The sequence below is a fragment of the Saimiri boliviensis genome, chromosome 3, assembly GCF_048565385.1.
Source record: "Saimiri boliviensis isolate mSaiBol1 chromosome 3, mSaiBol1.pri, whole genome shotgun sequence".
In the NCBI taxonomy this organism is placed as follows: Eukaryota; Metazoa; Chordata; class Mammalia; order Primates; family Cebidae; genus Saimiri; species Saimiri boliviensis.
Genome location: NC_133451.1, coordinates 49,901,818 through 49,973,906, shown reverse-complemented (window position 1 = coordinate 49,973,906; position 72,089 = coordinate 49,901,818). Strand labels below are relative to the sequence as shown.

The window sequence follows — 72,089 nt, the reverse complement described above, 5'->3', positions numbered from 1 at the left end:
GATGCTTCAAGATTAACTTTCTCAGGTGACACAGCTACAAAATATTCCAAGTCCCTTGCTCTCTGCACAAGGCCGGACTCCCTGCCACCCACTACTTTGTACACATTAGACTCTCACTTAATTCTAATTAAATTATTTAATTTTGTTATATCTGCATCTTTTGTTGGAAGCTGCTAATGAACATCTTAAGAAGTAGATACATAAATAAAGAAATTCCAATCAAGATAGGTTTCATAACTAGGGATGTCTTAGTACTCTGTCTTCAGATCCCAGAACGACAGCTCTTTTAAGGCAGATGCAGTTTTTTTCTTTACGTTTCTCCTTTCCTTATTTCTCTTGTTCTCTTAACTTCAGAGCTTGCTTGCGGCGGTAGTGACGGTCAGAAGCCAGAGACGATGGAGATAGAGAATGCAGAGGACACCCCAGAGACAGAAGAGGAGGAAGGCTCCATCCTACGCCCCAGGAACGATAAACTCCTGTCTCGTGGCCTACACTAATTTTCTCTCTTTGTCTTGACTACTGTCTCCTCAGTCCAATCTGTCTGGGTGGCAATAACTCTGGGCAGAAATGGCGAGGACAAACTATGAGTTTCTCCCCACCCAGTTTGAGAAGCCCAGGTCCCACTGATGACACCCAGAAGGACCCTCTGGGAATGTAGTCAGAAAAGATCCAGCAGCTCCAGATCGTAGAGTTTCTGTAGTAACATCAAATCCCGGTATTTCGTTCTCTTTTCACTCGCTCTAACACAAACATGATGGAGTCGCTTATGGCCCTGTAAGCAAGTCAGGAGGCAGAAACTGACTGTCTGTCGTTTTCCCAACAGAGAGTGGGTGGCAGCACTTGGCGGACGTCCTGGAGGATGAAGACTATTTGGGGAATTCAAAAATAATAAAATTAAAGATCAAAAAAAGACACACTTGGAGGAGAGTGTCTCCCAGGGCATGGCCACGAGAATACGGCCTGAGACAGCTAGGGCAGGGGGGAGGCATGCCCGGGCAGTGTCAGGCACCGTGGGTAGGGGTTTCCATGCCAAGGTAAGGATAGGGATGAAGGGACCGATCCGTTTCTCCCTCTTGATCTGAGTAATTGCCACAAACTAAGATGGAGCTGAAGAGAGGGGTCTCCCGCCTTGTCCACCTTGTCCCCTGGGACTTAGGCTATGTGTAGATGTCTCATTACTCAAAGACCCCCCTGCTCTTGCAGGCTGGAGATGAGGCTGTAGCCAGTGTGGAGGCAGCAGCCCTCGGGGAGTGTCCCTGCTGCTTGTCAGGAAGGAGGAGGAGGCACGTACACTCAACCCCCCCGGTCTGACAAACCAGAGGGCAAGGGTCAGCCAAGAGGTGGTGGCAATGGTGTGAGCTTTATTCTGTGGCACACATGAGCCACTCCAGAAACCCCACACAGGCACCAAAGTCTCTATAGGTGACCTTACCCATGGCTCTGAGGCACAGGCCTCCTCTTCTTAGGAGTCAGCCCCCAACACTGAAGGAATGAAACTCTCATCCTCCCTCCTGTGCTCTCAGCCTCCCCTGGCATAGAACCTCATTCCTACCTTTGCCAGCCCACTTTCCCTGCTTCAGGAAGAAAGACAGGGGGTTTCTGGCTTTAAGGGAGCGTGTACAACAAAGATGGGTAGTGGACAGGGCGACACTGAGGAGGCCTAAGCCTTCTCCAGGTGAGCCCTGAGAGGGTGTCCTGGCGTGGCCACGCCTCCTTCCTCTGCTACATGCCATCCTTTCTGAGCAGGTGGCCCAGTGCTCCTGTGATTACAGAGAGGCCCTAGCAGGGGCCAGGGGGTTGAGTCTAGTTTCATCGGCCCCCAGAACAGTGGGTCTCAACCCAGACTCTGCCACATAGACACCTTCCTCATTGCAGCTTCTTGGAGAAGCGAGAGAAGGTGCAGGAGAGGTGGTGAGCAGCACTGAAGGACCCAGGAGAGGAGGGGATGGGACTGGGACAAGAACTTCACCGCCGCCCAGACAGGCAGGCAAGGCCAAGCAACGGTTGAACATGAAACATCTATAGCGTTCCGGGCCATCTCATTTCATCCTTATTTTGTTGCTCCCCTTTTACAGCTTGGGGAATGAAGACTTTAAGAAGCTGAGCTTTCATATCTGACGGATCATCGCAGGTCTTGAGAACCCAGTGTCTTCACCTGCCGTGAAATAGCACATTCTGACTCACGTGCCACAAGGAATGTTCCATAAGGTTGAGGCTTTTGCCTAGGCCCCATGGTGTCATCATGTCCACCATGCTTGTTTGCATGACCCTGGAAAACACATTCCATGAGGCCATGCCCCGTCCCCCTGCCAGGGACAGAAGGGCCCCATCGCAGCTTTCACAAAGCTCTTCTTAAGGTAGGCGTGTTGAGGCCAAGAAGCTAGTTTCTGTCTTTCATGTTCAGTGTCAATTTTCCAGTGTACATGACCTCTCTGCGGTCTGGGGAAAGGAATTCAGACTCTTCAGCTTTAAGGAAGGGAACATAAAGAGAAAGCAAGAGGGAAAAGCAGGTGATTGTGGCAACAAGAAACATCCAAGACAACTAACGTCTTATTTTGAAAAATTAATTCAAGCATGGTGTAAGGGTTATTGCCGAGTTTAAAATGAGGAAACTTAGGCCAGTATAAGAAAATGAAAATCCAGTTTATTCTGCTCCCAGGTGAGGTGCCATGGTCCCGGGGAGAGGGGCCAGGGAAGTCGCACACGGCTTCCCGAGGCATGGGGTTTTATAGGTAGGAGGAACGAGCAACAGATTGACTCCAAGGGAGCGGGATTGAGATGGGGTGGGTTTTCCGGTGGGAGAACCGGCCAGGAGCCTTGCATCAGCTGGAGCCTTCCAGGGGAGCCATGCGGCAAAGCTAGGTGCCAAGTGCAGAACCTGGTGCTGGATGCAGAGATGGGTGTGTCCAACCTCCCGACGAAGCAACCGGCCTTACACATGGGTGAATAAAATAAATATTTAGGCTGGTAATCCTTTAATCCTATCAGACCTGTTTGAGATTGGGGTGGGCCAAAATTAAGACAGTATTAACAGAATAGTAAAACTTTCACTTATGTTTTCTGATCATTCTTCAGCTTCCAAAGAGTTAAACATATATACAAGTATATGGTTTCAGCTACTCCTTGGCTTTATTAAATAACCAATTGATGGAGACCTTTACTTATGCTGACATTCATGGTAGCTGTGCTTTGAACACAGGGTTGCCTTGGGCCCTGGGAGAATCAACATTACATTATTATTTTTTTTTGCTTCAATCTTTTATGGATATCATCATGCTGATTTTTAATATAGATCTTTTTATGATGAGTTTGAGGATAGCAGAATGACTTTTATGAGGACAAACCTGGTTACTCTGTATGTAATTCATCGGGGCTGTTAAGATGTAGAAATTTGATTGCCTGCCTAGTGTGGGGGCTTCTTTTTATTGCCCATTCAAGTTTGTTTATGAATTTCTCTGGCATCAGATAATATCGCTGTATGATAAGAACAGGGAGTGTTTGTTTGACCTTGGGATGATGGTGGTGGTTGTGATCTGAGGGTCTCTTCTCTCAAATTCTCACTTTGCATAGAACATTCAGTCACTCCCTGTGAAGATTATATAATTTGATTGTGGTTTAACAGATCCATAATCACAGTGGACTGAAATGGAGGGTGCTGGTGTCTTCCTCTTTCTGGAAGCCTGGAAATCCCATGCCCACCACACCATGAGGCAGACCAGACTCCTACCCCCATCATGGAGGTGCAGGTGCCAAAAGTCAAGTGAAACGTTCAAACGGGCAAGCCCAAGATCAGTCGGACAATTGTATGATGGAAGCTGTAGGCAGCATTTCCTTGGCTCACCAGGCAACATCTGCAGGGCCAAGGATGGTAACTCCGGAAAAGGCGCATTTCTGGGCTCTGCCCTCTCTCTCCGATAAAACGTCCACTATCACTAATGGGGCACTTTTCCTGTTTCTCAAGCTCTATGTTCAATACTGTGCACGCCTTACCTCATTTAATCCTTACACAGATCCCTACAGAAGGGGACACTGAAGTTTATGGAAGTTAAGTAGCTTGCCTAAGGTTGCAGAGTGCCTGTGCTTCCAAAAATTAACACTTCACTAATTTGGTTTCCTGCTGTCAAATAGCAACCTGGTTATCTATCTTCTTCAAACTAACTATGTGTACAATCAAAGGCACCATCTTTCCTGCCAATCTGGCAATTTCTTATGACTTCCCTATCGTTCAGGGTCATACTCATTTCCTGCATCATCACCGCAGTTCGAGCCCTTACCAAAACCTGGACTTTTACAGTCACTGCCTTCTCAGACTCCCCGTCAGCACTCTCTCTTCTCTATGCCAACGTTTCCTTGATCTTCTTCATGTGTTGTATAACTACGTCATGTTCCAACCCACAGTCTTCACAGTCAGTGTGGTGTGACAGAAGAGGCACAGCTTTAACACCAGATAGTCCTGGATCTGAATTTCAGCTCTATCCCTTATTACCAGATGACCTGTGAGCCTCCATTTCCTCTTCTATAAGTAGGGTTATTCCTGCTAACCTCTGAGAGTTGGGATGAAGATAAAATATGTTAATATGTGCAATGTGTCCAACTTTGGCCCTTAAATGGTTAGTGCTTCATAAATGTTAATTTGCATCCTTTCAAAGGCTCTCATTGCCCCTTGGATAAAGTCTGCACTGGGAGTCACATTTTTCTTCAATGTGTTTCCCACCAACCTTCCGTTCTAACTACCACTCACCTATACAAAGTCCCTGTTCTAGTTAAACTCTACTTGGGCCTTTCATTTTCCTTTCTAAACACCTTTGTATGTGTCATTTCCCATGCTGTCCTTTACCTCCACCAACCAAAAAGGTAGCCATCTTTCAGGACTAAAGAGAGTTTACCTCTTCTGTTTTCACTCCTGGACTTATTTTACCAGGGGAGCTTGCTTTTCCTCTGCAGCTGCTGCAGGATGTGCCTGAATCACTCACATAGGCACTCATTATTATTAGGTTTTGATGGTGATATTTTCCCTGCATCTCCCTTAATTCCTTATAAGCACCTTGAGGGCAGGGCTCAGCCCTTTGTTTTGCTGTATTTCCCATGCTGACATCCCTGTTTTGTTGTACTGGGTGAGCACCCAATAAGCATCTGTGGTTGAAAGGCTGGATCATGCTGGAAACGAATCTTATCAAGTGTGAGTGTAGCCCAGGCCTGTCTCCTCCCCACTCCCCTCCACCCGACTGTGCGTGTGCCTCCCTGGTTCCCAGGCTCCCTGTGCGGCAGGATTTCATCTGCTGCTCACTGGGCCCCTCACACAGACAGATAGATATTTAAATAAATGATGGGGCCGGAGATGACAGCCTTCACTGGAACTTTAAAAATGATGAGCTATTACTACTCTGGTTCTCGTCTCCCAAATAACATCTTGACAGTCCCTGCCAGGCCCCTGGTAATGAATTTCTTCAGTGTTCACAGCAGTGCCATGGGAATGAATCACTCTGTTCATCCTCTAGGCTCAATGCAATGCTGCTGGAAGCCCAGAAATGTTATCTGCTGTGTTCTACCATCTGCTGTCCTTATCCCTCCTGCCAGATAGTAAGTAACCTGAGGACCAAGGTGAAAGGGTATGTATCATCCTGTCTTCTACTGTGCCTTGCACAGAGCTTTGCATTGTGGTTGCCGTGGTAGTCAAATATGGCCAGTTGTTCCCCTTCTGGGATTTGCACTGCCATATTCCTTGGGCCTCGGTGGGGCAGGTGACAAGGGTGGTCAGTAAGTAGTGGGTAGAGTGATGAATGCCCTCCCCAGGCCGAAGTGCTTACCTCGTTGCTGGATTGAAACCATTCACAGCTCTTTTCCCTCTGGCCATGGGGAACAACAACATTTCAGGTGATGGCCGCCCCGTTCCCTAGGGCCACTGAGGGACTTCAATGGGCAGAGTCCCCTTTCTAACCCCAGGCACATATCATGAACAAGAAATAAACCTTTGATGTCTTAAGCTGCTGAGATTTACAGAGTGTTTGTTTTTGCAGAATTACCTGGATCATATCTCCACTCTCCTTGAAAGTGTTTATTGAAGGAAGGAAGGAAGGAATTTGGGTTAGGATGCAGTGGATTTGTTTGTTTTAAAGTCTTTTAGAAGAGTTAAGGGGGCAATTCACATCAAGGAGGTTATTTGTTGCAATGCTTCCTCCTGCTCAAGTTACCATTAAAATATCATCCTCGGGAGTCAAGCAATTAGACAAGGTGACAACTGGACTCAGTAAATAATAAAAGTTAAATTATAATAATTGTCATCATTTACAGAATGTTTATTATCTTCCAGGTGCTATACTAAATGCTTTGCATAACTCTGTCATTGAATTCTCACTATGACTTAATGAGGCAGTTCCGTGTGCAACTAATTCCCATTCCGCAGATGATAAAACGAAGAGATGGAGAAACTAACTAACTTGCTCAAGGAGAAACAAGTAGTAAGTGACAAGACCCTGTGTTGAGTTGTCAAGAGAGAGGATTTCCCTTCGGATTAAAACTACTCAGAACTTCCCTCTGGCTAGATCTAGAGAACATGAAGTTGAGCAATAAGGTTGATGCAAGGTGAAGAACTCACCTGAATAAGTCAGCTCTAAATAGGGTGTCAGTTTAACTAGATGGGCAATCTGCAGTAAACTCTACCTTTAAGTAGTTCCAATTTCTATATCCTTGGGTTTCCCAGACAGAATGATTCTAGTCTGAGATGTTAAGGACAAGTAAGTGTCGGTCAAGGAAAGAGTGAGACAGATGGGGAACAGCAGGAGCGAATGGAGGTGGAATTCTGGGTGGAAGACACGCACAAGAAGAGAGGCGCCTGCAGACAGGAGTTTATGAGCCCATTGCTTCTGGAGGCAACCTGAGTGAGAGATTAGAACAAGAGCCAAATGTGGAGTCTGTACCTCTGTTTTCTCAGCTGTGAAATCAACTATTAGATAGTAATAGCCAAGATTTGTTGAGTGTATGCTATGTGCCAGCCGTTATTCTAAGTGTTTCACATGGATTAATTTATTTATCGTTCTAACAGCCTGATGAAGTAGGCACTATTTTAAACCTTCATTTTACAAATGAAGAAACCAAAGCACAGGAAATGTGCTTGGGAAAATAACTTTCCCAAGGTCTTAGAGTTAGTAAGTGATGAAACTAGGAATTGAACTCAGAGCCCACTGTAACCACTACACTCTGCCTTCTAAAATATAAGTTCCATGACAGTAGGAATTCTTATCTGTTCAGTTTGCTGCTGAATCCCTGGTGTCTAGAGCAATGTCTAGCACATATTACGCCTTAAATAAGCAATTGTTAAATTAATAACACAAGTAAATCATCAAGTAAAATAGTGCAGGTTTTATACACCAAGAATTCTACAGTTTCTTCCTCAGAGTTTCTTATAACTATATTATATGGTTTAAGTCTGTGTCCCACACAAATCTCACCTTGAATTGTAATAATCCCCATGTTGCGGGAGGGACCTAGTGGGAGGTAATTGAATCATGGAGGTTAATTTTTCTTGTGCTGTTCTCATGATAGTGAATAACTCTCACAAGATCTGATGGTTTCATGAAGGGGAATTCCCCTGCAAATGCTCTTTTGCTGGCACCATGTAAGACGTGACTTTGCTCCTCATTCACCTTCTGCCATGATTGTGAGGCCTCCCCAACTATGTGGAACTGTGAGTCAATTAAACCTATTTCTTTTATAAACTATCCAGTATCACTAAGCAAAAAGAACAGATCTGGAGGCATCACACTATCTGATTTCAAACTATACTATAAGGCCATAGTCACCAAAACAGCATGGTACTGGTATAAAATTAGGTACATAGAGCAATGGAGAATCTAAAAATAAACCCAAATACTTCACGAACTGATCTCCGACAAAGCAAACAAAGACATAAAGAGGGGAAAGGACACTCTTTTCAACAAATGGTTCTGGGATAATTGGCTAGCCACATGTAGGAGAATGAAGCTGAATCCTCATCTCTCACCTTATACAAAAATCAATTCAAGTTGGATTAAGGACTTAAATCTAAGACCTGAAACTAAAAATTCTAGAATGAAACACTGGAAAACCCCTTCTAGACATTGTCTTAGGCAAGAAATTCATGACCAAGAACCCAAAAGCAAATACAATGAAAACAAAGATAAATAACTGGGACTTAATTAAACTAAAGAGCTTTTGCACAGCAAAAGGAACAGTCAGCAGAATAAACAGACAGCCCTCAGACTGAGAGAAAATCTTCACAATCCATACATCTGGCAAAGAACTAATATCCAGAATCTACAATGAACTCAAACAAATCAGCAAGATAAAAGCAAACAATGGAATCAAAAAGTGGGCTCAGGACATGAATAGACCATTCTCAAAAGAAGATAGATGAATGCCAACAAACATGAAGAAATGCTCAACATCAGTAATGATCAGGGAAATGCAAATGAAAATCACTATGCAATACCATCTTACTCCTGCAAGAATGGCCATAATCAAAAAATGAAAAAATAGTAGAGGTTGACGTGAATGCGGTAAACAGGGAACACTTCAGCAATGCTCATGGGAATGTAAACTAGTACAATCACTATGGAAAACGGTGTGGAGATTCCTTAAAGAACTAAAAGAAGAACTACCATTTGATCTAGCAATCCCACTACCGGGTATCTACCCAGAGGAAAAGAAATCATTTTACAAAAAAGATACTTGCACACACATTTATAGCAGCACAATTTGCAATTGCAAAAACATGGAGCCAAAACAAATGCCCATCAATCAATGAATGGATAAGGAAACTGTGATATATATATATGTAATGGAATACTACTCAGCCATAAAAAGGAATGGATTAATGGCATTTGCAGTGGCCTGGATAAGACTGGAGATTACTATCCTAAGTGAAGTAACTCAGGAACGGAAAACCAAACATCATATGTTCTCATTCATAGGTGGGAACTAAGCTGTGAGGATGCAGACATAAGTATGACACAATGGACTTTGAGGATTTTTGGAAAGGGTGGGAAGGGTGTGAGGGATAAAACAGTATAAATAGGGTACAGTGTATACTGCTTGGGTGATGGGTGTACCAGAATCTCACAAATCACCGCTAAAGAACTTATTCATGTAACCAAACACCACCTGTTCCCCAATAACCTATGGAATTTAAAAAATTAAATAAGTAAATAAATAATCCAGTCTCAGTTATGTCTTTATTAGCAACATGAGAATAGACTAATGCACTATATATTCCTATTCTAAGTCTCATCAGAAAATACCAATGGGCCTTATCAATAGTTCATGGATTTGATATTACATCTTTTCTTTAACATATAATTCCATTCTATTCAGTCCAGCAAATGCTTATTGAGCCCCTGCTATGTGCCAGGGTTTCTATGAATATGGTCGTATATCAAGACCAGAACTCAGAGTCCAGCAAAGGAGAGAAGTGTGGGTAAATAGTAACAATACCATCTAACAATGTTATAATATAGGAATTGATGAAGACTTTTGTAATACACATAGGCAAGCATGAGTTCTCCTGCAGTGGTTTCTCTTAGAGGGGGCTGGATGTGAAGAATGAGTCGGAGGAGGCCAGGTACAGAATGCATGGAACAGCATTCCAGCAGAGGAACAGCATAAGCAAAGACATGTGGTATTAAAATACATGAGAGTCCCAAGTGGTCAAATGTAATTCACACAGGCCAGCAGCTGACAAGGATTCTGGGCAAGTGTGATGAGATGTTAGGTAAAGGGCATGCTAAGGAAGCTTTTTTCCAGTGAACACTGAGAACCATCAGAAGTTTTTAAGCATTGAGGTGACAGAATGAGATCTGACATGTTCAGAGGAGATATATTTGGAAATAAAGATATTAGCAATGACTCTTTCTGTTCAACTTCTTTTTTAAAACATCTCCTTGGGAGACCAGAAGGCACTGATAAGCACTGTCAGCAGATCTTCATGGGGTAGGCCCAGGCAGATTACAGGACTTCTGGCCATTTCTGATAGTTTCTTAATCTTACAGAGAATCAAAACAGTCTTTGTCTTCGTCATTCACCGTATTTTCAATTCCCTGCTTTGGTGCCTGATTCTGTGCCTCCCTTTAATCTTTTGAAAGATTTATGGCACCAGCCTTTTGCATGTGATGTGCTCATCTGATGTCAGTTACGGTAGATGAAGGTTGGCAGAGAGATAGTCAGTTACAGTTGAGGACGTGTGACACTATGTGAGGGAAACATTTCTCTGGGGAAATAACTTGGCATTTCAGCTTCATACGAGGGCCCGTTGGGGAGAAGAGAGGATGAGATGCCAATTTGCTAATGGGAATCTACAACCTTGAGCCCCCCTCTCCACAGAGAGCTCAAACGCGCGTTGGTGGGGATTGTTTGCATTTACTTATATCTCAGAGGCTCTGGTGGAAATACAATCTCTAAATATTGAAGGCAGAGCTGGAGACACAAAAATCGCTTTGCTTTTATTTGCCCCAAACCACATACACTCAAACAGATGAAATATGTATGAACTGAGAACCATCTGTGGCACGTAGAGAGTGCGTCCCACGGAAGCATCCGGCGGCCTCGTTCTGAGGCTTGGATACCTGTCTGACAGAGCCAGAGCCAGTGGCAGCTGCATCTTTGATTTGGGCTTTTTCTGTCTTTCACGCAGTTTCTCCCATGCAGTCTTGACAATGCCCTTTAAAAATGTGTTTTCATCTTGGATCTGGCTGTCCACAGCATGCTCCTTTGAGAGAGTCTCTTTTGGACAGAGGACTTGCAAAGTAAGACTGGCACAGTTGGGGAGCACTGGTGACAGGCAAATGTGGCCATGCAGGTTGTTGGCAGCAGGTGGCTACCGAGTGGCTCAAGGCACGGGTGTCTACCTGCTTTGCACAGGCACCCAGTAGCCCAGCAGTGGGGCTGGGGTTTTTCACACCACATGGGGTCCTTATGGTGGGGAGCCTCCTATTACTGTTTCTGCCAGTCTGGCATCAGAAGGTAAAAGGGAGAGCTGGCTATGGAATCATGGCCGGTGTATTGAAGGGTTGAGGGTGTGTATGGCACAGGGACAGGGAGGTAAGATTTTTTACACATCCAATGTACGCAATGGGTCTGAGGGCACTGCCATCCTCCAGAACAGACTCCTGGCCTCCCACCGTCCTCATGGCTCAACTCACAAAATCCCATCTTCTGTGTTGGTCTTTGCTGGAGGTGCGTGGAGCTCATAAATCTCTCATGTCCCCCAGCCACTCTCAGGGCAGCTTCAGATGCTGTTCTTCAGCATCCTCCACTGGCTCGAGGGAGACGGGGATCCCAGCACCTCCTCCAGGCTATGCTCTACACAGCCTCCCTTCACCTTGCCTCAGGCCCACCTGAGAGTTTGTACAGTCTCCTACCCCGCAAACCCCACATTGGTGCGTGCCACTCAGAGAGGAGCTGAGTAGTTTCAGAAAGTGAGCAGCAAGGACTCTGGGTGTGTGGGAGAATGACAGAGTTAAAAAGGAAAGAGAAGACAGCCTGTCCCTCTACAGCTCTGCCTGAGGACAGGGTAGTTAGTGGTGTTGGCGGAGGCGCGGGTTGAAAAACTCACGTCTGCGGTGACCCCAGGCATCTGAGACCAGACACTTCCCTGCAAAGTCACATGACAGATAAAGAGAACTACGTTGGATGCAAATGGAGGAAACACAGGCTAAGATCTGAAGACCCGCTTACCACTCTGATTCTGCCACCTGCCGGCAACTCTACGATGCCATTGCCCACAGAGCCAAGTGCACCATACAGGGCTCGCATGATCCCACCGCGGTTTATCTCTCCAAACTCACCTCCTTTGTGCACGACTTCCTTCTACTCCAGCCAGCTTCTTGACCCTCCTCACTACCCCACCCCGCTCCCTCACCCCACACAGACCCCAACAATATCAGACCATTTAGAATCTTTCAAACATCTCACACAGCTTCTGGCCCTAGGACCTTTGTACATGCTGTTTCTTTTGACCCCTGTGCTCCTCTATGCATACACTCCATAAAGCACCAGGGAGGTGCCAGGCACAAAGAAAAAGAAGACCTGGTTCCTGCTCTCATAAACTCACAGGAGAACTTTCTCTCTCCTCACCCACTCAGTGGACTCCTATTCATCCCTCAGAACCCAGCTTTAACACTCCTTCCTCTGAGACTCTTTGCTTCTGCCTGAGAAAGAGCCTCCTCCCATCTCTGAAGCCCCTGTAATGTTGCCCTTCTCATAGAACCAAGAAATTCTCTGACTCCCAGAATTCTATAGACCCTTCAGTTTCAGTCTCCGTGAATAAAACTTGGCTCAAATTTGATTTGAGGCCAGTGTTTATGTTTCCTCAACCATTACATGCACATAGATTTACATTTGGACATGCTCCCGTACTTCAAATCCTTCTTATGAGGATCTGTTGATTTTTTGGGTTGGCATTAGATGGTAGCCTTTTTTTTTTTTAATCACAAAAGGAACTTGAAATGTAATAAAATTGAACGAGGCACAGCATACAATTCTCCTTCTCTTTGACGTCTTTTCAGAAACACTGTGGCCATGGAGTTCAACCATCCATCTTAATCTGTTGGGCTGCTTTTAAAAAATGCCTTAGACTGTGTAGCTTAAACAACGAACTTTTATTTCTCACAATTCTGGAGGCTGGAAAGTTCAAGACCAAGGTGCTTGCTAATTGGGTTTCTACTGAGAGTCTGCTTCTGGGTTCACGATGGTGCCTCCTCAGCATCCTCACACGCTGGAAAGAAAGAGAAAGAGCTCTCTGGTGTCTCTTATAAGGACACTAGCCTTATCACATCACAGCTCCACCTTTATGACTTCGTTTATCTTTAATTACTTCCTTACTCCAAATATAGCCACACTGGGGGTTAGGGCATCAACACATGAATCTGGGGAAGACATCATTCAGTCTACAGCACACCTGTGTTTTTTATTCTTTTGAAGCCCTTGCCTCACAGAACCTGATCCCATACTATTCAGTTTTCAAATAGAAGGACATGCATACCTAGTGACTTGAATGTGATTCTATACTAAGTTATTTTTTAAGGGAGTTCTTAAAAAAAATTACTTCTGGAAAACTTGAAAAATACAAAATGTACCAAAAGAGAAAATCAAAAGTCACCAAAAAATCCCTTAACCAGGAGGCAACATTTTGATATGCATCCTTCCAGCTAATCTACATAACTATCTAGTTGTCTATCCATATTTTTAATAAATATTGTATCATCCTTTACAATCTTGCGGCTACAGATGGCCTATATACTAATTACAGTTCAGTTTCGGTCCTCTGTGGATGGATTGTGAATCAAATAACATAACCAAGGTTCTGATAAATTAAAAACTGTCTTTATCATTAGACTCTTAAACAACTATACAGACTCACTTACTTTCTTCCTTCCTTCCTTCCTCTCTCTCTCTCCCTTTCTTTCTCTCCTTCCTTCCTTCCCTTCCTTCCTTCCTTCCCTTTCTTCCTTCCCTCCCTCCCTCCCTCCCTCCCTCCTTTCTTTTCTTTTCTTTCTTTCTTTCTTTCTTTCTTTCTTTCTTTCTTTCTTTCTTTCTCTTTCTTTCTTTCTTTCTTTCTTTCTTTCTTTCTTTCTTTCTTTCTTTCTTTCTTTCTTTCTTTTTCTTTCTTTCTTTCTTTCTTTCTTTCCAGGGTCTCACCCTATTGTCCAAGCTAAAATGCAGTGGAATTTACTGCTCTGCTCACTGCAGCCTCAGCATCCTGGGCTCAAGCAGTCCTCCCATCTCAGCCTCCTGAGTACCTGAAACAACAGGTACATGCCAGCATTCCCAGCTATTTGTTGGATTATTTGCAGAGACGGGATTTCATCACGTTGCTCAAGCTGGTCTAAAACTCCTGGGCTCAAGAGATCTACTTGTCTCAGCCTCCCAACATGTTGGGATTATAGGCATGAGCCACAATGCCTGGCCAAGACTCACTTTTTTCTCATGACTTCTGTCACCAGGGACTCGATGTGGATAAACAATCATACCCCTGTCCTCCCCCCAACACACTTAAAACATGGCTCCCAGTCACTGCTTTGGATTAAAGCATTTAAAAGACCAAGTATTTACCATGCTCTGGAAAGCTCTGCGTGGGCACGAGCTGGCCCCGTCTACCTTCGAGCTCCATCACACACCACTCTGCACCCATCTTTCAGTCTTTCAGCTGACAGCATGAAGGGCCCTACCCTAGAGAAGTCCACCCTGAATCCCTAACTAGCTCAAATTCCCTTTGTATGTACTCCTAACCTCCCTTTCTTAGCATTTATCTAGGTTGTGATTTCACATTTTTGCTTGTCTTCCCAGCTGAGCTATAAAGTCAAATATAATAGGCACTCAAGATGTGATAAAGGAACAACTGAAGAAAATAATGCATACTTGATTTTTTAAATTAGTGTTTTCTGATGAGATAAAGCAAAACTGAAGCCCTTTGTTTATTTCCTCTCTGAGATCACACAGCCAATTAGACACGGGAAGCTTTTGAGACCGGGGCCGGGGGCATCTCCAGCTGTTTATCTGTTGCAGAATGAAGCTTCCTCTCGTAAACCAATGACTGGGGACTGGACTCGGGAGCTGGTTTCCCAAACTGAACTTTTTAAGCAAGGTCAGGAAACTGGGGCTTATTTTCTCAGGGAAATGTGGAAACTGCAAAATTATCGTGAACGGGATAAAAAATTATGGCTTATGTTGGAAGGAAATTGCTTTTCACTATAGAAATTTACTGCATGTTCTCTGTCTCTGAACACAATTCTTTCTATGATTACAAAATCATCTTCTTCTCTATGTATTTTTTCCCTTTGCTTCTGTCTGAGGTATACATCAAATAAAAGATTAAAAAAAAAAAAAAGGGAAAGAAGGAGAGAGATAAAAAGAAGATACAATGACCAAGCAAGTTATTTATGAGGGTTCACCATCTGTTTCTTTCACAAATGCAATCGGCTTCTTTAATATAACATTTATTAATATTGATACTGGTCACACTGAACAAAAAGAACTCAAGGGGAGAGAAAAATCAAGCAGCCAGTGATAAGCATATGCTAGAAAACAACTTCTGGCGTGATCAGGATTTGGCTTGTTGAGAGGGGGAGCAAAAAGAGAGGTACAGACACTGATGAGAGGTCTAGTGGCAGGGACCCTGGTCAGAGGTGCAGCAGCAGAAATCTTGCTGCATGTGCTCAAGTGTACAAGAAACATACCTTCCAAATCATCTCTCATAACTTTCAACAGTAAACCTCACTTCTTTGTGAGGTAAGTGTCCCCTCTGTGCCATGTTTGTCCCACAGTTCTAAGTCTCCAGGGTGTCAGGGTATCTGGGGGTTGGAGTCACGGTGCACAGAGAAAGCACTGCAATCCACACAGGTTGGCCCTCAGTGACCTGTTGACATGACCACTCAGGTCCTGCACAGCCTGTGGTCTTTCAAACTGGATGCCACATCGTTGAGGCCCTTCTTTCTTGGGTCTCACAGCCATCTTTCCAAATACCGGGAAGCCCGTAAGTCCAGGAAAGAGGAGCTCACTGTTATGAGTTGATTTGTGATCTCCAAAAGAGATATGTGGAAGTCCTAACCCCCAGTACCACAGAATGTGACCTTAACTAAAAACAGGGGGACTGGTAGAGTGGCTAACACCTGTGATCCCAGTACTTTGAGAGAGGTGGAAGGATAGCTTGAGGCCAAGAGTTCAAGACAAGCCTGGTCAACAGAGCCAGATCTCATCTCTATAAAAAAAAAAAAAAAAAAAAAAAAAAAAAAAAAAAAAAAAAAAAAGTGGCTTAAAAAAAATAACAATAATAACCAGATGCAGTAGTGTGTGCCTGTAGTCCCAGCTACCCAAGAGGCTAAGGCGGGAGGATCACTTGAGCCCAGCCAGTAGTTTGTTACCAGCCTGGGCAATATGAGATCCTATCATGCATATACACGATGCTTATGCACGAGAGAGACAGAGAGAGACAGAGAGAGAGAGAGAGAGAGAGAAAGAGAGAGAGAGAGAGAGAGAGGAAAAGTAACAAGTAGAAGGAGGGGAAAAGGAAGGAAAGAAGAGAGGGGAGGAAAGAGAAGAAAGGAAGAGCCAGGGTTGGGCACAGTGGCATATACCTGTAATCCCAGCACTTTGGTAGGCCGAGGAGGGTGGATGGCCTGAGCTCAGGAGTTGGAGACCACCCTGGGCAACATGGTGAAACACCATCTCTATTAAAATACAAAAACTGGCCAGGCCTGGTGGCTCACACCTGTAATCCAAGCACTTTGGAGACCAAAGCGGGCAAATCACCTGAGGTCGGGAGTTCAAGACCAGCCTGACCAACATGGTGAAATCCCGTCTTTAAAAAATAATGATAAATAAATAAAATAATAACTAAAATACAAAAACTTAGCTGGACGTGGTGGCGCACACCTGTAGTCCCAGCTACTGGGGAGGCTGAGGCACAAGAATCACTTGAGCCCCAGAGGCAGAGATTGCATTGAGCAGAGATTATGCCACTGCACTCCAGCTTGGGCTACAGAATGAGACTGTCGCAAAAAGCAAAAAAAAAAAAAAAAGAAAAAAAAAAGAAAAAAGAAAGGAAGTCTTTACGAAGGTTATCAAGTAAAAATTAAGTCATTAGGGTAGGCCTTTATGCAATATGATGGGTGTCCTTATGAAAATAGGAAACCGAACACAGAGATACATGTAAAAAGGAATAAGATATGAAGATACATGGAAAGAAGACAGTCGTGTAATTGAAGTGATGCATCATCAGATCTCTTGGAGAAAACAGGAATTGATCATTGGAATAATGAGTTGTCTCATGGACTCTAAGAACAGGAATGTGCTTTGGTTTCAGGAGTACTTAGATCAGGGGTCATATTAGTCTGCTAGGGCTGCTGTAGCAAAATACCATAGACTAGGTGACTTAAACAACACACGCTTATTTTCTCACAGTTCTGGAGGCGAGGCTCAAAGTCCAAGACCAACGTGTTGGTAGCGCTGGCTTCTTCTGAGGCTTCTCTCCCTGGTTCCCAAATGGCCGTCTTCTATATGTCTTCACATGGCCCTAATCTCTGCGTCCTATAGGACACCAGTCAAGTTGGATTGGATCCATCCTGATGATCTCATTTAACTTTGATTAACCCTTTGGAGACCCTATCTCCAAATATAGTCACATTCTGAAGTCCTGGGCATTAGGGGGTAAACACATAAGTGTTTTAGGTGGGGTGGGAGGCAGAGGCGAGGCATAGTTCAGGCCATTCTGACCCTCCATCTCTAGCCCCTTCTTCTCCATTCAATCCTTCTGTCTGAAGACTTGCAGACATGGCAGCCAACAGCCCAGACATTTTCATCACAAGGCTTCAGTCACTAGAAAGACTCTCCCAGCTTTCTCATCCCAAACCCAGAAAGTCCTGGGAAAGATACCCACTGGCCCAGTTGAGATCAGAGCTGTAGGGTGCTATTTCCAAACTCTGAGTTTCTAGGGAAATATGATGGAAGGGATCCCCTGGCCAACCCCAGTTTTGTGCAACATACATGTAGAAAAACTTCAATTCCTCTTTTTCTAATTGTCTCGCCAAATCCAGCTTTTATTTTTGGCTAATCTCAATTCTTCCTTTCAGCAAAATTGATTAAGAAAACATTCATGCTGGGCGCAGTGGCTCAAGCCTGTAATCCCAGCACTTTGGGAGGCTGAGGCGGGTGGATCACGAGGTCAAGAGATCGAGACCATCCTGGTCAACATGGTGAAACCCCGTCTCTACTAAAAATACGAAAAATTAGCTGGGCATGGTGGCGCGCGCCTGTAATCCCAGCTACTCAGGAGGCTGAGGCAGGAGAATTGCCTGAACCCAGGAGGCGGAGGTAGCGGTGAGCTGAGATCGCGCCATTGCACTCCAGCCTGGGTAAGAAGAGCGAAACTCCGTCTCAAAAAAAAAAAAAAAAAAAAGAAAGAAAGAAAGAAAACATTCATTTCTTGTGTGGGCTGTCTTGTACAATGTTTGTTCCCTGAGGCTAGGTTATTTTAATTTTGACTAAGCTGAGAAGATGGAATCTGGGAGGGAGGAAGATATGCCTCCAGGTGCTCACTCCAGATAAATGTTCTCCACTTGTAAAACTAGTAGAAAAGATTCTCTCTCCTACCACAGAGACCTGCTGCCCACCCCCAGCTCATAGTCTTAGAGCCCGTGGGACTTCCCAGTCAGGTTCTGTGAGTCGTTCCTTGTCACCTGTGCCACTCCCCACACTGTTTCTGTCCTGCTCTGAGGCAGAGTGACTGCTCTGAAGAAGATAAGCTTTTCTGGACCCAGAACAGACAGAGAACTGGCCATCCCTGAGTTGTTTTTATGGACTAAATCTTGTCTCTTTAAAATTGAATCCCTCCCAAGGCAATGATATTTGGCAATGAGGACTTTGAGAGACAACTAGGTTTAAATAAGTCATGAGGGTGGGGTCCTCATAGTGGGATTAGTGCCCTTAGGAGGAGAGATATCAGAGCTTTCTCTCTCGCGCTCTTTCTCTCTGCCATATGAGGACACAGAGAAGTCAGCCATCTACAAGCCAAAAAGTGAGCCCTCATCAGAAACCAGCCATGCCAGCACTCGGATGTCAGATTTCAGCCTTCAGAACAGTGAGGAGTACATTTCTATTGTCTGATCCGCTCAGTGTGCGGTATTTCATTATGGCAGCCAGGGCAGGCTAATACAGTTACTTTTTTTCTCTTCCTTCTTTTTACTTTGAAGGATTAAAGAGTTCTTTGGGGATAAAGGAAAATAAATGTAATATTGAATTGATTTCAAGTTTGTGTGTGAGAATTTTTTGTTTTAACTCGTTTAATTCTAGATTGTAAAAAAAGAAGAAAGGAAAAAGAACTCAGGTCTCAGCGGAAAGACAACACTCTTCCCACAGGGCTCAATGTAACTTTTTTGTTTTCTTGGATTATTTTTTGTTTGTTGTTCGTTTGTTTGTTTGAGATAGAGTCTCACTTTGTCAGCCAGGCTGGAGTGCAGTAGTGCAATCTTGGCTCACTACAACCTCCGCCACTTCCCCCACCCTCCCCCCACCCCCCGCCAGTTCACATGATTCTTCTGCCTCAGCCTCCTAAGTAGCTGGGATTACAGGTGCATACCACCACATCAGCTAATTTTTAAAAAATTTTTAGTAGAGAGAGGGTTTCACCATGTTGGCCAGACTGGTCCAGATTCCTGACCTTGTGATCCACTCACCTTGGCCTCCCAAAGTACTGAGATTACAGGCATGAGCCACCATGCCCAGCCTTTTTGTTTTCTTTAAAGCAGAGGTCAACCATTGGATGAGTCATCAGCGGTCAGATCATTACCGTTAAAAGGCAGAAAAGCACAGTGTTGGGCTCTGGATCTGGACTAGTTGGGTTCAAATCCTAGCCTGGTGAGCAACTCTCACTCTGTGACTGTTTCCTCATCCGTAGAAGAGATAGCATTAGTAGTATTTTAGAACATGGCAGCTCCTGTAGGCACCTCATGAATGACACAGGGAACATGGTGAGTCTTGGGAGAAGAAAGGGGTGTTTGATTGGCTGTCCTTGATCATTCCCTATAAAGGCTGAGAGTACCTAAAACCTACTTCAGGAAGCCTTCCGGCATTCAGAAAGGAGTCCTGATGACCAGACCATAAAGCCCCACAGGGCAGTTATCCAAAGACACAGGAAAATTGTATATATGCATCCTATTAGTTTACACAGGTTTCAATTATTGCAACCCAAAGTGTGGTCTAAGGACCAGCATCATCAGTATCTCTTGAAAGCTTGTTAGAAATGCAGAACCTCAGACTTACTGAAATCAGAATCTGCCTTTGACAAATCCCCGTCATTCATTTGCATGTTAAAGCATGAGAAGCATTGGTTTCAAAGTTACCCTCTACGTTGATAACAACCATTTATACCACCACTCTAGAGGAAAGTGGAAGGAGTCTCTCCACTCTTTGCAGCTGATGAGGTTTCTCACACCTGCAGTCACTGGCCACTGTGTGTCTGTGAAAAGAAAACCAAGGGACACCAGGGGAGCTCCTTCAAAAACATCTTTTTCCTGTAGGTTTTTGTTATAGTCTCAGCAAATCCAGTGGCAAGATACTGGATTCTGAACACTGCAGTATGTATAAGACCGTGACATACGTGAAATGTGAAAATCGAATACGCAATGAAGCTTGATCATTTGCATGTGATTCAACCCAGCGAACCAGGTAGGGCGCACTATGTCTTCCCTAAGCTTGATGCCCTTCCCCTGAGCCTCCATACACAAATTACAACCCACTTAAACCTCCGTTCTTTCATTTATTGTTCTGTTCTCTAATCCCTTTTTACTTACTCTTTGCCCTCAAGAGAGTGAGATCATGGATGACTGGGCTTGTGACTTTCATTTCACCATCTTTCACACAATGCCAGAGGCACTGAGATGCCTCAGGGAGTGAGCAGGCACCTAAATTCTGGTTGAAATGAAAACTGTCAACATAGAGTATCAGAAGACTAGACCACACCTTGTAAAATGTGTCACAGGAACCCTAGAATTTGTATTTTTATGTAGAAAATTAATCTAGACATGTCTATGTTTAAATAATCAATTTATTAGGAATCTAAGGATACAGAAAGAAATGTAGCATAGGGAAAAGAAAAAAAAAACAGGAATATACAATGTGGCAGGGTCAACCAAAGAATTTCTGGATGGAAAGTTTGGGGAAGGGAATGCAATGGAAAACAGAAGGGAGGTATGTGGTCTGTCTCCAGCCTTGGGAAGTGCCACGAGGCAGAGTGGAGTATGCCCATGCTGGGATCGTCCAAATTATCCCAGAGTGTACAGCTGCTTGCCCACATAGGCAGGGAGCAAAGATTGATCATGGAAGCACTTCAGCAACACACAGCCTTCCTGTGACGCATGTCCTGAGCTTACAGGTTCTGGATGAGTCAGGGATTTCTTGTAGTCATTGGGATTGTCTCCACTGCTGCAAGGACCACGCTTAGAATGACCGGTTACAACCTTGAAACTGTCTCCTCTACCTGCAAGTAAAGCCAAACCCCATAAGGGTCATTCAAGCAAAGTACACACTATGATTTTTCTATAGAAAAGAGAACAAAAGGTAACACATGAGTCAGACAGATGGGGTTCACCGATCCAAAGCTATGCTGGAGGATGTGGCCCAATGTCTGACCAAGTGGGCCAGCTCATGGACTCTGCTTCCTTGAATTCAACCAATCTACCAGCCATGGGTAGTGAGGGGGCACACCATATCCTCTGCATGGACTCAGGACCTGCCTTGCCACAATTACCTGTGGCTGTGCGTACATAGTAATGTACCTTCTCAGCAGGCAGGTGGAGTCCAAGAGAGAAGAGCCTGTTCCCAAACTCACCACTCACACAGAGCAGAGAGGAGCTAGCCTGCTATTCAAGGAAAACAGCATCCTGGAGTCAGTGTTCTTTCTGCTTCCATGAGGCTGTGCCCCAATAACCACCCACCACTTCTCCTTTGGGGACCCTTCTGGGTCTGCAGGTTAAAGTGCAGATTTAGCCACCGCAAGGTTCACGAGCATATCTAACCAACACGGGAATCAAAATCCCAAATGGGGCATTAATCTAAAGCTGAAAATTCACTCCCTCTTGTGCTTCCCATAATAAAATATGTCATCCAACACAGCTCATCAGAGGTTCTAAAATTAGACTTACTGACAACACAAACATATTCCAGTAATAAAAATGATTCTTTATTACTAAATTCTTGGGAAGAAATTTAAGTCCAAGGACTAAACCCTCCTGTAAATAAAAGTCCAAAGGAAACAAATTTTTAAAATAAATCATGTAGACCTTATGAGTCCCAAGTCCCAAATTCTTAATTCAAAATTAGGGAGTTCTTGATTCAAAAAACAGAAATGTGGGTGAGGGGCAAGGAGTGGATTCTGGTTCTTTCTGCAGCGATTCCCCACCTTCCTGTCCTTGAGATGGATACAGTTTCTTCAAGCCTCAAAGTCTTTCATGAATGTCATCTTTTTAGAGACTCCAAAGATGTAGTATGACATACAGCTATTATAGACTAGCTTCCTTCCCACAACACTTAGGGAGCAAAAGCACTCTCGGCGATTCCTGGAAAAAATCAGGTTCCTGGAATTAGTGTGTCATGTTGGCAAAGATGGTAGCAGAGACTTGGGGGGGTATCTGAGGAGGAAAAAACAATTGCAGAGTTTGTCTTCCCAGGATCTGCACTAAATGCCCAGGGCTGGAATTAAGTCTCAGTTGAAATACTCTTCCATGCAGGGCCTAATGTTGACACAGCTTATTTACCATGTCTAGGGAGAAAATATCTCCACTATGAGCAAGACCATGTTGGAAATGTGCAGTGGTGGTAGTCTTATGCACTGGGTCTTATTTGAGAAGTTTTTTTTCCTTCCAGCATGTTCTGAATTTTTGTGTCCCTTTGAGTGCTAAGTTTCTGACATCTCAGACGTGAATGGAGTATATGCTCTTAGGGACACTGAGCGCCAGATTCTTTCTGAACAGTGAGTAGGGAGTCAGAACTGGGCCCCAGTGGTTCTTCACTTGTCTCTCACTGCAGAATTGTTGAGGCCAGAAAACCTGCTTCCCAGGAGATCCCACTCACCTTCATGTTTGCCAGAGTTGGGACTTGGACTCGGGAACTCCTGCCCCTCACAGTTCTGGGATGTGTCACCTCTGTGGGATCTTGGGTTTAACCAGATGACCTCCGAGATAGCCTCAAGAACCAGTGATTCTGTGGCTGCCGAGGTAACAGATCCCTTCTGTTTGCTCTCCAGGCCTGAGCAATTTCCGAGTCTCAACTTTTGCCAGGTAATTCCTGAAGCTGCAAAGGCCCCCATCCAACCAGCTTCTGTTCAGAAGGCTTCACACCTTCCACTTCTACCTCCTGTTGCTACCTCCCAGCCTAACTCAGCCTCACTCACTTTTCCCTGACTCCTGCCTGCCTTTACTCTCTTTCCTCTCCTTTCACAGAGGTCTCTGGCCCCTGGAGGCTGGTCTCCCCCTAAATTGAAATCCTGGCAATCTCAGATCCTACTGCTCCACTCCAGGAGCCCCTAATACTTCCCCATCCCTTCCTCGGGTCACATAAACATCACAGAGCATCTCCAGGCCTCAAGGCAGAAAAGGGATTAACCGAAATCCACATATTACACATGCCACTCATAGGAAGACATTCCTTTTTAATCCATCAGCCTGCCTAACACTGCTTTGTCCCCTCTCTGATGGCTTGCCCTGGGGATAAAACTGCTAGCTTCTCCAGTGACGGCAGTTAAACTTTAAAGACCCTCTCATCTGCAGTGATGTTGTGACCTGGGGGAAGCTATTATGATTTAACTCGAATCAGGGGCCTTCAGCTCCCTCATGCTTCCCACCGATCTCACTCTCACTAGTTACAGGCTTTATACATCCCCTGCTGGCATTTCTGTATGGTATCACCGCCGTACGGATGCTGATAAATGCTATATAAAAGTCTATTAAATTAATCAAATGGCTGCCACGCTGGTCCCCTAATAACACAGAAGATAGGAGGGTCTTTAAAGTGTAAGTGCTTCTAGGAAGGCTCAAAATTGTTTCCTCCACTGGACTGTGGTTGAAATAAGCAACGTATAGCTATTAAGGGGATTTTCTCAAAACCCCAATTTTTTGTGCCCAAACTAGAGGATCCATGCAGAGAACCACTTCTCCAGGTTCCTGAAGACAAACTTGCAAAATATTCAGATCTATTAAATTTTCCCTTCTGTGGTTTCTCACACCCCTTCCTGTGCCCTTCTCACCCCTGTCATCTTCTCCTTCCATTCTGCCTTTTTATTAATCTACTTTCTGCCTCTGTAGATTTGCCTATTCTGGGTATTTCATATACGTGTAATCATACAGTGTGTGATCTTTTGTGCCTGCCTTCTTCCATGTCATATATTTTCAAGGCCAATCCATGTTGTGGCATGTATCAATACTTTATTCCTTTTTATTGCTATACAATATTGCACAGTATAGCTATACCATATTTTATCTATCCATTTTTCAGTTGATAGACATTTAGATTGTTACCATTTTTGGCTATTACGAATAACGTAGCTATGAACATTTGTGTACAAATGCTTGTGTAGACATCTGTTTTCATTTCTCTTGAGTGTAGACCTAGGTGCAGAATTGCTGAGTCATATGGTAACTCAATGTTGAACATTTTGAGGCACCGGCTTTCCAAAGTGGCTGTGTCATTCTGCATTCTGACCAGGAGTGTTCAAGGGCTCCCGTTCCTCCACATCCTCACCAATACTTGTTATAATCTGTCCTTTTGGTTCTACTCATCCCAGTGGTTACGAAGTGCGAGCTCACTGTGGTTTTGAATTGCATTTCCCTGATGGCTAATGACTTTGAACATCTCTCCTTGTGCTGATTGGACATTTGCATATTTTCTTTGAAGAAACGTCTACTCAGATCCTTTGACCATTTTGCAATTGTCCTTTTAGCTCACCTCTTGAGTCCATCCATCTCTTTCCATCTCCCTAGTCTACGATGCCATCATGTTTTAGCTGGACCACTTCATAACCATTCCAATGATCTTCCTGTGCCCACTCTTGCTCCCTCCAACCTACTCTTCATACAGCAGCCAGAAAGTTATTTTTAAACTATACATCTGATCTCATCACTTTTTATTAAACACTTTTTGGTCATTTCCCATTGCTTTTGAAATAGAGCACCAAATCCTTCACGTGGCTCAAAAGGCCCAGGGTAACTTTTCCGTCCTATTTTGAACCTTTCAACCCCCTATTCTGTGCTCATCAACAATGACCTCCTTTTCGACTCTCAAATGCTCCAAATTCCTTCTGAGCTTCCACATAGGTGCCTTCAATAGGTTCTAACTGAGACCTCGCAAGTGCCAGGCACTAGGATGGACACTGAACATGTTGCAGTAACCACGTCTAATACACTCCCTGACCTCTTGGGGTGATTAGACTGGATAAGGAGATACAGAGTCCACAATAATTTAATAAATGGCTACATAATGCCAGGTGCAAAAGGTACGAGGAAGGAAGAGTACAGTGCATTGTTTTCTCTGCCTAAAACGCTCTTCTTCCCCACCCTGGCATGTATAACTCTCCAGGTATTGTGTCACATCTTCAGAAAATGCCTCCATGATTTCCAAGATAGGTCAGTTTCCTATATAATGCACCTTGTAACTCTTCTTCATAGCTTATATCAGAAACATAAATGAATGTATACATTTTTATGATTATTTAACACCCTTCTGCCCCACTGCATTGTAAGTCTTCTTCCCTCCTGTGTCCACGGTACCTAGGACTGTCTCTAAAATGAATATTAAAGGTCCTGAACAGATATGGGTTGAATGAATAAATGAAGGCAGTAATGGAATAAGTGAATGTCAGCTAGAACCCTAAGTGCCCAGCAACTCTCCAACAGGACATCTGTTGTCTTAGACCCCGACTTCTTTCATTCCTACTGCTCAAGTTCTGGAGAGCGCCTTCTTTAATTTAGTCACCGAAATTCAGATTGTTCCTTTCTTTTTTTTTTTTTTTTTTTTGAGACGGAGTTTCGCTCTTGTTACCCAGGCTGGAGTGCAATGGCGCGATCTCGGCTCACTGCAACCTCCGCCTCCTGGGTTCAGGCAATTCTCCTGCCTCAGCCTCCTGAGTAGCTGGGATTACAGGCACGCACCACCATGCCCAGCTATTTTTTTGTATTTTTAGTAGAGACGGGGTTTCACCATGTTGACCAGGATGGTCTCGATCTCTTGACCTTGTGATCCACCCGCCTCGGCCTCCCAAAGTGCTGGGATTACAGGCTTGAGCCTCCGCGCCCGGCCCAGATTGTTCCTTTCTATTGCCTCGTTCCTAATATGTGCCCAAGGCAATACGGTTCACCTGTCCTCTTTGGAGATGGCTCATTAGTAACATCACACTGAGATGTCCATTGGGGTAGGGGATCAAGGACAGCATTGCAAGACTGAGACAGACACTATATATAGTATTCATCACAGTTGGAGATCCCAGTACTTTCCAGAAACAGTTATGAACATGACCTGGGCTCATCAGCCTGGCTGGCCAACATGTCATTAGCCTCTTTATCTCTTATTTCCTCATTATTTTGAGTCCAACCCAGAACCCTCTGTTGGCAACTGTGTAAATAAAAAAGCCAGGATTCTTCCTGCCTAGGTTTTCAGGCATAATTCTTAGACCAAGACAAACTGGAACCGAGGTACTCATGTCCTTCTCTAGGTTCGCCCATCCTCATGCCCTGAAGCCTAGCTCTTCCCTGGCCTTCAGCGTCCTCACCCATTTAAGGCCACCATGTAATGCCCCTGGCTGGAGCCTCCCCATCCGCTTATCCCCAGCTAACCCGCAGTTCCTCCTGTTCCCATTTCTCTGTTTCCTCATGGCTTTTCTCACTCCACATTTTTGGGATCTCAAAGTCATCCATCTTTCATTAAATTATTTTGATAAACCTTTCTGGGCTATTTTTGATGGATATTACGGTGAGTTTTAGCATAACAGAAAAATAAGATTGGGCAAAAATAACCGTGATATGAGTATATTTGTTCATTGGGCACCAACTGCATACCTGTTCTTCCTACAACCTGTCACTGCCATCTCAACTTCTGCTGATTCTGAGAGTTAAGAGGCCATCTTTAGTCTCTGCTCCCCAGTACCACGCACATTGCCTGAAGGTGGTAGGTACTTAGTGCAAGTTTAAGGGAAGATAGACAAAGGATGGAAGAGATGAAGGGGAGAGGTGGGAGGGAAGGGACAGTCTTAAGCTTATACGGAATTCTATTTCTTTAGTACACTGTCTTGAAACAGTGTAGCTAGTATAGCTATCCAATATGGTGGCCACTAGCCATCTGTGGCTACTAATACTAAAACTAACTGAAATTTAACTCCATTTATCATCACCAGTCATATCTCAAACGCTCACTAGCCGCAAGCAGCGAGGTCTACTGTATCAGACAAAGCAGATGTAGAACATTTCCATCATTGCAGGATGTTCTATTGGACAGACCATAGAAACTTCCTAAATGCCTGTAAATGTTTTGTTTTGGGGAAATAGGGAGGTGCTTGCTGGTGGTTTTTCTAAGGATGTGGTGAGAAAATGAAGACCCCAGATCTTAGACCCTGAAGATAACGTAGGCAATTGTCTTTGTATTTCTTCAAGAAGATAAGATTTTTAAAAAGAAAAACAAACAGAGAAATAGTCAGCTTATCTAAATTTAAGAAGGTAAAATAATCTTATGATTTCATGGACCTAAAGCACAAACTTGAAAATAGGTAAGCAAAAAATCTCCTTATGATGAATTACTTCTATTACTCTTAATTTTAACCTATGTTTGAAATACCATCACCCTGCCACAGAGACCATACCAGTTAGGCAAATTAGCAAGCCCTGCAATAGCAAGGGAGCATCACGCATAAAAATCTCATTGATTCTAATCTACTAACACAGACTTTGTGAAATTGCAATATTTTTAATGTACCAATTTAGTTAATTATACAGAAACTCTAAAGGAAATTCTCTTTTTAGAAAATCTTTAAAAAGCACTTAATATGCACACATATATTTTTTACACTTATTAAAGTGTATTCCAGCAGAAATTCTGCTTAAGGAATTTTTATTAGCTTATTTTTTGTTGTATTTACTCAAAAGAAATAAAGTAAAAACAAAATTCTTCAGCTCAGAATTTTTACAATTAAATTAGGGATTCTCTACCTCCAGACCCCTCTCTCCTATAAGATCCATTTTGAAATAGTGAGATTTTTGGCTGGGCATGGTACTCACGCCTGAAAACGCAGGACTTTTGGGAGGTTGAGGCAGGAGAATCACTTGAGCCCAGGAGTTCAAGGCAGCAGTGAGCTGTGATCACAGCACTGCACTCCAGCCTGGGTGACAGACCCTGTCAAAGAGGGAGAGTGAGAAGGGATGGGGAGAGAGAAAGAGAGAAGAGGAAGAAGAAGAGAAGAAATAGATTTTATTGTTTTCCCAGACAGTGAAAAATCTGCTAATTCAATTGGAAAGCAGTGTACCATTTTCTTTTAGTCAGTATCTTCAACAATAGTGAAGTAAGAAGAGCCTCCGCTGAAAGTTTAGGAAGAGAGGAGCAGCGGAAACCACACACCAAATACACAGCAACACATTCCCTGCGGAATAGCAAGAGGATCTGTGACGAGGAAACCAAGAGAGCAGTCTTAACAACATATTCCAAACTTCCTGAGGTTGTTTATATCTTCAGACAGATGAGAAGTTTCTATATATAGCTGTGCTTCAGCAAAATACTTTTCAGCTCAGGCTCTATCCAAAGAATGATAGGTAAAGCATAATGGACATTTTGCAAATGGAGAAAATGAGTTATTTTCAGTTTGATAAATAAGATATGCAAGTCATTCAAGTGTCAGGTTCTTCTCCAAACTATGCCTTTCTCTTCAGTGGAGTGAAATAAAACATAAAATAATTAAGGTAAATGTGAAATCATAAATAGTTCCATATGGACCCAAGGCTGTGGAGATCAGAGATGTGGCTCCAGCTCATTGCTTTGATTCTAAAGGTCCAGAGACACATCCTGTTGACCTTTCTGATAGGAAGAATCCAAAGTTCAAGGTAACCACTGACCCTCACTGAGATAAGACATGCCTCGCCCTCCGTCTCAAACCTAAGAACACATGACCTCCTAGAATATATCTGTGCCCCAAGGTCCTCAGAAGTCTTGGCAATGCTTCTTTTCCCTGGAGTCATTGGAAGACCATTTATATCTCCATGACCTTAGCCATTAGCTCCTTCCTGCATTTTCTGAAATTGTATAAGCAATGTAACACATATACTTAGCTCGAGTCCAGAGCTCTTATGTGAGCTCCAGGCTGCCCTGGAGTTCCACCAATGGTCTTCCCAATCTCAGTCAATGGAAACTCCATCCTTCCCCTCACTCAGGTCAAAAACCTTGAAGTCATCCTTGATTCCCCTCTCATTCCTCATGCATAAACTCAACAAATCCTGAATCTGATCACTTCTTCCAGCTTCGCTGCCATCACCCTACACCAGTTGTTCTCAATCCCATTTGGCAATTTTGCATCTCAGTGGATATTTGGCAATATGTGGAGGCATTTTGGATTGTCACATGGAGAGGGTGCTACTGGCATCAGGTAGAGGTGCGACTGGCATCTATCCAGTGGGTTAGGGCCAAGGATACTGCCAAACATTGTGCAATGGACAGGACAGCGCCCCCCAACAAGTATTATCCAACATAAACTATTATTAATAGTGGTGGAGAACCTGCCCTGGTCCAAGGCACCATCTCTTGCCTGGATTATCTCTGTGGCCTTCAAACAGTTTTCTTTGCCTCCATTCTTGCCTCCTTCTCCACAACTATTCCCTGAATAGCAATCAGAGTTATCCTGTTAAATAAGTCAGGTATAGGGTGTAAGGCCGTTTCCCTCTCCGGGAGGCCGGACACACCCACCTCTGCACATGGCACCAGGCTCTGCACTCGGCACCATGGCTCCCCTGGAAGGCTCCTGCTAATGCAACCCTGGCCGGCTCTCGCACCGGAAAACCTGCCCAACAACCAGCCAACCAATAGCACCCTGCCCCGTCTCAATCCTACTCCCCTGGACCCAATCAGAACACCCAGCCATTGCTTGTTCCTCCTAGCCATAAAAACTCCACGCCCCAGGAAGTCAGTGCCACTTCTCTGGCCCCCTTTCCCCGGACCAGAGAACCTGGCCTGGGAGCTGAATAAATTGGCATTTAATTTTTTTATACTGGCCTCAGTTTCCTCATTTTAAACTCGGCAATAACTCTTACATAGGGAAGTGGTAGGAATCTGCATAAGTGAAACAGTGCTGAGGTGCATAGGGTTTCAGTACTTTGCACTATCAAGTTTCTTAGAGTCTCTCTCATCCAATCCCACCCACTCACGTACCTAGAGCTCTAGTCCCCAAACCCAATCCTACACTTGGGTCCCTTGGCTGTTGGAGCCAAGCTTCATAGCCCTCCCCGCCAATCCCAACCATCTACTCAGGGGAAAAGAAAGTGTCAGATAGTCAGAGAGACTAAAGGGGTTGAAGAAGTGGCTCTCCTTTAATACTGCTTCATCTTGGATCACTGGGGACCAGGTGAGACTGGAATGTCCTGAGAATGGACGACTAGAAGGGTCAGGGGCACCCCATCTTCCCTCTTATCCACTACTCCTGGCACAGGCTTGCTAGAGACCCTCTAAATAGTGTGTTTGCTGCCAGCAAGGCTCTTTAGCTGTCTCCGTGAATAATGTAAAATGGAACATTTCCATTTCCGTGACATCTGTCTCTCCACAATTCGCACCCTCTTGTAGGATCATTACATTTCTTTGAGTTCCTTCAAAATAAAAATGAAAGTTATCGTGTTATTTGGGGAGTCACTGGAAAATTAGGGAGATCCCCGTAAATGCTGCCACCCTCAGGCAAGTTATAAGAAACACCCAGTAATAACTTATAATAACAAATGCTTGATAAATCTCCCAACTCTTGCGTTTTAAAATAACTTGGAAAAAAAGAAAAAGGATCCTTTATAAGCTGCTATTGAGTTATTGGCATGTTTCTTAGAGATCTTTCCTGGGTAAGTAAACACCCAAATTAAAAAGAGTAAGCTGAGGTAGATGTGTTCTAGCCACTCTATGAATATTTTAACTGTAAATGATGAGAATAGATGAACCTGCCCATCCACAGGACTTTGAAAGAACAAACGAAGAAATCTGCATTGATGGCCCTGCTGTCGGCCTCAGCAAGCCCTGGACTTAATGTGGTTTGGAGGCTCTGGGCTGCTTTCTCCTTTCTCCATTTTCCCTCCAGGAGCAAGAAATGGGAAGAGAAAACAAGAAACTACCTTCCTCCCCACTCCTGGCCTTTGAGGTGACAACAGGTGTGGCGCTCCTGCCACACAATGGCAGAATGATCCTTTTCAGGATTTGCTGCTGGAAGGAGCTGAGGAACTGCCCACAGCAGCCCAGGGCTCCGGCCAGAGGCAAGGTCCTGAGCCTTCCTTCAGGGAGGCAGTCTGTGCCTCTCCTTAGGTCCTGGAGTGACTGATCCCATAGGGCACACTTTTTTTCTCTCATTTCTCATTTTGCTGTATGATATTCCATCTACTTCTCCTTCCCTTATTCAAAGCATTGTGAGCCAATGCTTGAAGTACATACTTCATATGGTTCGTTTTTTTTTTCCTCAACATGTAGATGTAATGAGTTACTGTCATTACTACTACTACTAATTAAAAAAATAGCTAACTCTTTTGAACTTTTACTAAGTACCAAGCTCTGTTCTGAAGACTCATTTCATCCTTATACCAAAGTGAGGAAGGAGACCCTTAATCCTCTTAAGCTTCTAGGAGCCCTTCCCTAGACTCGTACATTGCATGTCAACAGGAGAAGTAAAGACTGGCAGACCTGGGCGCCACCCTTAATTGCACTCCTTGGACTACAGGACCGTATGGAGGAATCTTTCTGGAAGCCATTGTTTTTACTTAAACATGATCAAACCCCGGCCCAAGTCACGTACCCCATGCCTACTTCATGGATCAAGATCCTTTCACATGTAATTTCTAGAGTTGAAAGTCCAAGAGCCTTTTACATGTAGTTTCTGGAGTTGTAAGCCTTTAAAAGGGCAAGGATTGTCTTTGTTAGTGGAGTTTGGCTGTTAGGCATCTATGCGGCCGCAGCTCCCAACCAAATAAATCTCCACTTCCTTCCCAGTCGGTGTTTGAGAGGTTTGTTTCAGGGACCTTCCTGCTTCAACTACTAATAAAAAAATAGCTAACTCTTTTGAGCTTTCACTAAGCACCAAGCCCTGTTCTAAAGACTCATTTCATCCTTATCCCAGTGCTATGAAATTGGAACCTCCCTGTTCCCCACTGGAGTTGAGAACTAATTGATAGACAGACATGAATATCTGGAAAATGAGATCAAAATCTCCTTTATGGCAATGCAGCCAATAAAGAGAGCCTGGCTTAAGGCTTAGGCTTTCTAATACTGCAGCCCAGTATTGACCTCCCCACTCAAGCCCAGGCAACACAGGGTTATCACAGCATTGCTTCCAGAGGCCTGGCCCCATAAAACTTAGAGCAGAGCTGCATGTGTCCTTCCTGTGAGCAGCCAGATTAGGAGCAGGCAGGGGGATGAGTGAATAGCAGGCAGAAAGAGGGCAGAATTACCTGCTCCATGGAAACTTGAAGACTTAGCGAAAAACATTCCAACACTATTGCTATCCCCAGGGCCATGTAGCTGATAGGCTACATACAATGCCCTTTTCCTGGCCAAACGCCTTCCTTCCTGAGCCTTGAGGGGAATCCCCACTCTTGAGTTGAGTGGGAGATGAATCAGGATGACATCTCCCTATGCTCACTCACCTGGTTGTCAGAAGCCCTGGGGCTTCTTCTGAACCTGTTCCTGTGTCTGTGCAAGTCCACAAGCATTAAATAGCTCCTATCATTCTGGAACTGTGTTGCTGGATATTTCAGTCATACTTTAAAGAATGAATGAATCTCATGGAACTCATCATTTCTGTCCCTTCGGTTTTTCTCATTTATTTCAGCACTCCCTGTGCTAAATCTTGTTATGACCCAGCCCGTGTCTTGGTCGAAGAGCACACTGCAAATACCAGGACTTGCTTGAAATGAAAATAAGAGAAAAGCGACGGAGGCAGCAGAAGGCAAAGCTTTCTAGCAGCCCAGACCCAAGGCCAAGAGGCGCAATGGACTCAATTCTGATGTAGTGCATGACTCAGGTCTGAGCCAAAGGTGTGGGACATGGAGAGGGCTTCTGGCAAAAATGTGAGTGCTTCTTATTTAGCATTGTGTGTCAGGGAAGGATCAGAAAGCTGAGGCCAGCCCTAGTAAAAGGAGCTGAAAGATGAGAAGGTCAAGGCACCAACTGACTGGAGATCTGAGACACCTGGGAGTCCTAGAGGAATTTGGAATGGAACCTGGGAAGCGAGGATGGACTGAAAGCTAAACAGGTGGATGAGCCAAGCACCCTGCTATGATAGGGAGGGAGGCGGGCTGCACCAAATTGAATGGGAAGGGGGCGCCCCTCCCTGGCCCTCTGAGTGTCCTGCTCTCCTGCATAAATAGGGATGAAAGCAGCTCCCAACTCTGCCTTCTTGGATCTCCTTGGCTTAGAAGATTCTAAGCTAGGGACGTGATCCCAGGAAACAGAAGTAAGTGAGTAGAGGAAGTGATTTGGGAAGAGAAAAGTCCATGAAGGGCACATTAGTGAATGAGCTGCTGCTGTGGGCCAGTGGTCTCTGTCCGCCGAAGGTCCCCTGCGGAAGCTTGTGCAGCCTTCACAGAGTCACCTCTTGGCTCTGAAGTTGCTTTTTCTTTCTTCCTTTCTTTGTTGAGACAAGCGTCTCATTCTGTGTCTCCCAGGCTGGAGTGCAGTCACACAATCTTGGTTCACTGTAACCTCCGCCTCTTGGATTCAAGCGATTCTCCTGCCTCAGCCTCCCGAGTAACTGGGATTACAGGCACTCGCCACCACGCCTGGCTAATTTTTGAATTTTTAGTAGAGCTGGGGTTTCACCACGTTGGCCAGGATGGCCTCAAACTCCTGACCTAAAGTGATCCACCTGCCTTGGCCTCCCAAAGTGCTGGGATTACAGGCATGAGCCACTGTGCCTGGCCCAGCTTCCAAGATTCTTGGCTCAGAACAGAAGTGGACACAGAACACACGTTCAGCAAGCTCTTAGTGATGGGAGTGGGAGGGGGTGGGCGTGGTCACAGTTATTGTCTATGGGTATTGTGATAGTTTATTGTCCAAAGCAGAACTCTTTGGAGAATGGAGGTGTCATTAATAATAACTAAAACTAATGACTAAAAATACTGACCTTTCTTGTATCTTCCCAAAAAGATTATCAAGCCTGCCTCAAAGAAAGAGACTGACCTTAGAGCAGAGGTTTTTCAATGAAAAACAATGGTTTTGTGCTGCCTTTCCCTCCTAATCCAGGAGGGTGGGGTAGCAGAGTCCCTTGCTGCCCACCCCTGCCACAGCCCGAGCTGCCTGTGTCCACCTGGGTCCACCTGCATCCACCTATGGCAGAGGTGGACAGCTAGTTTCAGCCTGCTGACAGTTTCCCACCTCTGGCCTGCTGCACTCTCTGCTTCTCTGCCTGAGGGCTTCTCACATTCCGGAGCCTGCTCTGATGTCAGGAACAACCCAGAAGTGTGGCAAATTAAGTCCCCAGGGAGGCAACCTTGTTTTTTTATATTTTTATTTTTTTGCCTCGTTTCACCAATGAGAATGGAGTTGGCGAATTTGCCCCCTCCTCCCTGTGTTCTGGTGGGTGACTCTGTGAAGGCCGCACCGGCTTCCCCAGGGACCCCTCGACAGGCCTGAGCCCACTGGCCCACAGCAGTGACTCATGCAATAACGTGTCCTTCATGGACTTTTCTCTCTTCCCAATATCACTTCCTCTACTCCCTCCCTTCTGCTTCCTGGAATCACATCCTGAACAAACAACCTACGTTCAAGTCTTGTCCTAGGTCTGCTTTGAGGAGAATCCAAGCTAAGACACTGGGTAGCTGTGGAAACCCCATTCTAACCTACATTGATTGAGGTCCTGCCTGTGCTGGACCCTGGAGATACAAAGTCCCCACTCTCTAGAGAAAAAGGAGGCAGCCAAAGCAAATATACATGCCGGAACCAGTCAGCAGAGCTGGGTCTCCCAGATGGCCTGCAGATGGCCCTGCTACCATTTCCTTACCAAAGGGTAGTTATGGTTACAGATGACACTCTCGTTGCTAAGACCCAGTCGCTGTGGGCATCCTTCAGTCCACTTCCTTGGGGAATGCTGGGCAGATCCTCCATCCACTGGATGTTCGTCCCACTCCCACCATGCACAACACTGCTGACATACAGAGAAAGACAAAAACAGCCCTGCCTGCAGAGCTCCAGCAGTTAAACACACCAAACAAGTGGAACCAGTGCGAGCCCAGGCCTGAAGCATGTCTGATGCATCTATGTATATGAGCTGATTTGCATGGCAGAAGGGGTCTGCTTGAAGGAGATTAGGGCTTGGAGAAGACAGCAGGGTTCCCATTTCCCAACCCAGACTCACAGACTATCCATATCAATGAAAGGTTAGGTCTTTTAACAAAATAGGAGTTGCAATGATATGTACCCTAATCACAGCAGTGACGTCCTATCACCTTTCCCATAGTCTATTGGTTAAACCAGGTCCGGTGGCTCAGGCCTGTAATCCCAGCACTTTGGGAGGTGAGGCAGGTGGATCACTTGATCTCAAGAGTTCGAGACCGGCCCGGACAAGGTGGCAAAACCCTATCGCTACAAAAAATACAAAAATTAGCCAGGCGTGGTGGTGTGCATCTGTAGTCCAAGCTACTTGCAGGGCTGAGGTGAGAGGATCTCTTGAACCTGGGACAGCGAGGCTGCAGGTCGCACCATTGAACAGCAGCCTGGATGACAAAGTGAGACCCTGTCTCAAAAAAAAAAAAGCCAATCCCACATACTGCCCCACACTCAAGGAGAGGGATTCCACAAGAAGGTAAGCACCAGGAATCACTGGGGTCATTCAACAATCCACCTGCCACAAGGGTTAGGGAGGTAGTGCCTGGGATTTTTACTTATAAATGGTGCCATTTGTCAAAAAAGTGAATTAGGCTGTGTGCAGTGGCTCACACCTGTAATCCCAGCACTTTGGGAGGCTGAGGCAGGAGGATTGCTTGAGGCCAGAAGGTCAAGATTACAATGAGCTATGATTATGCACCTTCACTCCAGCATGGGCAACAGGGCAGGATCCTGTCTCTAAATAAACTGAGAAATTAATTCATTATTTAAAAAAAAAAGAGGGGGGTCCAATTTTGAAGGGCAAAGAGCAGGGTGGTGAATCGTAGAGTCAATGGAGATCAGAATAGGATCTGCCGAGAATTTTGGAATTTACTTCAGTTTAACTGTGGAAAAGAGACGAGGCTGTGGCAAATGAGACTTGTGTTTCTGGGACAGAGGACAGGAGGAGGCCTCAGGGACTCTGAAGATAGTTCTGCTGATTCTGTTCATTTGTTAGAAAAACCAAGTGATAAAATGGACCTGTGATCAAATCTCTGTAGCAGGGATGAAGGGGAGAAAAACACAGTTGTATTTTCAAGAGCAGAAACTGTGTGTTTTCATGGATGTGTTTCCACGTGTACTGAAAGCAAGAAGCGGGCCAATCGTCTCAAGTGCTGGATTTATTTCCTGAAGAAATAGGAAATTTCAGGACTTCAGCTTCTTGTGAGAGAAAGCAGATAATCACAGGAGACTTTCGAGGGTGTACGGGTGAGGGCTTTGGGTTCAGAAGCGAGGCAGCTGGAGGGCCGAGGAGGGTGTGGGGTGAGAGAAAGCCTGTGGCCTCACCTCCTCGAGCCTCCATCTCTGGGCCTGTTCCATGGAAATGTCATGGAATGCTTATTTTTTTGAGCCATACTGCGGACCAAACAAGAGCATTCATCCCACAGAATTTTAGAAGGCACCAGCAAAGAGAAATATGACTCAGGCCCATCCTCCTTCAGCTCACAGGGCTGCTGATTTGCGTGAACCTGCTTTATCAACTAGAGTGTGGCCCAAACATGTGAGAAGTTCCCAAAAGACTACCTGTTCCATAGCACTGATACCATTCCCTATCTTGAAACCCAAAGCAGGAGTGGGTGGAAAGTTAACTGAGCTGTTCACAGGAGTTCTCTTTACCAGGACAGAGTCTAAAGTTTTCTAACATGACCACAGTTTTCGTTTACCAATACTATCCATTCATTTAACAGATATGTCCTGATGTAATTTTTAAAATCCATCTTGCCAGGCATAGTGGCTCACACCTGTAATCCCAGCACTTTGGGAGGCCGAGGTGGGTGGATCACCTGAGGTTGGGAGTTCGAGACCAGCCTGACCAACATGGCGAAACCCCATCTCTACTAAAAATATAAAATTAGCCTGGCATGGTGGTGCATACCTGTCATCCCAGCTACTCTGGAGGCTGAGGCAGGAGAATCGCTTGAACCTGGGAGGCAGAGGTTGCAGTGAGCTGAGATCATGCCGTTGCGCTCCAGCCTGGGCACCAAGAACAACATTCATCTCAAAAAAAAAAAAAAATCAATCTCAATACTATGGAATTAGAGATGGCAGAGAACCACCTACCATGGATGTGTCCTTAAATCATACCCATGATCTCTTTGCATCTCGGTTTTTTTTCAGCTGTAAAATGAAAATAATAACAATTATGCAATAATAATCCACCTCAAATGAGAGGATCAAAGGAGAGAATGGCTATACGATTGTTCCCTCAACTGAAATGAGAATATAAGCGGGAGTGAAGTGTGCTCTCTGCTGTGTCTGTTTCAAGTCAGTCTAAGGATCCTGCAGATCCTAGCGCTATGCAGCTGTAGTTGACATTTGCAGAGAACTTCATGATTGTTGAGAGTTATTCTTTCCCCAAAATACTGTGGCATCCTGCTTCTGGCCTTTATAATAGAAATGGAAATGGAAGCACGAATGCTGAAATGATAGAGGCTACAAAGTTTAGCAATGGGAGAGCTGGAATTAGGAAACCTAAGGCCTGACACCCCGGTCCAGATGCTTTGCCTGTGAATGTACAGCTTTCTGTTCAGCCACAGACGCCATCAAAGGAGCACGTTTCAGTTTCTGCACTGACCCTAAAAATAGCCAAGGGTCACGGGGGCCTCCTGAGCTGCAACATCTTGGTTCTCAGTTTTAGACAAACTTCAGCTGAGTTCTAAAGCAACCTGGATTCAATTATCTAATTATCAGATGGATTCAAATGTACAAAACAATTAAAATACAAAACGGGGATGATATTATCTTTGGTTTTGTTGGATGACATCCATTTTCTTTTTAATGGTAGGAAAAAAAACTATGTACTCACTATTTACTTAAAACCCACCGCCTGCAGGTTGAAAGGAGGCTCTGGGCATCTGCCAGCTGCTGCTTTTCTCTAGTGGCCACGGGCTTGCCCTGAGCCAACCAGTCACACCAGGAGTGTTAAGAAGTCTACTGTCCCCCACCTCATATCCATGGTCCTCTTTTTCCTTTTAGTGATAGACCCCTATTTACCAAGTTCTCACAGAGCCTATGACCACTCAGGTAAAGATGAAATTTTGTAAGCACCCTTGGAGCCAGGCACAGTCACATGACTAAGTTTGTGCCAAAAGATTAGGAGTAGAAGCAGTTAATGCAACTTCCCTAAAAGGAAAGGATAAGCTTTGGACTTCTCTCTCCCTTCTTACCACAATATGGATAGAATGGTGTTGCTCTCCTTTTGATAGTGTGGACAAAAGTGTCATCCTAGGGAATAGCAGAGCCACAAGAGAGAAGGAACCTGGGCCTCTGGATATTCTTCTAGATCAGAGCCACAAATTCAGCCCAGCCACCGATTCCCAGATTATTACGTAAGAAGACATAAGTTTATATCACTAAGCTACTGTGTTTGGGGGTTTTTTTTTTTTTTTTTTTGAGACGGAGTTTCGCTCTTGTTACCCAGGCTGGAGTGCAATGGCACCATCTCGGCTCACCGCAACCTCCGCCTCCTGGGTTCAGGCAATTCTCCTGCCTCAGCCTCCCGAGCAGCTGGGATTACAGGCACACGCCACCATGCCCAGCTGATTTTTTGTATTTTTAGTAGAGACGGGGTTTCACCATGTCGACCAGGATGGTCTCGAACTCTCGACCTCGTGATCCACCCGCCTCGGCCTCCCAAAGTGCTGGGATTACAGGCTTGAGCCACCGTGCCCGGCCTGGGGGTATTTTTGTTATAGCAGCTGAGCCTAGACTTTGACTAACACACCTGTGCACTGGTGAAGATATGGGCTGAATTACAGTGTGACTCCAATACGAGAAAAATATTAATTGATCAGTTATTACAGATATTAGGTCTGTGACCAGGACATTGAACATCAAAGAACCTAATAAATGAGAATGAACTCAAAGATCATAGGTTTTATTTTCATAGTCCTCACAATTTCCAGGCACGTATTAATCTTGCAGACCACTAAGTACATGAAAACTACCTTTTATAATGGCAGATGTGGAGGAGGGCTGAGGAAGAAGAAAAATGTTTAACATTCATTGAGCATTTACTATGTACTAAAGACTCTACTCCACATGTTACATCCTGTCAATGGTGGAGGTAGATATTATCCTCCCATTCCCACTACCCCACCCTCATCTTAAATGAGGACATGGGCTCAGCAAGCCTTGATTTGCCCAAAGTCAGCAAGTATGAGAGCCAGAATTTGAACCTGAATCTACTGGTGTCAAAGTTGCTTCTCCAGAATGAAGAATCAATAAGAATAAAAGTGGGTTGCCATCTCATGACAACTGTGAGCCTTCAGATTATAGGCACTTCACACTGATTTTAAAGCTCCAATAACACCAAAGAAGTCTAATTCTGAGCAGGTGAAAGGACCCTGTATTTTTTCCTGCAGAGTGTTGGTGAACACTACCTCGCTACCTTTCTTGTCTCTATCACCTCTGCTTCAGGGTGGGGACCAGGAATACAAAGCCAGGGCTCTGTATTCCCAGCGCCTTGTCCATAGGCCATTCTGAGTGGTCACACATCTCACCCTGTCTCCTAGGATTCTCCATTCCCACCACAGTCAGAGTCTGGCACTCCTGTGAGACAGATGACTGACTTGGAGAAACTTAATCTAGAACCAGACGCACTCACTAAGACAAGCACCAGGAGGCCAAACTGCCCGCAGGCATTGGGATTCTGGATAAAGCCCTCACTCTCCTCTTTCAGTGGGGAGGGAGAAACAATAAATAAACCCATATATGTAGCGAAGAAATTACGTGGGTAAAGGGACAGAGGCTGCGATAGAAGGTGGCTACTTGACATCGAAAGATCAGGCAGCGCCTCTCTGAGGACACAAGGGATGTTTCACCTGAGTGAAATGAGGAAGTAATTTGTGCAAAGTCAACAAGTTCAGAGTGACCCGAGGTGAAGGTGCGTGGTTTGGGAGACGTCAGGAAGACCGCCTTAGCACCAGGGCTGAAGGAAGAGCTCCTGGATTCCCTGTTCCAGTCTCTCGTCTTCAGGGTCCTGTAGCCCCCGGAGGGTATGAACTGGGAGCAGTCTCCAGCCCAGATCGGGTTCCATGACAGGTCCCCATTCCCAGGTAGCAGCTGGGAGAGACCAGGCTACAGAGCTGGTTACGGACACAGGGAATGAGGCTGGGACGCCAGCACCAGACCTGAGCGCAGGGTGGGGACTGGGGCTCAGGAACCAACAGGTAGGCCGATTAGTAGAACTGGGGCATCAGTGCAAACAAACAGCAGAGCAGATAAACAGCGGTATCTGGGTGTGGAATTTCTAAGGAAACACAGGACTATTTCAGCACAGTTCACACCTCCCTCACTCCCACACAGAACGTGCGTTCCCTCTGTCTTTGCCTCTTGCTTCTCTCCCTTTTGTTTCCTCTATTCCAGGCACACCTGCCACCTGGCCCGGCTCACGTCTGCCTCCAACACTTGAGCTTGCTATTCCATCTTTCTGGAGTTCCCTTCCCTTGGATGCCCTCGGGGCTCATGCTGTCACCTATGTCACCCTCTCAGTCAGGCCACCCTGATTGCCTTCTCCCAAACTGCAAACATGAGGTGGAGGAAGAAGCTCCCTGGCCAAAGGAGAGGACCCCTGTGAGGGAACCTGGTTCAGCCAAGGATGGAAACAATATGTCACTTAGGTGCAAGTCAGGCAGTTGAGGAACCCATCCTGGCACCCAGCATTCCCTTCTAATTGCCCTGGGGGAGTTGAAGAACCAAACTACAACTCCGGCATTGATATACCACTAACCCTGAGGTCTGGGCACATGAGTTTTCATTTTGTGTGTGTGTGTGTGTGTGTGTGTGTGTGTGTGTGTGTGTGTGTGTGTTGTTTTTAGGGAAATATAGACAATACATTCCCAAAAAGGTTAAAAATTTAAAACATACCAAAGAACATTCAACGAAAATCCCTTCTGTTCCTCTTGCCTTTCAACTACCTGCTCCCTCCACTGAAAGCCACAAATGATAGCAGTGTCTGGTGTATCCTTACAGAAATACTTTACAGATAACCAACCAAAGATGTTTCTACTCCCCCTGCTCTTTAACCAAATGGTGGCATCCTATACATATCCTCTTTGCTTTTTTCACTTGAATGTCTTAACGACATCTCCCTCTCAGCTTCTCTGCTCGTTACAGCAGCTTAGTGATCTCTTTAGGTGTGCTATCGTGTTTTATTTAAGCAGTTCCCTTTTGATGAACATGTGGGCTATTTCCAATCCTTTGTTGTCAAAAACAGTACTGCAGAGAATAACCTTGAACGCAGGTCATTGCACCGTGGGTAATTCCCGTGGGGATTGCTGTATCCAGGGTGTGAGCCTTTTCAGTTTTGATCAGCAGCACCAATCTGTCCTTCCTAAGAAAGACCCCCTTTATGAGCAGGCATGTGGCTTCATTTTAACCCTTCCCAGGGAAGAGAAGTTAAGGCAACTAACATATGACTGTTTCAGCACAGAACCCACACTTCACTGCTCAGGGCTTGGCACAGAGCTGGAGCTTAATAAATGTTTGTTAGGTGAGTATATGAGAGGATGAGAGGATGATTAGATGGGAGGTTGGATAGAGGGATACATAAACCAATGATGAAATTCAACACAACGCCAAGTACTGCCTCCTTCTGAAAACCAGCCTATACCTACTCCTCTCCCTTTTGTTTCCAGGGCCGCAGGGTTTCATTTTTCTCCGCTTCCTATGTGTCCCTTTCGTGTCTTTAAATTAAGGGTAAATTCCTGGAGGCTCAGGACTATAGAGACTGGCAGGAAACAGCAGAGCAGATGGAATCCCAGCTCTGCCGTGTGCCAGCTGTAGGACTCGGGCACGTTGCTAAATCGACTTGGTACCAGCTGCCTTGTATGTCAAATGGGGGGATTTCACTTGTACCTACCTACCCCATAGGTGGTGGTGAGAGAATTAAATATGCTAATGAGAGTAATGAGCTTAGAACATGCCGGGCCAACAGCAAGCCCTCGGCAAATGTTCACTGCTGATGATGTTCTGTTGTACCTCTTCCATTGCTTACAGTAGTGGTGCACATACAAAGAAGTATGGCGCCAATATTTCACTGATTCCATACACTTTCATGAACAATCAATTTTAGTTGAACCATGCCATTCTTCCGGCATGCACATTGCTTTTGAATGCTGTTGAATATCTCAGATCTTATCTTCCTAGCTTGAGTCAACACAAGTATACATTAACTTATTCCATGAATATTTCATTTTATCTACCAGGAGCCATGAACAAGACAGCAAAATCTTTACCGTCATGGGGGCTTCATTTCATGAAGGAGACACAGCCGAGGGAGCTAAGTGAAAGAGGCAACCACTCTGGGGAATTTGCTGCATGAAATGACTTTGTTTTGAAAGTTTCAGAGGCAAAGTTACCCAGATTGCCTGTCGGTGTCTCCCCAGTGTACCTGGCTATTTGCTTTGCTCTCGAGTTTATTCATTTTAGCTATGAAGCTTTTACCCAAGTGCTGGGAATTTTCTTCCTTGAACATCTCTTTAATCAGATCCATTCCCCTCCTCACCTCCTTGATCATTCTTCTCCAGCATAGCTGCTAATGATGTGTGCATGTGCCAGACTTGCTCAAATGTTGGGCTGCCAACCACTCTGCGCCTGTTAATTTCATCCTCAGCTCAAGCCGGGATCCTTGAGTTACAACAGATGCTGCTTCCCCGGGGCTTCAGTGCCCATCGATCAGTTTTGTTGATGAGGAAGGAAAATTTCCTCCTTGACTGTCATTTGAATATAATTTATTGTGTTCTGAAATAAAAGTGGAAAGATGAAACGGTACGGATGGGCAATAATACAAATGAATTGTGATGGATGACACTCAGCTTTCGGTTTCAAAGGAATATGCTTTTAAGTCAATAAATGATTGCAATGGTGAGAAGACGTCTCCACAGCTGTGCCACATGGGCTCCTTCTAAATGGCCAGCATGCCTGTTGGAGTCCACGAGGGAATGAGATGAACAATTATAATAAAGAAATAATAAAAGAAGCACATGGCCGGGCGCGGTGGCTCAAGCCTGTAATCCCAGCACTTTGGGAGGCCGAGGCGGGTGGATCACAAGGTCGAGAGATCGAGACCAACCTGGTCAACATGGTGAAACCCCGTCTCTACTAAAAATACAAAAAATTAGCTGGGCATGGTGGCACGTGCCTGTAATCCCAGCTACTCAGGAGGCTGAGGCAGGAGAATTGCCTGAACCCAGGAGGTGGAGGTTGCGGTGAGCCGAGATCGCGCCATTGCACTCCAGCCTGGGTAACAAGAGCGAAACTCCGTCTCAAAAAAAAAAAAAAAAAAAAAAAAAAAAAAGAAGCACATGGTGTTTAAGAGCGACACCATAAACACACTGTGGATTTTAATCCAGGCTCTAGTCTTGAGCAAGTTACTTAATGGCTCTGCGTCTCATTTTCTCAGGTGTAAAATGGGAATTCTAGTACCTGCTTCTAGCAGGATTATTGGGAGGATTAAATGAGTTAAAATACAGAAAGTGATTAGAACAGTTTCTGCCATGTGGTAGGCACTAAATTGATGTTTGCTCTGTTTGTTGCGGTTAATGGTGAATCTTACACTCCACCAGTTCCTGAGCTAAGCCTGTCTGTCCATGACTTCACTTCACTATCACCACCACTCTCCCTGTGACACCATCACTGTGTTCATCTTTTACAGGGGGAATGGATGGAGGGCTATGGGCTTGTTCTCCAATATGATTGAATTTCTGACTTTGCTCTTAACCTCACTTAGTTTTTTGTTTTGTTGTTTTTTGAGATGGAGTTTTGCTCTCGTCTTCCAGGCTGGAGTGCAATGGTGCAATCTCGGCTCACTGCAACCCCTAGCTCCTGGGTTCAAGCGATTTTCTGCCTCAGCCTTACAAGTAGCTGAAATTACAGGCGCGTGCCACCACGCCTGGCTAATTTTTGTGTTTTTTTTTTAGTAGAGACAGCTGGTATCAAACTCTTGACCTCAGGTGATCTGCCCACCTCAGCCCCCCAAAATTCTGGGATTACAGGCATGAGCCACTGTGCCCAACCTCAGACTTAGGTTTTATATGAGTGTCTTCTGTTTATATATTTGCAGTTTTAATTAGGTATAGGAAAAAATTTTCAACACTGGAAATAAATATTCCAAGCTGTTCATAGTGATTGTTTTCCAGTGATAGGATTATGAAGGACTAGTTTTCTTCCATCTTTCTGTATTTTGAAATTTCTAAAACTAGTTATGTGTGTGTATATGTATTTATTTCCAATAAAATGTGTAAATGAACATTTAAATATGAAAGATGAGCAGATTTAGTTCATTCTTTCTTTTCCTGAAATAACTCAATCAACTTCATCATCAGAGCATATTAATAAGAAATCAGGAACTCAATGTCCCATGGAAGACCAAGACTAGTTGATGCTGGGCCTGGTTGTTGCAGAATTGTTTCTCTTTCTGGGGACTTGTTGCTCTGTGAGACACCTAAGCCCCTACAACAACATGATTTTATATGATGAATTGGTTAGTTCTATACATGCTGTACTAAGAAATGCTACATCTGAGATAAAGGTGAGTATAATATTATAAATAATTTAAAATTGGAATGACAATAAATAACAAAAGCAACAGCATATTTCCTAAGTAAAGAGTTGTTGCTTACATTTCAGGTGGTTTGTGAGTTCCTTTTGAAATGGGCACTTCCGTTATCAGGGTCCTGGCCTGAATCTGAGGTTAATTAGATGTTACTTTACAGCTGTAGAGACCTTTGTTCCTTCAACAATACCACTCAATTTTTCATTTATCTTTCCTGGTTTCCTGCTCACTTGAAAATCGGTTGAGAAGACATTATAGGTTTGATAGATTGGATTGAAAGGGGCAAAAAATTAAGTAAAGGTAGTCCTACTTCACACTAACCTTATTTACGAAAGCTGCATGAAAGCTGTAAGATAGGTTGTCTGAGCTCAGGGGCAGTTAGAAGTCCTCCTCATTCAATCTACAGTCTCTAAATATAGGTAGTGGCAATGGGAGGAAGGCGTATTTTCCCTCTATAGCCCCCACCTCAATTTTGCAACTTATGGTTACAATAGGAACCCAGGAGGAAAAAAAAATAATTGTCCAAAATGTGATAGAACCTTTTGTTAATATATAGCACCAAAATAATGCTGTACAGTAAATCACCCAATTACTTAGTCACTTAACAAAAAAAAAAAAAAAAAAAAAAAAAAACAACCAACTATTGACAAGGATGCAAAGGAAAGAGAACACTTACACATGCTGGTGGGAATGTAAATTAGTACAAGCTCTGTGGAAAACGCTATGGAGGTTTCTCAAAGAATTAAAAATAGAACTACCGTAAAATCCAGCAATTCCACTACTGGGAACCTATCTAAAGGAAAAGAAATTCTTATATTAGAAAAAGACACCTGAACACACGTTTACAGCAGCAATGTCTACAACAGCAAAGTCATGGGATCAACCTAAGTGTCCATCAATGGATGATTTGATGAAGAAAATACAGTATGTCTACAAAATGGAACACTATTCAGCCATTTAAAAAAATGAGACTATTATTATTATTATTATTATTATTAGTTTGCAGCAACATGGATGAAACTAGAGGCCATGACCTTAGGAGAAACAATTCCGACACAGAAAGATAAATACTGTATATTCTCATTCGTAAGTAGGAGCTAAATAATGTGTACACACGAATTTCGAATGTGGAATGATAGATAATGGAGACTCAGAAGGGTGGGAGGGTAGGAGGGAGATGGATGATGAGAAATTAATGGGTATAATGTAAATTATTTGAGTGATAGATATCCTAAAAACCCTGACTTCACCACTATGCAATATATCCGTGTAACCAAAATTAAGTGTACCTCATAAATTTGTGCAAATAAAATAAATAAAAAAATAAATGCACATAACTTATTTAACCACATTAGACTATTTCTTGTATTTTTTTTTGACATAAACAGTACACCAAAGACATTGTACTTTGTCATGTCAGTATATATATTTGTAAATTCTAGATATGGCATTTCTGGGTCAAAGGGCATATAGATTGAATGTGTTTTATTAACAAAATAATGGAAAAATAAATAATTTTTTAAAAAACAACATAGGCTGGGTGCAGGGACTCACACCTGTAATAGCAGCACTTTGGGAGGCCGAGGTAGGTGGATCATTTGAGCTCAGGAGTTCGAGACCAGCCGGGGCAACATGGCAACACCTTGCCTCTGTAAAAAATACAAAAATTAGCTCAGCATGGTGGTGCACACCTGTAGTCCCAGCTACTTGGGAGCTAAGGCAGGAGGATGGTTTGAGCCTGGGAGGCAGAGGTGTCAGTGAGCTGAGACTCTGCTACTGCTCTCCAGCGTGGGTGACAGAGTGAAACTCTGCCTAAAACAAAACAAAACAAAAACCTACTTGCTTCAATACCAGTTATGTATGATTTCTCAGCTAGATGGTTCTGCTTACCTGTACTGGGCTTCACTAAATTTGACTGGACTCCCCCATGCATATGTGGTCGGCAGGTCTGGGGTCTAGGCCTCAGTTGGGTTGACTTGTTTCTAATCCACGTGATTCTCCAGCAGGCTAACACAGTCTAGTGGACAAAGCAGCTAGATAGTGTTCCACCAGTGAGAAAGGACGTGGGCACACTCTCTTAAATTCTAAACTCAGAACTGACCCTCCATCACTTCTACTGCATTCCACTAGCCAAAGCATAACACAGGCCAGCCCAAATTCCAGATGGGGAATAGCCACAAAGTCATGCTGCAAAGGGTATGGATACAAGAAACGGGGGGAAATTGGGGCCATGTTTGCAACCAACCTACCACAAACTGGAAACGTAACGGTACAGGAAATAAGCAACAATCACGAAATATGCTTCATTGTTGTAATTATCCTGAGACGGTGTAGATCATAGGATTTTCACCAAGTTGGAAGCCAAAAAATACTCAAAATTTTAAGCAAGTACCATTGAGAAGACACAAGAGATACCAGCACATCAGATCTTGTCCCTGACCCACCCCCTGAGAGGCATTTCCCGCTCTGGAAGAAGAGTCCTTTGATTCCCAATGATTCTGTGGCAGATTACTCCAAGTCTGGGGCCCCTTCAGAATGAAATCACTGCAGCCCTGTGAGGGGCTTGTTAGGTACCCAAGGTGATCAATTATTTCTGCAGTCCTGAAGGAGCACAGAGGAGTGACATCACTGAAGTTGTTTCAGAGGTCTTAGCAAGGTCTCCTGATCTCAGGCTTTGTCTGACATAATCAAGTTTTGACAAAAGGTAGAAACATAAAATTATGCCGTAGCCTAAAAAAAAATTCTCTTTTAAATGAAACCCTAAATTTATATTCAAAATTGTACACATACTGTGTTCAAAACCATGTAAAGCTATGCACATAAAAAGACAAAGGTAGACCAGAAACACGCAAAAGGGAAAATAGTATTACATTCAGATGATGCCGTGGTCGTGTTTTTCTCATTTTTCAAAATGTTCTTTAATGCTGGGGTTATACTATCTTACCGTAAAAGAATGGGGGACTGTAAATAAATGGAAAGCAAAGATTAACAAGCATTTATCTTCAATTGTATACACATTGTTGAACAGTGAAAACTTAATATTGTCTTTTTATTTTATAATCTTGAGGTTGACAATGAAATATTCTAATGCCAAGAAACACAAAAGCAGTTCAGAATTATACTTGAGGAATAGTTATGTGACTCCACTGTCATTACTTAATTCATACAAAGTGCCTTAAATAAGTGGTTTTATCTTTGTCTTGTGATCTTTTTTTTATTTAGTAGATTTCTATGAATCTGTCTAATGATGACAGGCCAGCAGGGCCCATGTGCTGAAGCACATCTAACAGTGCAATCACAGTGATTTGAAAAAATAACAAAAGAATAATCACAGCTACATATTCTCTGGCTGGTTTTGAATGCAAATGCAAAAATATGGATAAATGTTCAAAATTAATATATCTAAAGCCAAAAAGAAAACTTGGCTCAGTAGGAAACATTTTAACTTAATAATAAAGTTAACTCAACATCAGAGCAAAGAAAACATGTTTTGTGTTTTGTTTTCCAGGGTTAAAAACAGGGTTGAGCTTTTAATATCAGTCAGAAGTTTGATGAAAGATGCAGCACTATCTGCATCAGAAAAGTAGTTTTTGCTCTTACCACTATTGAGTAGATTGTAAGGAATGAATTGATGATTCCAACCTATTCTTAGAGCCCTCCCCTGCCTCCTACTTCCCTACCGAGACCAGAAATAACCACAATAGAAACATTTTCTATCCATGCCATACTGGTTCCTTTCAAGTTATTTTTATATACATTTTCTCATTTAAGATTCTTCCAAACGAGTGGACTAAATAGCACAGACGTTGTCATCCCCATTTTACAAATAAGAAACCAAGACCCCCCCCCAACAAAATAAGTAATTCTGAGATGACAAATATGTTAAGTACCCCGATCCAATCACTATACATTATACGTATTGAAGCATCACTATGTACTCTGTGAGTATGTAAAATTATTTGCTGCTAAAAAAAAAAAAAATTTTTTGAATTTTGAGAAGTTAAAAAAGAATAAATGTAAGTAACTAGTTCAAAAACATACAACTGGTAAGTGGCAGGTTAGGTTCACCCTTGCAGAAAAGGAGGGCACTTAAAGACGCTGCCTATCATTAGGAAAAGACGTATAATATTAGTTTGAAATGTGAAATATAAAAGCAAAAAATGATCATTTAAAATGCCCATAATTCCACTTAATCAGAGACAGCTACTTTTAACACCTTGAAATAGATCCTTCCAGCTTTAATGGTCTAGCTTTGTATTTCACTGAGCAAACTGAAACAGTAGGAAGAGAACTTCCACATTCTCCTCCACCCGTCTACCAGCCCCGCATCGCTGTCTGTATACCCTGCCTTTCCTCCTGGTACAAGAGATGAACATACCGTGTTCCTACTGTTTATTCTGCACTTGATCTCATTTTCTTTTACCTACTCAGAGATTGATTCTGCAATTAGCTCCCAATCAGTGGTTCCCCCATGCCAAATGATTTCCATCAGTAAGCAAAAATACTGTAATCTCTCCCATCCAGAACAAAGAAACAAACAATGAACAAATCTTTGTGGACCCCCACATCCTTCTCTCATGGCAGCCCTATGTCTCTGCTCTCTTTTTTAGCACACAATCTTCAAAGTTGTCTAGACTGCCTGCCTCCCGTTGCACCTTGAACACACTCCACATAGGCTTGCATTTCTGCCACTCCACTAAAACTGCCCTTGTCCAGGCCAGTGACCTCCCTAAGTCCAGATCCAATCATCAGTCCTCAGTGCTCTTCTTAATCCCACAGCAGCACTTGACATCTATCCCACTTGCTTGAAAGCACGTTCTTCTTTTGGTTCCCACCACACCATCCTCTCTTGGTTTTACTCCTATCTCCATGGCCACGTCTCACTTTTGCAAGTTCTTTGTCTCCCCAACCCTAAGATTGGCCCAGTGCTCGACCTTCTCACTTGTTTACCTCTATACCCGCCTGCTTGGTGATCTCTTCAGCCTCATCCTTAAATTACCACCTTACGTTGATAATTCCACATTTTATCTCCAGCCCTGATATAAATTTCTCCACTGCACTCTGGAATTACATGTCTCCACTTGGACATCTAATAGGCAGGACTGATACTCCTTGGTAGGCTCCAATATGGCCTTACTGTTTGTTTATAGGTGGTATCACCTATAAAATGAGAATCCCTTCTGATCAACCAGTCTCCTAGACACCAGTTGATACATTTTAATATTGTCCTGATGAAGGCATCTCAACTTTAAAATGGCCACACTGAAACCTTGATTCCAGCCCCCCAGTACTCCATCTTCTCACAATCTTTCCCATTTCCATAAACATCCTTGGACTTACTGTTCCCTCTGCCTGGAAATCTCTTCCCGCAGATACCTGCTTAGCTTACTCCTTCACTTCGTTCAAGTCTCTGCTCAAACAGCAGCTGCGAAAACCTCCGTCAGTACCTGCTTCAAAAAGGTGCTCCCCATTTCCCCATTGTGCTTCATCTTGGCCTTTTCTGTTTTGCTGCGTTGCTCTTTTCATTAAAGCACATATGAGATGATAAAATGTGGAAGGAGGTTCTACGTGAAATGGTAGATTTGATTATGCATGATATGGCAGTCTTTCCCCACTAAAAATTAAGCCTCAGGTAGTCAGGGACATATTTTATATTTTGGTTTGGTGTTTGATACTCAGGACGTAGAAATATGTTTTATGCACAACAGACTTTTTGTCTTCTCGGGGGAGACAGAAATTGAACCAATGACTGGGCAAATGTATCTTATTATATATTATATAATTGAGTGATTTCAGCTCAGAAGAAAAAAGAAGCAGGGAAGGGACTAGAGAATGAGAGAGAAACTGGATTATAAATCAATACATAATTTAGAAAAATAGTACCAAAAAGGCCATTTGGTAACCTGCTTTTTAAAAAACAGAATACACACACACACACACACACACACACACACACACACACACACTTGGCCAGGTGTGGTGGCTCACACATATAATGCCAGCATTTTGGGAGGCCGAGGCAGGTGGATCACTTGAGGTCAGGAGTTGGAGACCAGCCTAGACAACATGGTAAAGCCTTATCTCTACAAAAAAAAAAAAAAAAAAAAATACAAAAATTAGCTGGGCATGGTGGTACATGCCTGTAATCCCAGCTACTCAGGAGGCTGAGCGAGAGAATTGCTTGAACCTGGGAAGTGGAGGAGGCAGTGAGCCAAGACTGCACCATTGGACTCCAACCTGGGCAACAGAGTGAGACACAAACAACCATCCAGTATTTCTAATGACAATATAAGATTCCACGGTGTAGAATATTGTTTATTTAACCAATCTGGCCTTGCCAAGTATTTAGATGGCTTCCTTTTTCACCTCTCTAAATACTAATTGGTTTATTTTCTTTTTTAAATTTATGGGTAATTTATTTTATTTTATTAAGCTTTTTATTTTTTCGATAAGTTATTGGGGTATAGGTGGTATTTAGTTACACGAGTAAGTTCTTTAGTGGTGATTCCTGAGATTTGGATGCACCCATCACCCAAGCAGTATGCACTGCACCGTCTCTGTAGTCTTTTATCCATAGCTCCTCTCCCACTCCACCCCCAAAGTCCATTGTATCATTCTTACGCCTTTGCGTCCTCATAGCTTAGCTCCCACATATCAGTGAGGACATACGATATTTGGTTTTCCATTCCGGAGTTACTTCACTTAGAGTAATAGTCTTTAATTTCATCCAGGTCACTACAAATGCTGTTAGTTCATTCCATTTTATGGCTGCGTAATATTCCATTGTGTATATGTACCACAGTGTATTTATCCACTTGTTGATTGATGGACATTTGGTTTGGTTCCACATTTTTGCAACTGTGAATTGTGGTACTCTACACATGTGTATGCAAGTATCTTTCTTGTAAAATGCTTTCTTTTCCTCTGGGTAGATACCCAGTAGCGGGATTGCTAGAACAAATGATAGTTCTACTTTTAGCTCTTTAAGGAATCTCCATACCATTTTCCATAGTGGTTGTAATAATTTACATGCCCACTAGCAGTGTAGAAATGTTCCATGTTCGCTGCATCCATGCCAACATCAACTGTTTTAAAAATTTTTTATTGTGGCCATTCTTGCAGGAGTAAGGAGTAAGGTGGTATCGCATTGTGGTTTTGATTTGCATCTCCCCGATCATTAGTGATTTTGAGCATTTTTTCATATGTTTTTGACCATTTGTATATTTTGTTTGGAGAACTGCCTATGACTAAGCCCACTTTTTGATGGGATTGTTTTTATCTTGCTGATTTGTTTGAGTTCATTGTAGATTCTGGATATTAGTCCTTTGCCAGATGTATAGGTTGTGAAGATTTTCTCCCACTCTGTGGGTTGTCTATTTACTCTGATGACTGTTCCTTTTGCAGTTCAAAAGCTCTTTAGTTTAATTAGGTCCCAGCTATTTATCTTCGTTCTTATTGCATTTGCTTTTGAGTTCTTGGTCATGAAATCCTTGCCTAAGACAACATCTAGAAAAGATTTTCTAATGTTATTTTCCAGAATTTTTATAGTTTCGGGTCTTAGATTTGTCCTTAATCCATCTTGAGCTGACTTTTATATAAAGTGAGAGATGAGAATCCAGTTTCATTCTCCTACATGTGACTAGCCAATTATCTCAGCACCATTTGTTGAAAAGGGTGTCCTTTTCCCACTTTACGTTTTCGTTTGCTTTGTCAAAGATCAGTTGGCTGTAAGTATTTGGGTCTATTTCTGGGTTCTCTATTCTGTTCCATTGTTCTATGTGCCTATTTTTGTACCAGTACCATGCTGTTTTGGTGACTATGGCCTTATAGTGAGGGAATGTATTCTCTTCGCAGGTTCACAAGGGGGCATAGTTTCAAAGGCAAGAATTTCCCAGCTCCGTACCTCCACCCACATCTCCATCGGGGATTGTAGAGGTCTTTGTTTAACTTTCGAGCGTGTGGGAATAAATCAAAGATCAGTCACTCCGGCAGAAGTTTAAAGGAAATCCTTTCATAGGAGAGAAAAAATTGAATGGGGCAGGAATTCCTCCTATGTTAAAAGTCCCCATCCCTCACATCGGGGCAGACTCCATATCTGGATCCCTTTCCATGACCTCGTGGAAGGTGGTTTTCTCTCTATCCATTTCTCTCTCCTTTTTTCTCTCTCTCTGCCTAAATAAATCACTTTCTGCAAAACTCTTTGGGTCCGTTATCCACTTATAACTGCACTGCGCCTGGCGGGGTCCTCTTTCCCATTCTTGGGTGAGTGAGGGACCAAGAACCTGGAAGCACACAACCCACTGGGAAGTGAGCTGAGCCTCCCCTGGTCCTGGAACCCAGTCTCAATAGTATAGTTTGAAATCAGGTAGTGATACCCCCAAGATTGGTTCTTTTTGCTTAATCTTGCTTTGGCTACGCAGGCTCTTTTTTGGTTCCATATAAGCTTTAGAATTGTTTTTTTTTTTTTTTTTTTTCTAATTCTGTGATGAATGATGGAGGTATTCTTATGGGGATTGCATTGAATTTGCAGATTGCTTTTGGCACTATGGTCATTTTCACAGTATTAATTATGCCCATCTATGAGCATGGGATGTGTTACCATTTGCTTGTGTCATCTATGATTTCCTTCAGCAGTGTTTTGTAGTTTTCCTTATAGAGGTCTTTCCCCTCCTTGGTTAGGTATATTCCTAAGTGGTTTTTGTTTGTTTGTTTGTTTGCAGCTATTTTAAAATCTCGATTTGATTCTCTGCTTTGTAGCGATGGGTGCATAGAAGAGCTACTGATTTGTGTACATTAATCTTGTACCTGGAAACTTTGCTGAATTCTTTTATCAGTTCTAAGAGCTTTCTGGAGGAGTCCTTAGGGTTTTTAAGTTAGACAATCATATCATCATCAAACAGTGACAGTTTGACTTCTTCTTTACCAATTTGGATGCCCTTTATTTATTTTTCTTGTCTGATTGCTCTGGCTAGGACTTCCTGTACTTTGTTGAAGAGGAGTGGTGAGAGTGGGCATCCTTGTCTTGTTCCAGTTCTCAGAGGGAATGCTTTCAACTTTTCCCCATTCAGAATTATCTTGGCTGTGGGTTTGTCATAGATGGTTTTTATTACATTAAGATATGTACCTTTCATGCCGATTTTGCTGAGAGTTTTAACCATAAAGCAATGCTGGATTTTGTCAAATGCTTTTTCTGCATCTATTGAGATGATCATGTGATTTTTGTTTTTAACTCTGCTTATGTGGTATATCACATTTATTGACTTGCATATGTTAGCTCATCCCTGCATCCCTGGTATGAAACCTACTTGATCATAGTGGATTATCTTTTTCATATGTTGTTGGGTTCAGTTAGCTAGTATTTTGTTAGGGATTTTAGCATCTACGTTCATCAAGGATTTCAGTCAGTAGTTTTCTTTCTTGGACACATCCTTTCCTGGTTTTGGTATTACAGTGATGCTGGCTTCATAGAATGAGTTAGGGAGGGTTCTTTCTTTTTTTATCTTGTGGAATAGTGTCAAGAGGATTGGCATCAATTTTTCTTTGAATGTCTGGTAGAATTCTGCTGTGAATCCATCTGGTCCTGGACTTTTTTTTGTTGATAATTTCTTAATTACCATTCCAGTCTCACTGCTTGTTATTTGTCTGTTCAGGGTATCCAATACTTCCTGATTTAAGCTAAGAGGGTTGTATTTTTACAAGAATTTATCTATCTCTTCTAGGTTTTCTAAGTTTATGTGTGTAAAAGTGTACATAGTAGCCTTGAATTATCTTTTGTATTTCAGTGGTGTCAGTTGTAATCTCCTGTTTCATTTCTTAGTGAGGTTATTTGGATTTTCTCTCTTCTTGGTTAATCTTGCTAATGGTCTATCAATTTTATTTACTTTTTCAAAGAACCAGCTTTTTGTTGCATTTATCATTTGTATTTTTATTGTTGTTGTTTGTTTCAATTTCACTTAGTTGTGCTCTGATCTTGGTTATTTCCTTTCTTGTGCTGGGTTTAGGTTTGATTTGTTCTTGTTTCTCTAGTTCCTTGAGGTGTGACCTTAGATTGTCTGTTTGGACTCTCAGATTTTTTGATGTAGGCATTTAGGGGTTTGAACTTTCCTCTTAGCACTGCCTTTGCTGTATCCCAGAGATTTTGATAGGTTGTGTCATTATTATCATTCAGTTTGAAGAATTTCTTAATTTCCACTTTGATTTTGTTTTTGACTCAGTGCTCATTCAGGAGCAGATTATTTAATTTCCGTGTATTTGCATGGTTTTGAAGGCTCCTTTTGGAATTGATTTCCAGTTTTATACCACTGTGGTCTGAGAAAATGCTTGATATAATTTTAATTCTCTTAAATTTATTGAGGCTCATTTTACGGTCTATCATGGAGAAAGTTTCATATGCTGTTGAATGGAATGTGTGTTTTGCGGTTGTTAGATGAAACATTCTTTATGTATCTGTTAGGTCCATTTGTTCCAAGGTATAGTGTAAATTCATTGCTTCTTTGTTGACTTTCTGTCTTGATGACCTGCAGCGTGCTGTCAGTGGGGTACTGAAGTCCCCCCACTATTATTGTGTTGCTGTCTATCTCATTGATTAGGTCCATTAGTAATTGTTTTATAAATTAGGGTCTCTAGTGTTAGGTGCATATATGTTTAGGATTGTGATATTTTCCTGTTGGACAAGGCCTTTTGCCATTATATAATGTTCCTCTTTGTCTCTTTTACCATTGTTGCTTTAAAATTTGTTTTTTTTCTGATATAAGAATAGCATAGCTGCCCCACTTGCTTTTTGCATCCATTTGCCTAAAATGCCTTTTCCCACCCCTTTACTTTAAGTTTACATGAGTCCTTATGTGTTAAGTGAGTCTCCTGAAGGCAGCAGATCATTGGTTGGTGAGTTATTATCTATTCTGTGGTTTTGTATCTTTTAAGTGGAGAATTCAGGCCATTTACATTCAATGTTAGTATTGAAATGTGAGGTACTGTTGCATTCATTGTGCTCTTTGTTTCCTGTGTACTTTGGTTTTTTTTGTTTGTTTGTTTGTTTTTTGCTTTTGCTTTATAACCCGTATTTTTGTTTTATAGGTCCTGTGTGATCTGTGCTTTAAAGATGCTCAGTTTTTATGTGTTTCCAGGATTTGTTTCAAGATTTAGGGCTCCTTTCAGCAGTTCTTGTAGTGGTGGTTTGGTAAGGGCAAATTCTCTCAGCATTTCTTTGTCTGAAAACAACTACATCTTTCCTTTATATATGATGCTTAGTTTCACTGTATACAAAATCCTTGGCTGAGAATTGTTTTGTTTGAGGAGGCTGAAAATAGGGCCCAATCCCTTCTAGCTTGTAAGTTTACTGCTGAGAAATCTGCTGTTAATATGATAGGTTTTCCTTTATAGGTTACCTGTTGCTTCTGTCTCACAGCTCTTAAGATCCTTTCTTTCACTGTAACTTTGGATAACCTTATGACAATGTGCTTAGGTGAAGATCATTTTGCAGTGAATTTCCCAGGTGTTCTTTGTGCTTCTTGTGTTTGGCTGTCTAGGTTTCTTGCGAGGTCAGGGAAATGTTCCTCCATTATTTCCCCAAATATGTTTTCCAGGCTTTTAGGATTCTCTTCTTTTTTAGGAGCATCAGTTATTCTTAGTTTGATTGTTTAACATAATCCCAGACTTCTTGGAGGCTTTGTTCATGTTTCTTCTTTTTTATTTTCTTTGTTGGATTGGGTAAATCTGAAGACCTTGTCTTAGAGCTCTGAATTTCTTTCTTCTACTTGTTCAATTCTATTGCTGAGACTTTCCAGAGCATTTCACATTTCTAAAAATGTGTCCAAAGATTCCTGAATTTCTGATTGTTTTTCCTTTAAGCTATCTATTTCCTTGAATATATGTCCCTTCACTTCTGGTATCATTCTTGGATTTCCTTGCATTGTGTTTTGCCTTTCTCTGGTCCCTCCTTAATTAGCTTAATAACTAATGGCCTGAATTATTTTTCAGGTAAATCAGGGATTTTTCTTGGTTTGGATCTATTGCTGGTGAACTAGTGTGATTTTGGGGGAGGTGTTGGCGAGCCTTGTTTTGTCATATGACCAGGGTTAGTTTTCTGTTTCTTCTCATTTGGGTAGGCTCTGCCAGAAGGACGGTCTAGGGCTGAAGGCTGTTCAGATTCTTTTGTCCCACAGTGTGTTTCCTTGATGTAGTACTCTCCCCGTTTTCCTATTAATATGGCTTCCTGTGAGCCAAACCTCAGTGACTGTTGTCTCTCTTCTGAGTCTAGCCACCGAGCAAGTATACCTGGCTCTGAGCTGGCACTGGGGATTGTCTGTATAGAGTCCAGTGATGTGAACCATTGATGGGTCTCTCAACTGTGGATACCAGCACCTGTGCTGCTGGAGGTGGTGGAGGGTGCAGTGGACTCCGTAAGGGTCCTTAGCTTTGATGGTTTAACACTCTATTTTTGGGCTGGTTAGCCTCCTGCCAGGAGGTGGCGCTTTCCAGAAAGCATCAGCTATAGTGTGTAGAGGGACCAGTGGCGAGCTGGGCCTTGGATTCCCAAGATTACATGCTCTGCGTCTTACACTACCAGGGTGGATAGCGAAGAATCAGCAGGTTGGGGTGGGACTAAGTGTGTCTGAGTTTAGATTCTCTTTGGGTGGGTCTTGCTGTGCCTGCTGTTGGGAAAGGAGGTGAGATTCCCAGGTCACTGGAGTTGTGTACCTAGGAGAATTATGGCTGCCTCTGCTGAGTCATGCAGGTTGTCAGGGAAGTGGGGAAAAGCCAGCAGTCACAGGCCTGATCTAGCTCCCATGCAAACCAAAGGGACCTTCTCACTTCCACCGGGTCCCTGCATCAACATCCTTGAGTCTGTTTCCAGGTAGAGGGTGAGTCGGGCTTGAAAACTTGCCCGAGGCCATCCTCCTCCCAGCTGTGGAAAGAAAGGGAAGTGGGGGGTTAGTTCTTCCCCTGCCTGTTAAGTCTGCACTTCAGATTTGCACCCTACCCCAAGTTCTGACCAAGAAGCTTCCCCGCCTAATCCAGCTGTTACAAAGTTCAGCTAGAGAATTCCTTCCTCTGTGGAGTTTTATCTCCTGCTCCTCTGGCCACCCTCCCGATGGATCCCTGTGGTGCCAGACAGGAATGGGTTGCTTGGGGATCCAGTGAGCTCCCAGAGCCTTTCTGCTGCTTCCTCTGCCCCTGTATTTTGCTCTGCTCTCTAACCTGACTCAGCTCCAGGTAAAGTTGGAAACTTCTCTCACAAACAGAACTTCAGCTTCTCCAGTGGGGGGCCTGTGTTCAAGAGAGGAGGGTCTACCTTTCCCCCTTCCGCAACTGGAGCACTCTCAGTATTTGAGGTGTCTCCCCCATCCTACAGGAGCAATCCGCTTCCTTCAGAGGGTCTGTGGGTCCTCTTAGGATTGCTGGTTTGTTCTTGCAGTCAATCTGGAGCTAAAATTTTCAATGCGAGCCTCCACATGCTGCTCTCTCTGGATGTAGTCTAGCCTGCCTCCCATCCACCATGATCCTCTAGTTCCAATTTCTATTTAGGTTTATTTTAGAGTCCAGACCTCCTGCTGTTCAATATGTATCCACAGCCCCACAAGGTTACCGAGCACTTGAAATGTGGCCAGTTCAAATTAAGATATGTTATAAATGTAAGATGCACACCAGATTTTCAAGACTTGATGCCAAAAAAGGAATATAAACTATCTCATTAATAATTTATTATGTCTATATGATAAAGTGATATGTTAACATCTTGCGTTAAATAACATGTTATTAATTACATATAATACAAAATTAGTTTCAACTGTTTCTTTTTACTTTTTAATTATGCCTACTAAAACAATTTAAATTGTATATGTGCTTTTATTATATTTCTATTGGACTAATGCTAGTCTAGACTCCTAAGCAAGGACACAGAATTTCCATTAATTATTTGCTACTTTGAGCTAACAAGCCCTTCTTTTAGAAATCAACACAATTCATAGCTCTGGCCTTTCAGATTATAGCCTTAATTTGTTTGATTTGATGCTTCCTTTCAGTTACCTGGGGGAAATAAGATTTTTATATTGGTATATATTAAAAGTGATTTTCACATTTCATGTGCCTATTCTGATGCTGTTTGATCTCTCGGCATCTCCAATCCACAGTCCTGTGGTCCTTTCCAGACCAGCTGGGTGTTCCCTATATTGATCATTCAGGAAGAGGTAGATAGACTGGCAGGAGGATGAAACCTGGAATGTGGGCCTTGTGGACGGATGGGAGACTTGGCTATTTCTCACTCCCAAAGATACTCTCCTATCAGAGGATTAACCAAGGTCAGAGAAAGAGGCATCTTTTTATGGAGTCACAGCTGAATATGAATAACCTGTAATTCACAGGCCAGTCTGTCTAGTTCTCATTATTCTCTGTGTTTGTCTTTTTCCTTTTCCCTAAACCTATAATATGATCCAGTTAAATGCTAGAGTTGTATCTTAGCTCTACTGTGGGGTAGCAAGGGAAGGATAAAGTAACTAAACCTGAATAAGAGTAGAAACTGGTTCTTTGTACTTTAAAAATACATCTTCTGCATTTCCCTGTTATTATGTATTTTTTTCCAAAGAGTGAGTTGTAATCACTGCATAATATTCCATTGCATAAAAATACTAGGTTTTTAAATCCCCTACTGGGTTTCCTGCCTTCCTTTTCTCTTTTCTTTTCTTTTCTTTTTTAATCTGTAGATATAACTACAGTGGCCATCCTTATCTGGAGTTCAACAATCTTGAAGTGGGCTCAAACAATACATTCACTTCACCCCCCCGAGTAGCTGGGACTATAAACACAGGCCACTGCACCTGACTCATTTTTATTTTTTATTTTATTTGTTTTTTTATTTATTTGGAGACAGTCTCGCTCTGTCGCCAGGTGCCAGGCTGGAGTGCAGCGGCACAATCTCGGCTCACTGCAACCTCTGCCTCCCGAGTTCAAGCAAGTCTCCTGCCTCAGCCTTCCGAGTAGCTATGACTACAGGTGCACACCACCACGCCCAGCTAATTTTTGTATTTTCAGTAGAGACAGGGGTTTCACCATGTTGGCCAGGATGGTCTCGATCTCTTGACCTCGTGATCTGCCCGCCTCAGCTTCCCAAAGTGCTGGGATTACAGGCATGAGCCACTGCACCTGGCCTCAGGCATGATCTTGATTATCTATTTGCCTTAAGAATTGCAGAGTTCTAGGATAAAAAGATTTCTGAGTCTCTTATTACATCCTGGAAAATTGACATTCTGAAATATACCAATTTATTCTGCCACTGGTATCCCTAATGTCTTATAATTTTCGGATTTCGAAGAACTGGGCCCATATCAAACGCGTATCAGCAAATGGAGGAAGTATATGTGGTCCCTACTGGGCCACTGTTTGCTCAGTGCTTAGTGTACCCAAGAGCCCTCAGTAACAGCTTGTTGACATCTCTTGCCTTGACCCTGCATTTTTGCTGCAGTAGGAATGACGTGGGCTTGGGAGTCACTGAGAACTAAGAAGGAATCCTAACACATCCATGTGTGAACTGTGTCACCATGCGCATGGTATCGAATCACTTGCACCCTTGATCTCATCTTTCGCATGAGGATGGCCCTACCTACCTCACAGGACTATGGTAAGGCTGAGATGAAATCACACATGTAAAGCATCTGGGAAGAAGCTTGTCCTTAACCAGTATTAATATTCCACTCAGCACCCCACCCGATCCCCCTTTTCCATTCCTCAAGCTCCTCGATCTCATCCCTGACTCCAGCTCATAAACAACAGTGGCTTCTCTAACATCTTAGGATTCTGAATTTGAATAAATTACTAATATTTTTATTTGACTTGATGTTCAAAGTCTTTGACTGAAAGTGAACAATTTAATATTTTATTTTATTTCATTTTACTTGAGGCAATGTCTCCCTCTGTTGCCCAAGCTGAGCACAGTGGCTCACTGTGAGCATCATTATGGCTCACTGCGGCCTCGACTTCCCAGGCTCAAGCAATCCTCCCACCTCAATCTCCCAAGTAGCGGGACTACAAGCACCACTGTGCTTGGCTAATTTTTTAAAAAATTATTTAGACATAGGGTCTCACTATTTTGCACTATGTTGTCTCACTAAGCTGGTCTTGAACTCCCAGGCTCTAATGATCTTCCCACCTCAGCCTTCCAAAGTGCAGGGATTATAGACATGAGCCACCACACTCAGCCTGAAGGTGAACAGTTCACAAATCAAGGAGAGAAACTGTCCTTTCTGTGATATTGCCAGACTGCCCCTGGCTGGAGGTTACTACATCAGCCCTGAGTGATAACCAGGTTGTTTGGGCCAACAGCCTCTCAAATGAAACTTCTCTCTGGTTTGGAAAGAGCCTTTTTCGGAGAAATGCCAGCATGAATATGTGGTTTTCTGTACTGAACATCTATCAACAGCAGTGAAATTAAATCAAGAAATTTTTAGCAATTTATAAAGTCATAACTGAAATTTGCATCACCATGCCTTTCTATTTGCAGTCATTTAATGCATGAGTTCGTGATGAAGCGATGACCAAATTCTTCTTGAATTCATGATTTGTTTGGACTGGAGAGGGTAGATTTTGCTCAATATTTATTACATTTTTCATTCAGTGAGATTTTATTTAGCACTTGCTACATGCCAGGTACTGCAGATTAGGGCTGAATAAGGAAGACATGGTTTTAGATTCAGAAGCTTCCAGTCTACAGTAAAAACAGACAAGAAGACAAGAGATGGTAAATAAAAATGCTACATCAATTACTGTATAGTATGAAATTATGATAAGAACCACAAACGAAAAGAGGAATGTCGTGGCTGTATTTGTGTCTGGGGTGCCTAACCTAGGGAAATGGGTGAAATGTAAGCCAGACTCTCAGAAATGACTAGTTAAAAAAAGAGTGGCAGATTGTACTTTCCAAAAATAGTCACAACCATATGTCTGCCCCACATGCCTTCCCGGAACCTGCCCCTCCTCCATCAAGTGCCAGAGTCCGTGTCCCCTCCTTCTGTCCCTGGACAGGTCTTTGTGACTGCTCTAACCAAGAAAGCATACTTGAAATGATGTTGTATAGCTTTGGCGGTAGGTCATAAAAGGCGATGCTGCTTCCGCGCAACCTTCTCTTTGGAACCCAGCCACATGGAGAGGCCCCTGTGGAGATGAACTGAGACCCCAGTCCTCAGCCGTGGCTGAGTTGACAGCGGGCAGATTTTCAGGCACGTAAAGGAACTGCCTTGAGGGGATGCTGTGATCCTTAGTCAATCCACCCCAGGTGATGCCGCATGGAGCAGACTAGCCTGTCCTCCAATCCCTGCAAACTGCAGCTGCGTGAACAAAATAAATGATTACCGCTGTTTTCCAACACTAAATTTGGGGCGGTCATTTAGATAACCAGCAATAGATAACCAGAAGACAGAGTATACAATGAGCGTGACAGACTGGAGGCAGGAAGAGCTTCGCCTGTCCCAAGACATGAAAAGAAGCCGGTGTGACTGGAGCACGGTGAGGAAGGAAGGGTGTGGGGTAAAAGGAGACAGAGGGGCTGGAGGAGGCAGGCCATAACATCCTTGGAGGCAGGGCTACCAGTCAGCTGATATACACTGGGCTGGATGTACACAGTGCAAAAATACCAGTTCCTGTCACTCCCACAGCACAGGGCAGCCCTTCCAGCCTCGGGCTGCTTTTGTCACATCCATCACCAGCCCCACTACGTCCCACCTGAGGTGCCAGCACAAGCAGGCAGGAGGAGTCCCTCCTCTGACCTGCTACTTTCTGGCCCCACCTCTTCCCTTTTAATTGCTTCAGTCCTAGGAATGGTAGCTGCTTCCTGGAGCTATTCATAGCCAGGCATCTGTGTAACAAATTTTCTGATGAAATCCCCTGTGTTTGAAACACCTAGGGTGATTTTCGTTTTCTAAACTGAATGCTGACAACGAATAGGATGACTCTTCCCCGCGCCCTGCTGCTGAGGCCCTTCTCAGAAGCTCCCTGGACTCCCTGGGATTGAAGAGGTGACACCACGGGCGCCCCCTCCAAATCTTGCTCAGCACTGAAACTAACCTCAGTTCTAATTGGTTGGTGCTTTTGCTGTATAGGTGAGTAAATATTTTGAATATCATTCCTGTGTAGAATATGGAAATCATTTTAGACTTGATTCTAAATTCAATGAGAGGCCACTGGAAGATTGTAGACAGTGGCCTGACATAATCAAATGTACATTGTAAATGATTACCTTGACTACTGTATGCTGAAAATATTGGAAAGAGGGAAAAAACGAATGCTAAGAGGCCAGTGAGGAGGTTATTACACTTGAGAGAAATAACAGTGGCCTAGACTAGGTTGATGATGTGGGCATAAGAATACAGGTTCTGGGTCAGGCATGGTGGCTCACATCTGGCGAAGGTGGGCAGATCACAAGGTCAAGAGATAGAGACTATCTTGGTCAACATAGTGAAACTCCATCTCTACTAAAAATACAAAAATTAGCTAAGCATGGTGGTGCACATCTGTAATCCCAGCTACTTGGGAGGCTGAGGAAGGAAAATCGCTTGAACCTGGAAGGCAGAGGTTGCAGTGAGTCGAGATTGCGCCACTGTACTCCAGCCTGGGTGACAGAGCAAGACTCTCTCAAAAACAAAAAAAAAAGAATACGAGTTCTGCTAATCCCATTTAGGTCATCAGTAACCTTGCTTTTTCTCTCTGTCTGTCTCCCCTACATGAAATATAGGGATTGATCTACAAAGGCTATAAACTGGTAAAGCATAAGAAAAAAATATTTAAAGAGAGAGATTGGGTGACTGTCACCTCAAAGGGCCAAGTCCAATTAAAATGGAAATAGGTCTCATAGCTTCCCTAGTTTTTATCAACTATTAGCTGGCTTCACATACCAGAAGGTATTCCAAGGAAGAAGGTACTTCCTTCCCCACTCTTCTCCCTGGGAAACTTGCCCAGCATATCAGTCACCAGGTCTTGCTATGCAAGGTGACAACCATCGCTGCCCAGGCCAATGTTAGTAATTCTCCATATTCGCAGTATCTTCAGCACTCAATTCTCTCCTTCTTCCATGGAATAACTGTTGTCAGAATTGGCTAGACAATTCTGTGAGCTCAATGTTCACCTACCTCCTGTCCTATCCTTTTGGAGTTCCTGCACAGCTCTGGCATTTACTTCTGATCCAGAAGTTTCCAGGAACTTACATGTGAGCTACTAGGACCTTCTTGAGAACTTGGGACCCTGAGTTCTTTATGGAGGACCTTCAAGGGTAGATATCAACATGTGTTGAAAAACACAAGAGGCTTGAATGAATAGCTGTGTGATGCTGGGAGACTAACAGACCTCTCTGAGCCTCTGTTTTCTCACCTGTAAATAGAGAAAACCATGCCTACCTGCCTGGGCTTTTAGGCAGTTCAGATGCCATTAGCAAAGCTGTACCTAGCTCACATTAATTGCCAAACAAATAAGTCTTCTCATTAAAAAAGAAAAAAAAAAAAAGAATACAGGTTCTGGACAGATTTCTGAGGTAAAGCAGACAGTATCTGGGGACTCATTGAATGTAGGGATGAGAAGGAGGCCGCCATCAAGAAGAACCCTAAGGTTTCCAGTGTGAGAAACCTGGGGAATGGAGTTCATTTGCTGAGACGAAACTCAAAGAAACAGGTGGAAGAAAAGGCCATAAATTTCAGGTGGGCCATATTTGGGTAAATGATTATGAGTCATCCAAGGGCAAACGTTGAGTAGATGCTTTGATCTATAGATTAGAAGTTTGGAAGACAGAGATCTTTGCAGGAAATAAAAATGTCCGAATTATCAGACTGTAGAGATGGTGTGTAGAGCCTTGGAAATGGGTGAAATAATCTAGGAAGAGACTGTGGAGGAGAGGAGAGTCCAGGATTATACCATGAGGAAGATCCAGGAGGGAGGGAGGGAGGAAGGACGGACGGACGGACCGGAAGTGTGGTGTGGAAGAAAGGTTATAATTTTTTTTCCTTTTTTCTTTTTTCTTTTTCGTACAGACAGAGTCTCGCTATGCTGCCCAGGCTGGTATTGAACTCCTGGGCTCAACTGAGCCTCCTGCCTCTGTCTTTCAAACTGTTGAGATGACAGGCATGGGCCACAGTGCCTGGAGAGTAGGATTTTCATTGGAAATTTCAGGCAGGCATTGGGATTGCTGCACTCTCCTTGGCCCACATTTTCAGTCTCACTCCTGCCTTAGTCTATAATATTCTAAAGGTTAAAATGGAAGAGAAGATGGTGACATGGAGAGAACGCTTTGGTTCAGGCAGCCCTGACCTGGGAACAGGGCTCAGCTGTTCCCCCTGAGTGACTAAGGCAAGCCTTCTGTTTTCCCACTTTCCACCTCTGTTTTCTTTTTTTCTCTCCCTTCTTTAAAAAAATAAAAAATTGTTGTAGAGATGGGGGTCTCACCATTTTGCCCAGGCTGGTCTCAAACTCCTGGCTTTAGGTAATCCTCCTGCCTGCGCCTCCCAAAGTGCTGGGATTACAGACATGAGCCACTGTGCCCAACCCATTTTCTTTTCGCTTTATCAACATTAAAAGAGTGTTCTCAAAATTTAATAACTTGATGTGTATAGATATATTGATATACATTCAGATATATATCTGAAATATATATAGCTATGTATCTGATATACATAAAACATATAAATTGCTATGTATGTATGTATATATATATATACGTATTTATAGATAGGTGACAATTATATACAAGATATGCATGAAGTTCTCAGCACATGGCAGATACACTACAAATGTTGGCCCATCACACACACACACATGCACACACACTCCTGACCACGCTCCTTCTTTCACACTTAAGAAAATAAGAACCAGCTGATTTAAAAGATAATCCTCCACCAGTGCTCACACCTGAAGAATTGGTACTTTCAGAGCCTGGGAAGGCTTCTCAGCCGGCCAGAAGACAGAACCCGCAGTGTGCGGCTCCCCAGCGCATGGCTTGCATCATGCAGATGCCCACAAACCCTTCATTCAGAGAGAGCTGGGGCCGGGGCTGGGCAGCCATGCAGGCGGGAAAGAGCCGGGTCTTGCATGCACTGAGATCCTACAGAGAATTTCTGTAGGTGGTGGTGGTGTTTTGTCTCTGGAAAGGCTGCTCTTGACTTTCTGGCAATAAAGAGAGAAATAAAGATAGATGATTGATAGATAGATAATGACAGATAGATAAATAGATGATAGATAGATAGATAGATAGATAGATAGATAGATAGACAGATAGATAGATGATAGAGAGATAGATAGATTTAGAACATGTATGGTCCCCGGGTTTCCCCAGTGGATATCCTAATTGGCCTCATTACATCTGTAAATTAGAACTGTTGTTATTCATGAGGCACTGGGCACAGCAGCTAGGAGGCCACATATCTCCACTGCAAATACTCTGTCCTGGCAACCCCGCTATTTCAGACATCCTGTAAGGCTGTGTATCAGGCTCGGTGTCCTGGTTTGGTACTTTGAAAATATGGTCACCATTTAGAGACACAGGCAAAAGTAAGACATTCTTTTTTTCCCTCCAACTTAAAAGGAAATTATTTATTACAAAAACACATCATAACAAGCAACATGACCAGACGTTTTACGGAAAGAAAAATTTACCCTTGAACCCTGATATACCAAGAATTTGAAATGTTTTCTTTTTTGGTCGCACCCTTCACCATTCCTAATTCGTGAAATAGTTATGATTGAAACACTAAACAAAAACAAAACAAAACAAAACAAACAAACAAAAAAACAGGCGGTGCCAAAGCTGTGTGAGCTCCCAGGCCTGCACTCTCCCAGCGTCTTTTCCGACTCCTCTACACAGATACATAGAAGCAAACCGTGGGAGTCCTTCTCCTGCTACCCAGCCCACCTGCAGATGGCCCAAATGAAACCCCCCAAACCCTCAATCAATCACATTTTCCAAACATTACCTACTGTGTGTTCAGCTCTCTTCCAGACACAGACAGGGTAGGGAGGAGGGATACAGGAAAAGAAACAGAAGACCTGGTCCTTACTCTCCGGGGCGTTGCTATGGCAACCGGAAGGGGGGCACCGAAGGGGTGGAAAAAGGGCACAATTACCAAGAGAGGCCAGGGCCTAACTGGGGTTCTTGCCCCATTTCATGTGTGCAGGATGCAGCTGCCTTCTTTGTTCTTTGTGAATGAAGCCACTGATTGTAGTTTCTGGGGCAGTTTCCCAAAAAGTGTGTCATGAGAAAGAGGCAAGACGTTAATGTGCTAAGCAGCAAAGAACAATTCTACTGCCAGATGAGTTGGGGATGTGAGGGTTAAAGAAAAACAATAAGTTTCTTTCTCCAGATCTCAAAGCATTTACTCTACTCACAGGCAGCGTGAATCTCAACGGGGGCGCGGACGCCTGCTGCATTTCCCAAGCTTGCGTGGACAGGGGAACACCTTGAGGATCCAGCATCTGAGAAGCACACTTTAGAAAATGCAGCTCCAGAATATTCTCCTTTGTGTCTGCTCAAGGACCATATAGCAGATTCTCCCAGATATTTCTAGGCCAAAGGAAGCCATTCCCTCCTCTTCCTCTCATGCCTGGAAAATGGAAGAATTGAAGAGAAACCCATGGTTGCACTGGAGGGCTCACTGCTCAGAGAGGCTGGGGTGGGGGTGGGGCGTGGTGCAGGGAAGGGAGAGAAGGCGAAGGATCCAGTGAGAGACACCAGCTACGGAGCACTTTTGCTGCTTCCAGTACTGGACTCAAGGGGGAGTTTTGAGTAACAGCTGCTGTTGGAACCAAGACGGAGTCAGCTCCTAAACAGTAGGCTCCACGACTCAGTTTCATGGTCGCCCTCCTGACATGCAATAGAAATCCCAGGCTTTTCCCGTTTCCTTTTCCTTGTGAATCCCTTCTCCGCAGTGTCTGTGGGAGTCAGGCAGATGAAGTCACAAAGGCTCTGTGGTTCAGCTGTCTAGGATTACTTAGGCTGTTCCAGGTCCCTCCACTTCCTCCCCAAGCTTCCTCTTCTAATTTCCTTAGGCCACTCGATTCTTCCACCCTCTAGTGCAGCGGCTCCCGACCTTGGCTGCACGTTAGAATCATCCGGAGGTTTTCTGTGTATGATTGTTTTAATCCCAGTGGCCAAACCTGATCTCAAACGAATGAAATCAGAAGTGAGTGAGGAGTGAGACTCAGGCATCAGCATTTTTATGGCTTCCCTGGCGATTCCAACTTGTGACATTAAAAACCACTGACAGTCCAAGGGTAGAATTCTCTCATTTAGCAACATTGCTCTCCCAGGATACAGGTTCCTTTTCATCCGAAACGCAACTCTTCCTTTATTTAAGTCAAAACTCTTCCCTCTTAAGTACACAAAATCTAATTTACTGGTGTCTCTTAATTATGGTGTCTCTCATTTATGACCGGATAATTTTCTGGAATCATCGTGTTCTGGGCTCTAGGGGATCTAGCTTCACTTCAATTTCTCTAAGTATCTCCACAGTCCGATGGATACATTACTGTGTGTAGTTGAAAGGCAGAACACAGTGCCTACTTCCAACAGGCTAACTGCTAATGAGCATTGGCTCTCAATCATTCTTGCCAATCCCCGGGTTCTTTTACTACCCCCAACGTCACCCTCTTTGTGCTATTAACCCACATTTCTGCTAGGAGTGACTCTCCCTGCCCACTCCAGACACTCATCTCCTCCCATTTCTCTTCTCAGAGAAACCTGAGTCTGAAACATAACTCTCCTGCAAGGCTTCAGTGCTGAGAAGGCTGCAGTGGGCTTCTCTCTGGAATCCTGGGAGAGAAACAAGAGATGTCACCTCAGCTAAAATTGAAACTAATGGAATCAATATACAACAGATGAGGTAGCCCTTCTGCTCTCTTCTAAATAGCCTGCCTTAAAAGATAGGTTTCTAAGGCTGGTACAAATGAAAGTAAATCCAACCAAAAGAGCGTATGGTTAAAATATAACTGTAGACCTGAGATGGGCTTAATGCAAGAACAGCAACAAAATCCAAAAGAGGGATCCTTACATGGGGGGGACCAAGACAATTCATTTATTTATTTACTTATTTATGTATATAATTCATCTTGAGTTGACTTTTAAAAAAAAATTTATAGAAATAAACTTTCATCTAATATATAAATTAATATACAAATTAATTTTAGTGCATATATATAATTTAGAAATAAATACATATGGGATTAACACTCCCTGAAATGCTTTTGGATATTACTGTTCTAAATAATTGTGTCATAAATCTTCCGCATATATAAAAGGCTAGTGCTCAAGTTGGAATGAGAAGGAGATGGTGAAAATGGCAAGAGCTGCTTAGTGTTTATCCAGTACTATTGAGAAGCAGTGTAATGACCAGATGAAAGCTTATCAGGCACATATGGAAGCAGGTCCAGCTGTTATAGCTTACATGTCAATTCTTTAAAGTTATCCAGTCCCCTATGCCTTACTGCAAGGCAAGCATCTGATGGTAACTGACTTCTCCTGTACTCTTTCCTGCAGGAAGGTCATATATAAATCAGTCAACTCTGGCCTCCAGGTCTATTTGGAAACATCGTAAAATCATAAATTAGACTCCTGGTTTACAAGGTGGTTTGGCTTTAGGTTGGGGTTTCAGATGAGTTTGATATGAGTCAGACCTCCTGAGCCTGATCACCTCTGAGGGAATGTCAGACTCTGAACCTCTCAGGTTCTGCCAGGATCACCATTGTTACAAAACACTAAAAGGTACTCCCTAAGCTTCTCTCTTTGGCATCATCTCAGGTATCACTCAACACATATATAATTTGATTTGTCTGAATTCTAAAGGGAACAGGGTTTCTTAGTCCACCTATGTTTTCAGAAAAGGGGAGTCGGTCTTATTGTTAGGCACTTGGTAGTAAAATCCTCGACACCAGGGAACACACAAAATGTGGTACAGGAGGAAACAATCCAAATGTTTATATTTGATAAATTGATAAAAAAAATGTGGCATATTCATACCATGGAATATTATTTTTTTTCATAAAAAGAAATAAAGTTCTGATGGATGCTACAACATGGATGGATATTGAAATATTATGCTAAGTGAAAGAGGCCAATCACAAAAGGCCATGTATTGTAGGATTCCTAAATATAAAATGTCTATAGAGACAGAAAGTAGGCCAGGCACAATGGCTCATGCCTATAATCCCAGTGCTTTGGGATGCCAAGGTGAAAGGATTGCTTGAGCCAAGGAGCCTAAGGCTAACCTGGGCAATATAACAAGACCCCCATCTCTACAATATTTTTTAAAATAAGCTGGGCATGATGGCATGGGCTGGAGCTCTAGCTGCTCAGGAGGCTGAGGCAGGAGGATCACTTGAGTCTAGGAATTTGAAGCTACAGTGAGCTATGATTGCACCACTGCACTCCAGCCTGGGCAACAGAGCAAGATTCTGTTTCTAAATTTAAAAAGTTAATTAAATAAATTTAATTTAATTCAAGTAAATAAAAAAAAATTTAAGTAAATAAAGTAGATTAGTAGTTGCCTAGGGTTGGGGGAGGTAGGTCGGGAGAAGAGAAAAATTATAGCTACAGCATCATGGGGCTCCCTCTGGGTGTTATGAAAATGTTCTGAAGTTGACTATTGTGATGGCTGCACATCTATGAATATACTAAAAACCATTGAATTGTACCCTTTGGGTGAATTGAATAGTATATGAATTATACTGCAATAAAACCCTTTTTAAAAATGAAATGTAAGATGAGGCAATAATCAGCAGTTCATATGGGTCTCCCCTTTGGGATTGTCTTTCCTTTCACAAAGAAGGAATCCCAAAGGCACTCATGCTGTCAGAGTTCTCACAGTAGTTCACACAGGTTATCTGTGTGAAGCTGACGACCCACCCTTACCCCACAATAGAAAAAGGGGTTGTGAGCACAGGAATGCTGATCCCTACCTCACACCTCTCTGCAGTGCTTATAACTCCAATGTGGCAAACACTTCACAATCAGAAGAAACTCAAAAAATTTTCAGTAAAACCAGTAATCCAGATTTCCAAAATATGCATCCAATCTGCATAGGAAGATTTATCATCATAGAATTTCAGGGCTGAAAGATCACAGAAAAATTTAAATGTTAATTTAATTCTCTTACTGCATAGGCACAGGTGTTTGATGAGCTCCATCCCCACTGAGTTTCAATCAGGATATGGTGCAGAAATTTCCTCTGTCTTCTCACCCTGAAACCTGCCTAGGGAGTGTCTACTGCTGACCTTCTCCCAGGGTCATTTGCCTTTTCTTGCTTTCTCCTCTCCTTTCCCCACAAACTCCTCTTCTCACTTCAGAAAGTTTAAAATTGCCTTCCTGTGTGGCATGAAATTGAATTTATCATATCCTACATTCTTTTAGCTTTTCGGTTTATAGTAAAAAATTTATGCTTGGTCCTCCAAGCTCTGTTACTAAATATTTAAAGAAAAGCTTCGGGAATTTGGAAAATATGTTATTTTTCTCTCAAGTGTCTGGCTCTTGCAATTCAATGTGTGGCTTTCCCAACTACCATTCCTGAAATGGGCATTGAGAATGAATTCTGGTTGTCAAAATATTCAAATTGACCCCTTAATTCTCACTGTATCTCAACTATAAAAATCCCAATCCTCCTTGAGGCACTACACCTCTGGTTGAATATCTGGAAATAATGTACAATATAAACATGGTGCCATTTACACATCTAAAAATTGACCAACTAAAACTTTCTACTTCAAATGTGCTATGATTCTATTACTTTAATCCAACCACCCTTGGGTCTTCAGAGTGCCTACCAAGGGAGTAGGCCCCTACCACCACCAATATTTTCCATTCTTCTCAGAAACCGTGATACTTCTACCTCCTTTCTCCCTTCGCTATCCATTTTCTCCAAGTGGTTGAGTACTGGTCTTCTACTCTCCCAATGGATTACCAATGATAGAAGAGAATGGTCACATGGCCCCTGAGTCCTGTGGCACAGGCTAAATCAAGCCTATAAATTCTCTGAAAACACTTGCTTTTGTCTCAAAAATTCATGTGTGGTTCCATTCACTTCCACAGCTGATCACTGTTCCTTTTAAATATTACAAATAAGCTTTAAATTACAAATCAGGTCAGGAGTGGTGCCTCACACCTGTAATCCCAGCACTTTGGGAGGCAGAGGTGGAGAATCACTTGTGATTCAGGATCCAGGAATGCAAGACCAGCCTGAGCAACGTGGGAGATCCTGTTTCTAAAAAAAAAATTCTAAAAAAATTAGCCGGGTGTGGTGATGCACCTGTGACCCCAGCTATTCAAGAGGCTGATGTGAGATGATTGCTTGAGCCTGAGGTCAAGGCTGCAGTGAGCTGTGATTATGCCCCTGTACTGTAGCCTGGGGAACAGAGCAAGATCCCATCTCAAAAAATAAAAATAAAATAAATCACAAATCAAAAGTACTTAGCTTTTTCTAACAATCTTCAAATA

General features: G+C 43.3%; 2 long non-coding RNA genes across 2 annotated transcripts; one reads left to right on the top strand and one right to left on the bottom strand.

The window, feature by feature from the left end:
- Nucleotides 1-42,260: 42,260 nt before the first annotated feature.
- LOC120363647 (uncharacterized) lies at nucleotides 42,261-66,694 on the bottom strand. Its single transcript, XR_005579115.2, has 2 exons — nucleotides 66,583-66,694; nucleotides 42,261-42,828 (listed from the first exon to the last, which is right to left on the bottom strand). It is a non-coding gene; the product is annotated as an uncharacterized LOC120363647 (long non-coding RNA).
- LOC141583994 (uncharacterized) lies at nucleotides 62,287-69,671 on the top strand. Its single transcript, XR_012516836.1, has 2 exons — nucleotides 62,287-62,730; nucleotides 66,997-69,671. It is a non-coding gene; the product is annotated as an uncharacterized LOC141583994 (long non-coding RNA).
- The last annotated feature ends 2,418 nt before the right edge of the window (nucleotides 69,672-72,089 follow it).